The 72,089-nt window shown below is 38.1% G+C and overlaps 2 protein-coding genes and 1 long non-coding RNA gene across 3 annotated transcripts in view; 2 read left to right on the top strand and 1 right to left on the bottom strand.

Annotated features, from left to right (window-relative positions):
- The first annotated feature begins 43,233 nt into the window (after positions 1-43,233).
- cry2 (cryptochrome circadian regulator 2) lies at positions 43,234-61,728 on the top strand. The gene is made up of 12 exons (XM_083561054.1): positions 43,234-43,712; positions 44,934-45,042; positions 48,850-48,992; positions 50,587-50,771; positions 51,549-51,637; positions 51,861-52,001; positions 52,166-52,477; positions 52,605-52,756; positions 55,103-55,305; positions 56,673-56,750; positions 57,562-57,796; positions 60,977-61,728. The coding sequence occupies exons 1-11, from the start codon at positions 43,555-43,557 to the stop codon at positions 57,786-57,788; spliced, it is 1,797 nt and encodes a 598-aa protein (XP_083417180.1). The 5' UTR covers positions 43,234-43,554; the 3' UTR covers positions 57,789-57,796; positions 60,977-61,728.
- LOC310737022 lies at positions 43,559-49,699 on the bottom strand. The gene is made up of 3 exons (XR_014536727.1): positions 47,235-49,699; positions 45,786-47,092; positions 43,559-45,191 (listed from the first exon to the last, which is right to left on the bottom strand). It is a non-coding gene; the product is annotated as an uncharacterized lncRNA (long non-coding RNA).
- A 3,447-nt stretch (positions 61,729-65,175) lies between the features above and the next one.
- The window catches only part of mapk8ip1a (mitogen-activated protein kinase 8 interacting protein 1a), a 23,052-nt gene continuing 16,138 nt past the window's right edge, over positions 65,176-72,089 (top strand). Inside the window, exons 1-2 of the mRNA XM_083561035.1 lie at positions 65,176-65,513; positions 67,994-68,105. Coding sequence (XP_083417161.1) covers positions 65,443-65,513; positions 67,994-68,105 — 183 coding nt within the window. The 5' untranslated portion in view covers positions 65,176-65,442. The remainder of the gene's footprint in view (positions 65,514-67,993; positions 68,106-72,089) is intronic.

The following is a 72,089-nucleotide window of genomic DNA, read 5'->3' as shown; positions in this document are numbered from 1 at the left end:
GCAGCAAATCAACAATTTATGCGTGCTGAAAGTGTGTCTGCAGCCTTAATGAGCAGGCGTGCATGTGTTCCAATGAAAGTGAATGTAGATTTGCTGCCAGAGTTTCATTTCTAATGAAAAAATAATGAATCAACACTTCCTGACCAATCAGAGTTAGGAATTCCATTGCAACGAGGGATAAGAAAAAAACAAAACAAAATGAATGGCAGTTAAATAATTTGCCAGTGCGAGTATGAAAGATTAAAGTATCTGTTTTTGTTCTGGCTCGACTTGTGTTTTAGTTTGAATTGCTTTAAAAGTAAAACTAACATGAAACATCTGGCCAACGACACAGCAGCTGCAGCATTCACTTTTCTGTAATTATACTCCTAACATTTTGACAGAAGCTGTGTGTGTGAAAGTCACACCATCATCAAGTTTGATAGTAAATGGCTTCAAGCTGAAATAAAAATGACTCATACCCATGAGACATCGGATGTAAAGATCTGCGGCTCGCTTTCAGCTCAAGGGAAAAGAGTCAACATCGTTCAGACACAAAAACCTGTTTCTGTACAGCAGTTACCCTGCTTGGAAATACAGTTTTTAAAAACGCTGATATAATAATGACATTATAATCTACTGAAAATGAACAGGATCGTATTTGTTTGAGTGCATTACTAGGCTATTATCTCATTTTAGACTGTATTATAGTCTTAACTATAATTACAAGATAATATCATTACAAGAAAGGAGCCTTGTTGTGTGATCAGGAAACTCAGACTCCAATCAAACCCAAATTCACTCCTCATACAATACATAGAGATAAAGTTCATCTTTGGCAACACATTCTCAGAAAATTCAGGAAATACAACAATTAAAGAAACAGCTCCAGGAACCATCGCAGGACCAGAAGTGTGTTTTGATTAGGAATCATATTCTTTTGCAATATAATAAGCAACTCTTGTCTAGTAACTTTCATTACAATGCCATTAAACTGAAAATACATTTCATTTTCTTGCTGCTTTATTGAAATAAAATCCTCACACACTTAAAAAGAAACAATAAAATATGCAAAAACATTAATAATCCAACGTTAGTCAAGGCTGCTTTAAAGCATAGCCATCGAGGCTTTGAGTTTGAGAGTTGAATTGTTTGTTTTTTTCCTCAAGGTTGCTTTCTAATATCATCACATTTGTGTTTTCCCTGCTGTTGTCTCCATTGTCTTGGTAATGAGGGATCAAATTGCTGGATCAGCTTTTTCCTGGTGTTTATCATTCAACGAATATCCCCATAGAATTGAACTGACAATGGCTTATATGGACCTTGTTGTATGGCTAAATGTTTTTTTTTAATTCCCACGTTTATCGCGGTGGTTACGTTCCGAAACCGCCCGCGATAAACTAAAAAAACACGATAAACGGACGCCACCCCAAAAATACTATTTTATGTATACAGTACTGTACTGTATTAACATTTGCCTTCATTTTATAATGAATAATTATATTTTTATTTATAATTTTTTTGTTATTTTAACATAAAACTCCCATAAAAACAATTCCCTTTAAGTTTTTTGGTCTATCGTGCTCTCCGCGAGAGACCGGGAAAATTAGCCAAACTAATTAGTTATGTAGCGAATGCAATTCCGCAAAAAAACACAGGGGCGCGAGATTCGAACCGCGGCAAAACAGGAGATTTCTGTACTAGAAAGAACTCCGTTGTATGATACAATATCATTATTATGGCTCTATAAATTACAACATTTGTCACGTTATACAGATGAAAATATAAAAAACCATTCAAAAACTGGGAAAATTAAATAATAAATAAAGATAAAGACATTAACTGTAGAGTTTGTGCAGTGTATGTAAAGTAAAGCAGTGCAAATAATAATTTAAGTGAGGAAGTGCAATGGAAGCTGGTCAGAGATGATGGTGGGTCCTTGGTTTTATTGATTTGACTTCTTTGACATATCCTGAAGACAAAAGAATTAGAACACCTGTTTTTGTGAGTTTTTTTCCAGACTGTTACCACAAACTTAAAAGCACACAATAGTATATGATGTCTTTGGATAATTTTGCATTTAATTTTCCCTTTTCTTAAACTAGGAGACCCAAACCTGTTCCATCATGACAATGCCCCTGTACACAAAGCAATCTTAATTAAGATATGGATTATATGGGCTGGAAGATGCAGAGGATCTTGAGTTGCCTGTGATAGAGCTCTGACCTCAACGCTACTAAACACTTTTGCTCCTGGTGGGGTATTTGCTTTTAAAATAAATAATTATACTCTAATTAGTGTGAAATGTAATGTTTAAATATGGCTACATTCAATTTTTTCTGGCTGGGGTTGAACATCTATAATCACTAATCAGATTAATCGAGTCGCAGGTTGCTCAGTGAGCCCATAAGTGCGTGTGTTTGTCATTTTAACAGGCTTTGGCTTGGTGCCTGGATTAGTGTTTTGAGGCGGAAACGTTCCAATGAGCAATATTAAATTCAATTAAACACTGTTTATCTCAGCTTTATTCCCTGCATTTAATCCTTCGCAAAGACATTTTGTCATTGTTGTGTGTTTACATTATTTTAGTTTAAGGCTGGTATGATGGTAAGTGAACAACATGTTGCCTCATCATACAGTTTTTTATTTGCTTACAAATAACATTTCATCTGAATAAGGTTTCTGTTATGGTTACTTCTAGAAACATTTGCAATAGGTTGGGGGGAAGGTGGTAGCTTAGTGGTTAAGGGCTTGAACTTTGGCTCTGAAGGTAATGAGTTCAAATTAAAATCTGCCATTCCTGGGCCCCTGAGCAAGGCCCTTAACCCCATAGCTGCTCAGTTTTATGAATAAAGTAAATTGTAAGTCACTATGGATAAGGGCTTCTGACAAAATCTGTCAATGTTAAAATGTGCTTGTAGTGACACGGGGAACTTCACCATATTTGCAGGTATAAAATTGCGTTTGCCATTGGAAATTATGCTTTTGTAAAGTCATTACGTAGATCCATAAAGCCTGATGAGTGTCTTTCAGATTGCCTTATATACTAAAAAGTACAGTTTCTGGACACCTGACCATCACACCAGTCAACGATAGAACTACAATTTTCCATACTCTGGAACTAAAAGGGACAAAGTTTCAGCATGACAATGCCCCTACGCACAAAGTGAGGTCCATAGAGATATAATGTGGCAAGACTGGAGTAAAAGAACTCGAGTGTCAGTGTATCTGTATAATACTGATGATTTTATAGCCGTAGTGTCATAATGATGGCATCAAGAGATCGACTGATTCAGATGAAACACCACTAAAGGCCTTGGTGTGAAATGCATTGCCTGTCACTGTATCTCACACAAACCAATTGCAAAACCTTTTGGAAAGCCTTCCCAAAAGAATGGAGATTATTATATTACAGGAAATCGGAACTAAATCTGGAATGGCAAGCACATGTAGGTGTAATGATCAGGTGTCCATATACAGTACATTTGGCCATTGATTGCTAACTATCCTTCCCAAAAGCATAAGTTTGTCTTCAGTTACAAAAATGATGGCAGAGACACCAGTAGGTTGGCATCACTTCCGGGGCCAGGTCCATAATGCAGCTCTTAATACAGGTTTTCTGACCTTAACACTACTTGCCATTTTGTGCCCCCTTTTCTTGTAGCCGTAATAGGTGTGATTGCCCATAGGAGTTGCTAAAAATGTTGCAGCTTAAGCCAAAGGTTTCATCTGGAGACACGGCCAGACTCGCTTTTCACATTTCTTTTGCCTTCAGGTTTGCTTAGCTGTCAAGAAGAGAATGAAAAGGAGGACATGTGTGACCTAGTGGGGACATCAGGTCACGGTCACCAGGAGACGACTTCACTATCGGTTCTTGAAAGAAAGAAAATGAGCAAACGTTACTATTACTGCTAGTGAGCTTCCCTGGCTGTCTGCCATGAAAAGAAGTATAACACATGCTGTTATATAAACAGGATAATCCCTAAGGTGGGAATGGCTGAACCCTAATTTTAGTTAAAAAGCCTGAAACATGGCCGGTGAAGTTTCCCATGGTTTATGCAGCAATTAGGCCTATAATCAAAGAGGATCCAAACTGTGCCACTAATCGACAAGCAGAGAAACAAGCCTCTCCTTTTGAACCTGGAACGCTGAGGCATATAAAAATATAAAACAGCGTGAATTGAAGTCCGAACTCTTTTCCTGAACCTGACAAAACCTGACAAGACGGCAAATTGCCAGTTAACATGAGAAATAGGTGAGACTGCGAGCAAGACACCGTGGTGTGACCCATTTCAAATTTCTATTTCAGCTCCTTTATTCTGCTGGCAGTCAAATCATCCGTAATGAAATTCCCTTCAGTGCAAACGTCATTAAGACTCTTCACACATAACCTGTTGGAATAAGGCTACCACTCATCACTGCTCCTCTCACGTGGGGAATAATGAGCTTCGCCGTCACAGAACATTTTTACACTCGTATTACTCGTAAATTATAGCTCGCTCACCTGGTGCCAGAAAGTCTTTGGCTCACTCTCCAGCAAATCCAAGTGTGTAACCGCTTACTGAATTCATACTCAATGGCCAGAGAATACTAAAGAATGCTCTTTTTTTTGCATAATTACAGCTCATTCAATGCGAATCTCGAAGTCATGGGACTGATTAGAGGGATTCGCCAGCTGCCAGCTGCTCTTTTACAGCTGATTACTACACTATCGAGGGAATCTAAGCAGAGGAAACGTTAATTTTAGAAGTTGGAATGAGCTCACACACGAGAATGGCCTTGGAGACCGGATTAATTACTGGGTGTCATAACTAATGATGGGCATTATGACTCACTTTGCTGATTTGATTCATTCCTACAGTTGCATTGTGAATCCAGTCATGTGATTTGTTTGAGAATGATTCGGTTTTTGCTCTAAAATACTCTAAAACCACCACTGTGTATATAATGTATAGTATTTGAATTCAATTCAATTTACTTTTATTTGTATAGTGCTTTTAACAATGGACATTTTCCCAAAGCAGCTTTACAGATATACAGAGGTTATGATGTTGGAAGTTTAGTGCCTATAAGTTTGTTCTTTATACGTTTATCCCTAATGAGCGAGCCAGTGGTGACAGTTGCAAGGAGAAACTCTCTCTCTGAGATGGTATGAGGAAAAAACCTAAAGAGAAACCAGACACAGAAGGAAACTCATCTTCATCTGGGTGGAACCAAATGTCCATTCATTACAGTTCCATCAATGTTGATGTGTACTGTTCAGTATTGTGTGCCTAAAAACTGTCTGACATTTTGCGGTCCTAAGACATTACAGCTGGATGTTTATTTTATTTACTGTCCAAATGCACCTCATAGTTCTTTAAGTGTTCAGTAGCGTTTTACAATTTTTGTATGGATATTTATGGATTTTATATCATGCATTGCATTTTGGGATTTTCTAAGGTAGACAATATGTTTGGGGTCTGTTTTTGTACTGTTAAACAAGTACAAAATCAGTTGTTGACAAAGAAATAATGGAATAATGAGATAATTAGATTCAAGATTAGATTAAACTTTATTGTCATTGTGCAGAGTACAAGTACAGGGCCAATAAAAGCAGTTAGCATATAACAAGAAGTGCAAAGATAAATGCATATAAATAAAAAATCTAATATATATATATATATATATATATATATATATATATATATATATATATATATATATATATATATATATATATATATATATATATATATATATATATATATATATAATAACATAGTATAGAAGTGCAAAGTATGAGGTACAGATGCAGAGACCAGCTCTGTGCTGTTTTCTAAGAATAAGGAACAAGGTTTAGGCATTGCCATAGATTTATTCACCAGATACTTGATTCTTTCATTAGTACATAAGCTTTAATTTAATGATGATTTCATAGAGGAATGCAGATATGCATATCTTTACTGCAGCATAACACTCAAATATGACTATGAGTCTTGACATCTGTTAGAAATATTCAGGTATGTTACAGGATTGACCCTATTAGATTGAAAGGTCATTCCAACCAGCTTTACTGACAAGATTTAATTTTGAAATGCAATAATTTCCTACTTTATAGGAAGCATGACCTGGTGCAATGTTGGTGCATTACATCTCGGGATGAAAAATCTACAGCTTTAACCATAACATAAAAGGAATAAAGTGTAATATGAGGAAAACTTTTCATGCAGTATGTGTGAAATTCACAGCATTTTTTTCTTATAGGATATTGTATTTTGTTTTGCGCACTTAACTGTAATTGAAGCAAGAAAAATAACCAAAAAAAAAACAAGGTTTAGGCTTTTGCATGATTTCTGTAGTCCACAATTTTTTTTTCTTACTATTACATTCTTTTCCATTTTTTTTTCATATTTATTCTTTGCTTTTTTTCCTTCACATTATGATTTCCTTTATGAACCCTAATAATAGCAGCTGTACAAGCAATGCTGCTGCTTATTAAAGTAATAAAACTTACAACTTTTACAGTTAATACCAGGAAACTTTACTGCACCGGAGGAACGTTATGCATTTTAATGCATATTAATAATAGTGCATTGTAATCTGCAGACATTATCAAATTGCGGCCCATGAAAAATAGACAGGAAGGCAATTTTTTTTTCCCCAGCATTATCAAAGATAGAATTTATTTCCTGAGTTGTTGATGTTGTTGTTGTTGGTTTTGTTGTTTTATGGTCAGTTAAAATTAATAATCTGTATCATGAGTTTATTAGAGGGACGGCGCATGTTGGACGTTTTGGAGACAAGGTGAGGGAGGCTAGATTGAGATGGTTTGGACATGTGCAGAGGAGGGACATGGGGTATATCAGTAGGAGAATGCTGAGGATGGAGCCACCAGGAAGGAGGAAAAGAGGAAGACCAAGGAGGAGGTTTATGGATGTGGTGAGGGAAGACATGCAGGTAGTTGGTTTGAAAGAGGCAGATGTAGAGGACAGGGGGTATGGAGACGGATGATCCGCTGTGGTGACCCCTAATTGAAACAGCCGAAAGAAGAAGAAAAAGATTCAAAAACATGTATCTGTTAAATCATGGCAGCTTGGCTCCAATGTTCAGGAATAAAAAGCTCTAATAAATACAGATTTAACTGTGGTATTAACTGTGAAAGTTACGATGGTTCGACTTGCGATATTTCGATCTTACGATGACGATAGCGATGCAACAAAATTAAAAAAATATTTAAGATTTCACGCAACAGGCAGCAACGTGCGATGTACGATATGTTGGGATGAGCGTATCTCTCGCCCTGCCCCACTCTCTCTAACGGTCTCATTGTATATTTGTTTCTGTTTCAAACATTTTCCAACAGCAATTTTAGTGATTAAAGCATGTCTTCCAAGCGCCCATGTATGTCTCCTGCTTGTAGTGAAAAAAAGAAGATGAAAACTATCAGTTTAGAGCAGAAAATTAAAATTATAAATAAGCATGATGCAGGAAAGACTGTCACAGTCATAGTACCATCTTTCGATTTACGAAATTTTTTACTTACGATGGAGTCGTTGTACGTATCTCCATCGTAAGTAGAGGACGACCTGTAGATGTGATATTATGCACTAAATAACAATAAGCTATTATTATAATAATAGTTTTTTTTTTTTTTTTTTTACGGGGATCTTGACTTTAAAACCCCTAATCTACAGTATCAGATGACCAGCAGCCTCTAAAGAGCAGGGAAAGAGAAGTAAAAAGATTATTATCCAAAACACAAAACAGCCCCACATCTTTTAGAATACACAGCCCTTCTGAAATAAACCAGGCCTCTTTATCCAGACACTGATTAGATCACTTTTTTCCCTTTTTTTAAATAAAGGTTGTTAAACACAGCCATGCATCTTATTCTCGCTCCCAAATTGGACCGACGTCAGAGCCGGCATAGGATTAATGGTCATCCCTCGCTCATTGCATTTCTTTCTGCAAGGCTTGTGTTCACCCGTAGGCTAATGCAAATTAATGTCCACTCTTCCAGAAAACGAAAGAGAGTCACAGAGCGCAAACAGTTCATTAGACATTCCGGCTCGCCTCTGATGAAAATAAAACGCGCCTCTCTCGTGCACAGATTGCATGGTGGATGGGGCTCGTCAGCATTGCGCCTGATGATTTATTTGCAGAGAAGGAAAGTGCCGACCCTCAAGCCCAACGGGGGCGCACACACTTATGAGGCATATTTATGTGGAAAGTGATGACAGGGTAAAATTGTAAGTATAGCCCCGTATGTGTGATTACAGAAGGTCGAAATAATTGTGTTTTGTATTCATGAGGAAAAAAAAAAAGTAACAGGTTGAACATGCTTATCTAAATGTCAAATCATTGTTTTATATACAAGGTGAGATTTCTTGCTTTGGTTATTCTGAAATGCTATATTACACAAACAGCTGGATTAGTTCAGCTCAGAAGATCAGATCAGAATGATCAAAACCAAATTCCAAACTCTTTTGAAGCACTTTTTGTAATAGACATTGCAACAGACCCACATTGCTGAAATCTGCTAACAGTAAAATAAAAAAGAAAACTGCCTGAGATGTTACGAGGAGTAAACACTGAGAGGAATCAGATTGAAAATGAAAGACATCCTCTTTTGGATGGAAAAGGAAAATGAGATTGTTCATTATTATCATATAAAGTTGAACAACGGGGGTTCAAATTTTTTGTACACCGCAGTCTTTTTTTGTTTTTTTTGTTGGTTTTGTGTATATAGAAGTAAACATGGGCAGAGTTTTACCAATCTACAATAGCATGACTTCTTAGTAGAAAAGTCTGGGCACTGAACTAGCCTGCCTGCAGTCCAGACCATTCACTAATTAAGAACATTTGGGGCATCAGGAAACAAAAAACAGAACAAAGGAAACCCAGAACTGTTGAGCAGCTAGAATCCTGTATCAGACACATATGGGACAACATTTCTTTACCAAAACTTACCAAACTTTACCAAAACTATATATATATATATATATATATATATATATATATATATATATATATATATATATATATATATATATATATATATATATAAAAATAGGTTTTCATTAATAGAAATTTGCTCATACAGAACATTTATTATTATCACAAGCACAGATATTGAGCATTCAGGTACAAATTATCCATGTTTGAGTGGTAGAGAATCTGTGTTTGAATCCAAAATCCTGAGTGTATCCATTTGGGACCATCAGAAAATGAGTCACAAGTGCAAAGGGCTGGGCATTAGGATGGATGTTTTCCAGGAAAGAAAAACCCAGTGTACACCAGAGTGGTTACTATAGATAAAAATACATCACATAGAATTACACTAAAAACCAATTTAAATCCATTTCCTCCAGCTGCTTTAATAGATCTAGGACATGTCTCTACTCTCCAAGCCATTTAAACAAAGAAATAAGTCCTCATATATTGCTTGAAACAATGTGCATGCTCCATGACCTCCATCAGGAAATCTAATCCAATCTACAATCTGCTACTTTTACAGTAAATATTTAGTCTATGGCCGTTAGAAAAATCCAAAGCTTTAATTGCTGTGCTTTTAATGTTTAATGTTTTTTCCAGGTTAAGGAAACAAGTTAACATTGTTAACTTGAGTATATTATTGTATACCTGAAGTATAGAAATGATGTATACATAATACATCTTTTTATTGAATATAAACCAAAGACCTTCATTAACTACTGTGAAGCTCCAACTACTGCGTACCAAAATCCATGCTTACAAATCTCTGGCTAAGTGTCTAACATGCCCATGTATGATATTTGCAGTTAGATTTTAATGTTTAACCATTACTGATTTAATTATAACTATAATTTAAAAAGGGGTATGATTTGTTACACACTGACACTTCCTATTACCACATCACCACATCACCAACAGCACCATGGACAGCACAGAAACATTCAATAAATGTACCCTTGTCTGTCCAATCATCTTTAAACAACTAAACAACAAAAAAGTTAAGTAAAACGTTGAAAGGTTTAATACTCTTTTTGAGACAGTTCTGGTGCATTAACACAGTGATATTTGTACATTTTATATATTGCGAAAGTTGTTGAGTTGTTTAGCTACATTAACGTTTAAAAATTGCAATATAACCAAATATCACAATCCAAATAAAATTTACTGTATTTCATTTCATTACTGTATGATTTGCCCTTAAAAAGCAAGACTCTAGTGATGAATACTTAGAAAGATAATCCAGAGATGGCTTCACATTTTGAGCATGTCGCTTTAAGACAAACGTTGTTTGATTTCACTGTGTACTGCATCAGCTACATATGGTTGAAGTGACAATAAAAGCTGCTTGACTTGACAGTTGTATGCTGTATTCCAGCATGGCCTGGAATACAGTTAAGAAACGGCAAATATTGCCCAGCATGCATTGTTTTCTACAGTATAGTACCATTTCAATGGGAAGTAATAGATACAGTGTTTGTTAGAGTGTAGCTTTCAGTAAGTAAGGAATTTAATTTAATTTTCTATACTTAATATAGATATAATACAATACATATAACCATATAAACTAAATAAAACTGGCTTCTACAAACACATCATGCACAACAGTATTGCTTTTGAATTGTTAATGCAGCCGATGCTAACAAGGAAAATTTGGGGTTGACTAAAACATTACAGAATGCATCACAATTTTTACTTGCATGTATTGTAAATTTGTCAAACTCCAAGCAACTGGTTTGGATATCTTTGAAGAAACTTTACAAACCAATCAGTTCGATTAGTTCCTATTGTGTGGCATTTAGAATACAGATAAAGTGAAGCCCACACACTCTCTTCTCACACTTTAGTCACTAGCAATTAATCATCCGGACACACTCGAACTTTCACGTGAGCCAGAATGCCTACACACCACGGTTTGTTAGCAGCTATTAGTGTGTAGGATTTGCACACATTAATACTGCGTCTTATATCCTTTCAGATGGCATGGAGTTGGCCACTGCTGTGAAACTAAATTTAATTTACATGCAAATGTCTGTTTCGCTTCGAATGGCAGTCAGAAACTATAAAAGGTGCCTCGTGTCCTGAATTAAGCAAATCCACCTACAGGGATTTCTGTTACGCGCTTAAACTTCCTTATACGAAGAAAAAATCAAACTCAGGCTCAGTTTTAGTATCAGGATCATCAAAATATTATAATGGTGCCATTGAGGATAAATGTAATCCAGACAGCAGAGAATTATGGCCAAATATGGTTGAGTTTAAGCGTATTAGTCTGGTTATGGCACTAGCAAGCATAAGGGTCAAAATGTTAAGCTGTTTTTAATGGTGTTTGAAATTCTGGGCCAAATTGGCCCACATGCAGCAAGTGCTTGTATGTCGTTTCAGTTTTGGCAAGAAAGTGGTTCATCGAGGCTGAGCTTTGGCAGTCTGATCCAGATGATGAGTTTGTTAACGTCATTTCATGATTATACATTAGCCAGGTAAATTAGTTTTTGGTTTTGTTACCGTCATACTTCATTCCATTCCATACAATTTGTACTTCGCAATTTGTATATCTGTAGCATTTTCAACTACCACTTCATCTTATCTAATATAATTTATCTTATCTAATAATGTTTTAATAGATTTATCTTATTTTATAACTATAGTTCTTTGTATTTTATGCACAATTTTCTGGTTTACATTTTCCTGCCAGTTGTATTCTGTATTAAACGATGTTTGTGACTAATAAAAATCTTGAATCTTGATACTCGAATCTTAATTGTGTCTTAATCGTTAAGACATCAGGAACATGTTAGGAATTAAAATCAATATGAGCAAATATAGTAATTAAGTGTACATGATTACAGTATCAACATCTGAGTCATTCAACTAATGGTCCCCATGTTTCGATAAAAAAAGTGCAACTAAATACCTGACCTCATTGCCACAATAAATTCTAATCATCTAATCCTTCACAGTACAGTGATTTCAGCTGACTCTTGGTAACATAATGTGTATTCAGGCTAACTAGATAGCAAAATGCCCCTCTAATTACTTTGGTAATGAAACTCAAACCCCAATTTAACACCGAGTGGACTGGAAAGTATCTGTTCACTGAAATCGCAGAGCAATCACTTTGTAGAATTTCCAAAAGTAAATTATCAAAAGTGGAAATGGAAACATTGTGATGTAGTTTAACTGCCAAAATCTTTAAACAGATGGAATAATTAGTTATATGCATAGGCATTTTAAGATGCTTTTGATGTAGTGAAGATACAAAGAAAATGAAATGAAGCACTTATATACTTGAAGGACTTATTGATTCCTTTTAGGAACATTGCAAAATAAAAGTGCTTTATGTGTTAACATTGATTTTATATATATTTACCAGAAAAAATAATATCACATAAATTATGTTTGGCTGCCCCATAACTTAGCTTTGTAATTTTGGCCCCCAGAAATGTCATTTCCTAGCCAAGGATGTAACATCCTTGTTCTTGCTGTTTGAATGCATCTGTTTGGATCACTATATTTGCCTACTTATTTACCACTGATGTTAGCCTGTAAATGGTAAAAAATGGTACTATATTAAAGACAATTCTTTGAATCCACCCAAAAAATAGAATTAGCTGATGTTATATACAAGGTGGTATCAAAAGGTTTCGAGACTAGCTCTGTTTGCAAGAAAGTATTTTTATAATAATAAAAATTATTATAGTATTAATATATGTTTACACACTATCACCTTTAAAATAGTCCTCTTGTGCAGCGATACAGCACGTTTTTGAGCTTGTTGAAGTTCTTCCTGATCTTAAAGCATGCGTGCCACTCAAAACACCTCAAAACGATTCCTTAGATCAAGGAAGGCTCTCTGCATCTCCATTGATGAAATCACAGACATGGTAACCAGCACCATTAGTCTCTAAACTTTTTGATGCCACCTCTAAGCATAACTATGTAACATAAATGTTAGCTAGATTGAAATACACAGATTTTATTTCACATTAATGTACTCAAACCCTTCTACATGTTTGAGTGAGAAAATAGATTAAAGAAAGTATTGAACTTAGTGGATGTTGGGGTGCACTTTCCTGGGGTCAGGAAAGCTTTTTTTATGTTATGTAGCTATGGGTTCTTTATGTTATGTAGCTTTATGCTATGTGTTGTAGCTCTATGTTGTTTAGTTTAGCACCAGGGTTCTGGAGGAACGTTGTCTCATTTTTACTGTTTACTGTGTACCACTGTGTATAGTAGAAACGACAAAAAAAGCCTCTTGACTTGACTTGGAAGTAACTGAGAGTCCAAAACACCTACATAATTGTTAATCTTTTCATTTCCAGATGATGGTCCATTTGACAATATGTCACCTGCTTAAAAAGAAACTGTGAAAAAAAGAACCCTGCTCCTGTATGGAAGTGTATTCCAATATTAAAATGCCTCATTAACACAATGCATAAAGGCTAGGGATGTTCTGTAATTCCATATTTTTGTGTCTTTAGCATGTTGCTACAGGAACTAGACATGTCAATAGAGTGCATCTGGTTAAAACAAAGGAACAGAGTGTGAGTGTTGCTACCTATTTTTGTGAATCTGCACTCTATTACTCTGGAATGCTTCAGATTCTAGTTCCTCATATGTCTTTTTATAAGAGTGCTATCATGGTTTGCGAGCACACATGCATTGTTCGTCAGCGCTGTAGTGGCACATCAGTAACTGGCACATGCGCTTCTCTTTACAGAGACCCATCTCATCTTATCAAACACAGAGAGACTTCAAGTGCAGGTGTGTGTCCTAAAATATACATGCACTGCTGAGCTCGACATCTTCGGAGGAAGGAATAAGACCAAAAATAACAATGTGACTTGCATTTAGGTCTGTGAAAGCCAGGGGATCTCTGTGTGTGTGTGTGTGTGTGTGTGTGTGTGTGTGTGTGTGTGTGTGTGTGTGTGTGTGTGTGTGTGTGTGTGTGTGTGTGCTGACCAAAAGCTAGAGCTAATAAAACCCACTCTTCTAAAGGCCATGTCGTCTGCAGAGAGCTTGTTTGTTAGAATCCCTTACTTCCACTTCGGCTCATTTTCCAAGGCCCAAATTAGACAGCAAAGAAGAGATACCATCCTTGTACATACACTTAAACACACACACACACACACACACACACACACACACACACACACACACACACACACACACACACTTTCTGCATGCTAATCTCCTGTCTCTTTCGTTCGTTTTTCCCTCACCCCGTTTACTCTCTCTGTCTCTTTAAACTAACCAGCAGATGTGTGGAGATTTTTACAGAGGCAGTGAGACAGAAGTGTGCTGCATGCCAGATGAAGTGAGCAGGGTTTGTCTATATTCCCCAAAGTCAGACAGATGGATGCTGTTTTTATTTTAGAAAAAAATGAGCATTTTAATTGAGGCTACTAAATGTTTTTACATGGAATAACTTTTACTGACATGACACTAATGACAATGAGCGCAAACTTTTTTTTGTCAATTTGAATTTATGTTTTGGAACAGATTTTGGGCGGTACATCGTTTTAAATTAGACTGAAATACTAGTTATTTACCTCTTTTCAATGATCCGCAGTTTTAATGGTGTTGTTGGTGCCATTGGTTTTCCAGAGATGCCCAAACTAGGGTCAATTAGACAAAGTTGCCAAGTGGTAACTTTTTATTTGGCCTACCATATAAAAAAATTATTTAAAACCATTGAAGCACATATCTACAAAGTAGCTGTAGGTAAGACATGTAACAAGCATCTTGACATGCATCAAGAGTGAGTCATGTGAGAGAATCCGGTAATTTTCCAAAATAAGACATCGTTTAAAATCAGATAATAAATAAAACAGAAACAATGTAAGCTATATATTCTTTCTGTGCGGCCTGGTACCAATTGACCGACGGACCGGTGCCGGTCTGCGGCCCGGGGGTTGGGGACCACCGCTATAGACTTTGCACCTAGTGGTCAGAGAACTGCAGCAAAATAATTTTAATGAAATATAATGTAATGTAAATTTAATGTAAAATTTAACAAATAAATGAAACATATAAGTTCAAGAGGATAAAACAACGTATTTGTTCGTACAAATTTCGCACTTTAACATTCTACTCCATCCCATTAACAAATTATCAGCAGTGTACCGTAACCGAATTGGATCGTACTTATCTCAAAACCTAATGAGCTAGGATTATCTAAATAACATATTATCTGCTTAATTATTAACTCATTCACAGAAGTTACAGCCTCCTTTTTTGTAATTGTTCAGATACTTTTTTCATAGATAATTCTACAGCAAAAAGTGGTAAAGTGGTAGTTTTTTTTAGGCTGTTTGGCTAGAAATCTATTGGTGGCTTTGCTTGTGGTTTAAAAGGGCCATAATAAAGAAGCCAATGTGGGTGATGTCGGAGACCTCATTAAAAATGGATGGTATATTTTTGTTTGCTTTACTTTATGCTTGTTATTATGTATTTTAGGGCCTCTGTATTTATTTTTCTCATACTAAATATTATACATTTTTCCCAATATTTAATGACTTTTTATATTATGATTTTACTCATGAACTATTACGACATTATTTGAGCAACCCTTAATTGCTGTCCTGCTATCATGCTAGGTACAGTATAGAGAAATTCAGGACCAAGGACAGCAGAATGTCAGAGCCAGGCTATACCGTGCATTTAATGTCTACATATACACATATACTAACATTTTTATACATAAAATCATTATTATTATACATTTTATAATAGTGTAATAATAATAATAATAATGACATATCGAAAAAAAGGATTGGGATACCTGACTTTTAGCTATATGTGGTTATTCAACAATATGTTACCACAAAGTTGAAGTATCACAATTGTATAGGGTGTCTTTGGGTATGGTAGTATTAATTTTTTTCTTTTACTTGAACTAAGAGAACCAAACCTGTTCTAGCATGACAATGCTCCTGCGCACAAATCCAACTTAATGAAGATATGGGTTGGAGTGGTATACTGCTGTAGAGCTCTAACCTCAACCCAATCGGATGAATTGGAACACTGACTGCACCCCAGGCCTCCTTACCCTTCATCAGTACCTGACTCTACTAACACCCTTGTGGCTGAATGAGCACAAATCTCCACAAGCACACTCCAAAATCTAGTGGAACATCTTACCAGACGAGTGAAGGTTATAATAACTGCAAATAGGGACTCAATGCAGAATAGGATGTTTAAAAAGGCACATACAAATCTTATGGCCAGGTGTTTACACGTTTCTGTTTATTGTATAATTGCATAATTATTCACATATATATTACAGGATATTTCATCATTAACATCATGTGGCAGTTGCACAATGCATACAGTCATGGAGATATACAGTATGTAGGTCAAGAGCTTTGGTTAATGTTTAAATCAAATAACAGAATGAAGAAAGACTCTGAGCTCTGTGACTTTAATTTTGACAAGGATGTTAGTGCCAGATGGACTGGTGTGAGTATTTCATAAACCTAAAATCTCCTGAGATTTTCACACACAACAGAGCCTAGCATTTACACAGTATGGTGCACTGAGCAACAAACACTGAATGAGCAGCAGTTCTGTGTGTGGAAATGTAGTGATGATAAGAGAGCTCAGAAGAAACTGGCCAAATTGGTTCAAGCTACCAGGAAAGATAAAATAACTCAAATAATAATTCTTTACAATGTCCCGAGATTCGTTTCTTTGCATGATTTTATCAGAATCATAATACTTTGTTGATCCCATTGGGAAATTGTTGAAAAGAAGGCTTATTTAGTAAAGAGTGCTTATTTAAGTTATTATATTGGCAGGTGATCAAATAAATAATTTGGTGTAGTTTGGAAGAGATTTACAGCTGATATATAGTAGAGAAAAAACGTTGTTGTTGCCCCCAGAAAAGAAATATAAATACTTCGATTATAAATGTGTTTCAAACTAATTGCTTTCTTTCAAAGTTGCATATTGACAATTCCTTGGAGAATGTCCTTTAGACAGATAAATTTTTCACAATAATAAATTTGAAGCTTTCAAAGAAATGAACATGATGCCTACTGTAAAAAAAAAATTTTCTTTGGGGCTGTAGGTAAAAAAAAAATATATATATATATATATATATATATATATATATATATATATATATATATATATATATATATATATATATATATATTGAGGAAAATAAGTATTTGAACACCCTGCTATTTTGCAAGTTCTCCCACTTAGAAATCATGGAGGGGTCTGAAATTGTCATCGTAGGTGCATGTCCACTGTGAGAGACATAATTTAAAAAAAAAAATCCAGAAATCACAATGTATGATTTTTTTTACTATTTATTTGTATGATACAGCTGCAAATAAGTATTTGAACACCTGTCTATCAGCTAGAATTCTGACCTTCAAAGACCTGTTAGTCTGCCTTTAAAATGTCCAACTCCACTACATTTATTATCCTAAATTAGTTGCACCTGTTTGAGGTCGCTAGCTGCATAAAGACACCTGTCCACCCCATACAATCAGTAAGAATCCAACTACTAACATGGCCAAGACCAAAGAGCTGTCCAAAGACACTAGAGACAAAATTGTACACCTCCACAAGGCTGGAATGGGCTACGGGGAAATTGCCAAACAGCTTGGTGAAAAAAGGTCCACTGTTGAAGCAATCATTAGAAAATAGAAGAAGCTAAACATGACTGTCAATCTCCCTCGGACTGGGGCTCCATGCAAGAACTCACCTCGTGGGGTCTCAATGATCCTAAGTAAGGTGAGAAATAAACCCAGAACTACACGGGAGGAGCTGGTCAATGACCTGAAAAGAGCTGAGACCACCATTTCAAAGGTTACTGTTGGTAATACACTAAGACGTCATGGTTTGAAATCATGCATGGCACGGAAGGTTCCCCTGCTTAAACCAGCACATGTCCAGGCACGTCTTAAGTTTGCCAATGACCATTTGGATGATCCAGAGGAGTCATGGGAGAAAGTCATGTGGTCAGATGAGACCAAAATAGAACTTTTAGGTCATAATTCCACTAAACGTGAAAGAATGATGAGTACCATCCCTACTGTGAAGCATGGGGGAGGTAGCATCATGCTTTGGGGTGTTTTTCTGCACATGGGACAGGGCGACTGCACTGTATTAAGGAGAGGATGACCGGGGCCATGTATTGCAAGATTTTGGGGAACAACCTCCTTCCCTCAGTTAGAGCATTGAAGATGGGTCGAGGCTGGGTCTTCCAACATGACAATGACCCGAAGCACACAGCCAGGATAACCAAGGAGTGGCTCTGTAAGAAGCATATCAAGGTTCTGGTATGGCCTAGCCAGTCTCCAGACATAAACCCAATAGAGAATCTTTGGAGGGAGCTCAAACTCCGCGTTTCTCAGCGACAGGCCAGAAACCTGACTGATCTAGAGAAGATCTGTGTGGAGGAGTGGGCCAAAATCCCTCCTGCAGTGTGTGCAAACCTGGTGATAAACTACAGGAAACGTTTGAGCTCTGTAATTGCAAACAAAGGCTACTGTACCAAATATTAACATTGACTTTCTCAGGTGTTCAAATACTTATTTGCAGCTGTATCATACAAATAAATAGTTAAAAAATCATACATTGTGATTTCTGGATTTTTTTTTAGATTATGTCTCTCACAGTGGACATGCACCTACGATGAAAATTTCAGACCCCTCCATGATTTCTAAGTGGGAGAACTTGCAAAATAGCAGGGTGTTCAAATACTTATTTTCCTCACTGTATATGCACACACACACACACACACACACACACACACACACACACACACACACACACACACACACACTTTCTGCTCACACACATAAGTATAACTTTATTATAACTGCTTTATTATGAATTTTTTTACTCTTATTTCCTCTTTTCCTTGTTATTTTTTATTGTTTAATGTGTAATATTTGCTTTAGTTTGCTGTAGTTTGCCTGTAGGCTCATGTAAACATTTCATTGTACAAACTGTCACTGACATCTGTACATATGACAAATAAAACTAGAAACTTGAAACCTGTGACAGCTGGAGCACTTAGGACATGAGGAGTGAGCCAAACTACCAGAAGAAAGGTACAGAAATCTCAGTGAGGGACAGTAATTGCCTCTAAAAGTTTTGCAATAACATATTAGGTTATGGTGTCCCATCATTTTTGTTTAAAAGCAAAGCAATGATACAATGATAATGATGATCCATAGCAACTTGATAATCTCATGTATGAAACTGAGCAGTTGAGGGTTTAAGGGCCTTGCTTAAGTGCCCAGCAGTAAAGTTTTGGTGGTGCAGGGTCTTGAACGCACGGCCTTCTGATCATAAGTCCAACATTTTAACCACTGAGCTACTACCTCCCTTTTATTATTATAATTTTTTGAAGAACCTTGGTGTAGCAGCATACATTACAGAGATCTGAGTGATTTCCATTCTATTTTCGAGATGTTTTGTTATTAATGTCATTTAATGTTTTATTAGCGAACATGCACAATTTAAGAAAAGATTTTACGAGGTTATTTTACAAAAGACAGACCAATAATATCATGATAAAGGCATGAATAATAACCTTTCATAGGATTGACTTAAACAGCCTTTAATCCAGCACTGAGAATAATGTTAGTTTATTTATAGTTTATGTTAGTTTGCTAATTGGGACAAATGGTTCTTATAGTGATTTACTTTAGTTAAGCATATGAAGAGATATAGGTCTTGGGACTAATTGGGAAGGCATAATATTTAAATTCAGGTCAATTGGATGGAGCAACGACTGCACTGCACTGTTGTTTAAATCGGCAAGAAATTGGGTTAGGGAGAACATCAAAGAACGCTGTTGTTTCTTATACATTCATTTTCCTTGTCTTTTCTCATATATGTACTGTATATACGTCTATTACTCTTGCATGGCATTGCTGTCCCCTGTGCAGTGACGCTGAGGATAAATCAAGGCCATTCAGTCCTGAGGAATACAGTAATCATTCTGCTTCATATAGTCTTAGCATTGACCAATTTGCATATGAATGTGTGCACATTTATGATGAAATCTGTTCATTAATGCCAGGCTGGCAGGCGTTTATTATTGTACGAAGGAACACCTGCATGCTCCTGTAATTAGTCCCATTACCCAACACGCTCCTTGGCGCCTGAGCATTGATTATCCACCGAATGGAAATGCCGGGGTACTTGTATTTCGTAGACAACACAGCAGGCTCCTGGTGCACATTAGAAAAGAGACGCTTGCACTTGTGCGCTCATTCTCTTGCTAATCTCCTGCCTGAGTTAGCACTTATGACGCAGAGAATAAAGTCAAATAATACGGCACACCGCCTCGCAGACAAATGTCCCGCATTAGCATGTGAATATCTATTGTATTCCAGTCTCCCTTCGCTCGTGCATATTTGAGCATAAACCAATTTCCTTCCTGTCTCATCCGATAAGTCACTTCGCATCACTCTAAAAGGCCATGTTTAATATTTCATATCAGGTGCGTATATCTCCTAGTTTTGCCATATGGTGCTTGAGAGTTAGACTATAAGCCCATTTCACCAAATGTCATAGAGAAGACTATTACCTTATTTAGTGCTTTTTCTTTTTTTTTTTTACTCGGCATGTGCTGTCAGAAACTTCAGATGGATTCCAAAAGTTATGTACAGTACGTTTCATAAACCATACTGTACAAGAAGCTTCATATTTGAAGGCAAATTTGCATACATTTTAATGTAATGAGAGAGAAAAAAATCTTCTGAATGCTTAATAAAGTTGGGGAAAAGAAGAGTTTTTCATGCTCAAGAAAAGATTAAAGAGTGTCTGGAGAGAGAGAAAGTTCGCGCTACACATCATGCTAGGCGTTTCATCATGTCACACCGATGATAAGCAGGAACACACTGCAGAAAAAATGTAAGCACTTTAAAGGATCAACAATTCAACACGAGATGCAGTGCTGGCAAATTCGCTGACATAAAAAATTCTAGCTGAGAGAAAAAAGAAAATCAGCTACAAACATCACAGCAAATGTCGGGATATCCGATGGCTAGAAAAGTGAAAGTTTCCTATCTCACAGTGAATCTGGGTAAATGTTTTCCCACCTGTGCTCATATGGTAAAAATAATCAAATAAAATGCAATTGCAAAAAAAAATTTTGCATTTCAGAGTGATTTCTTTTCATGAAATTGATATTCTGATGTATGTGGTGGTATCGAAAAGTTTTGAGACTAGCTCTGTTTAGTACTTTATTTATCAATGTTTAAACACTATCACCTTCAAAATAGTCCTCTTGCACAGCAGTACAGTGCTCCGCATGTTCCTGCCAATTCTGAAATGTGTCCTGGAATGTGTCCTCTTTTTGAAAGACATCAAGCACCTTCTGCGATTCGCACCAGATCTCCGTAATGGTGTCAAAACGGCGCCCTTTGAGCTGGATCAAAGTCCGCAGAAGCCAAATCTGGCGAGTAGAGTGGGAAATGAAATCATGTTGTTTCCGGCAAAAAAAATACACATGTAAGGAGAGCTCAGTGTCAGAGTGCACACATGGTCAGAATAGCAGACGTGGTAATGCATGTGGTCAGAATAGCGGCAGTTGCACAGCTGTGGATGTGCACAGGACGATGTCTTTTAGCACAATGACTTTTGTAGGTTGGTGCGCCCTGTGACTGTGCGTGCAGCCTTGTGCCTTCTTTCGGCGTGTTACAAATTAGTCTTAAAACGAGATCTCCCGATAGGTGTATCAAGGAGCTTGTGTCTCCATCTGATAGACTGATTTATCAATAGATGATACCTACTTCTAAAAGCCAATTAAATGTGAAAAATAGATTTTTAGATCTTGATGCTTAATACTGTCCATGCAGATGAAGTCGTTTTGTTCAATACTTTTGTCGCATACACTCTCTCTCTCTTTCTCTTTCTCTCTCTCACACACACTGAAACAGATTTATATGCAAACCTTCAGGCGATTCAGTTAAAATTGCTTTTGGTCCCAGGCCTGAATGGCTTTCAGTGTGATTCTGGATGTCTATCAGGAAAAATTAGCCATTAAGGTGCCACAATCCTCATCACAGCAAAAACAAAAACGGTCGAATCAAATATAGCATGGCTCGCAGCGATGGTGGAAATACTCCAGTTCTCTTCAGACTAATTAACGTCTATTTTCAAGCTTGTTTTGTTGCACCCAGTTTTGTCGTAAATTACACTGGCAGCAGATCTTGTGCTTTAAGTCTGCTTTTGTAGATCGGGGCCAGGATTAATCTGTTTTGGCCTCGAACTGGTCTCGGGGCCGTTTGACGTTTCGAAAAGAAAACGATTGTACTTCGGTTGCTTATCACAGAGATAATCTCTGAGCGTGAAACACAGAGGCTGAGCTACTGATGGATGGCTGTGACACCACGGCTGATTAGGAGCTGTATAAATGTGCTTTTTCTCATTTGTCTTATCTGAATGAGCACACAGCCCCAACATGGCCAAGTGTAAAAAGAGTTATGGTGGGGGTGGGGGTTATTGCTTGTAGCTGTAATTATCACTTCCTTTACATACAATCTAATTAAATCCTGCTCGCTTTTTGGAACATTTAGAGGATCGGCCTGGAGTTCTTTAACACTTTTCCTCTTGTGTTATTTGAGTGATTTGACCCTGCGTGTGGCGAGATTGGACTTTGAAACATACTTTTCTAAGTACTAGTACTAAGTACCAAATATTTTAGGGGACACATTGGGCTGGTTGGTGTGGCTAATTTAAAAAAAAAACACAGTCATGTTACAATATTCATTCAATCACTGTTTGTATGGAAGGAAAAATTATTTTAGGTACTCTAGCATGCACATAACAGAAATATTGGGGTTTAATTATAATATATATATATATATATATATATATATATATATATATATATATATATATATATATATATATATATATATATATATATATATATATATATATATTTATACACACACATACCCAAATGCATGACAAGTGAATGGTACTTTGAAAGATTTTGTCACTTAAAGTAGAAATCATTAAAAATAAAAATAAAACTTCCCCATGAGTCTCTTCTCCAAACTTTTACATTTATATTTACATTTACACTTGCGGCATTTAGCAGACACCCTTGTCCAAAGCGACGTACAAAAGTGCTTCGAGTCTCTAGCAATGAATAAATCTACACTGGTACACTAGATTACAAACTTAAGATAAATGAGCCTACAACTCTGTTGAGAGTTTTTTTTTTTTTTTAAAGCAAACTTGGAAAGTGTTAGTTAGGTGTTTAAGGAAGAGGTAGGTCTTCACCCGTCGCTTAAAGATCAGACATCTAGGAAAAGTTCATTCCACCACCTCGGTGCCAGAAAAGAGAAGAGCCTTAAAGTACACTTACCTCTTATCCTGAGAGAAGGTGGTACCAGTCAAGCAGTGCGAGGTGTAATGAGGTCTCTGAGGTAAGAGGGTGCTGGTCCATTTTTGGCCTTGTAGGGAAGCATCAGTGTTTTGATTCTGATACGTGCAGCTACTGGAAGCCAGTGGAGGAAGCACAGCAGTGGAGTAATGTGGGAGAACTTGAGCAGGTTAAACACAACTTGATTGAACAAGCACCTGGACAGCCTGTATGGACAGAAATGCTTGAATCCTTTGGATGTTGTAAAGAAAGAAATCAACAAGAACCAGTCACATTAGCAACATGTGAAGAAAAGGACAGTTGATTGTCCATGGTCACCCCTAGGTTGCAAGCAGTGGCTGAAGGGGTGAGCAGAGAATTATGAAGAGTTATTTTGGAGATCTTGACCCGGAGATGAATTCCAAAAAAATTGGAGGCAAACAATTGTAAAGAATGTCTATGGAAGTGGTAGCATTAAATTTTCCCTTTACTTGGACTCGAAGACACAAACCTGTTCTAGTATGGAAATGCCTCTTTGCAGAAATATCCATGAAGATATGCTTTACGTGGATTGGAGTGGAGGACCTAGTAGATGCCGACCCTGTAAACATCCGGAACCATCTAAAGACGTACCAACGCCATTTGGATCCCACTTCATGTGGCGTTTGGACATTGGACATTGGACCTCTTTGAGTGTTTAAAGGTTCTGGCATGGAGATGCTGATGTTGGATCTATGATGATCGTAAATTTTTAGCTATTTTATGAGTTGCTCAGTAGCTCCTCGTTCCATAATCTCAAATGACTGTATAAGACTGTAGAAAGGACATTTCTCATAATCTTGCATTGCAGTGCTCATGTTAGTTCTCACTCTCCAGTGTTCTGTATTGTTTAAAGATGATAATCACACTCTTGATATCACCCAAATGAGGATGGGTTCCTCTTTTGAGTCGGGTTCCTGTCAAGGTTTCTTCCTCATAACAACTAAGGGAGTTTTTCCTTGCCACAATCTCCATGGCTGCTCGTTAGGGGTTAACTCTTAAATTCTGTAAAGCTGCTTTGAGACAATGTCTGTTGTAAATAGGGCTCTAGAAATAAACTTGACTTGACTTGAGTGACCTGCTAAAGAGCTCTGACCTCAACCCTATAGGACACCTTTGGGATTAATTGGAATGCTGACTGCACCCCAGACCTCCTCACCTCACCTACATTAGTACCTGACTTTACTAAAACCTATATGGCTAAATGATCTCAAATCTCCACAAGCACATCTAGTGAAACATCTTCCCAGAAGCGTAGAGATTATTATAACAGGAAATATGGACTAAATGTTGAATAGGATGTTAAAAAAAGCACATATGAATCTTATGGTCAGCTGTCTACAAAGTCTACAAACCTTTTATCCACAGAATCTTGAGAGCTGGTAGTAAGAATTTGCAAATGTTTGGCATTCAAGGACTAAGTAAAAATCATCTAGCATATGGAAATCAATGTTCTATTTTATTTGATAAGTATCTGAACTGTGTATGACTGGGTCTACTTCAATACTATATCATTCTTGTCAGAAACGAATGTGATCACAAAACAACCACAGGAACCTTAAACCAGAAAATGAAGCGTGGCGATGCAGAGATATTTGAATTGGTTACTTAGGTGATATTTAGCAAAAAAATTATACATTTAAAGGTCATTGAACATCAATTTGAAAACTCGTTTCAAACATGCTGTCTTGGTAACGGAAATGTCTTCACAGAACAATAAGCATTGTTTCAAATAAAACAAGTGAACAGAATGATAAAGTAAATAATGCATTTCTAGTGGCATTTTATGCTTCGACTGGGAAATTCTCCTAAATGCTAATGCAAGAAACGGAAACAATAGTAACCCAAAAAAGTAGTAATTATCCCTGAAATCTTATTCTGAAGAAAACTTTGTGAATTAGCACATTTCAACATATTTAACATTTTCAAAAGATTTATTAATTGTGGTCCAGTAGTATAATCTTTTTATTCACCTTTTTTTTTTTTATTCGCTATGCTAGGTCAAGAAGCTTGTTAGCCGTCACAATTGTCCTCCCTGTTTTAGTTATAACGTGGGAGGCCTCTTTTGTTACCCTGATGTTCTTGACCTCTCTGATGAGCTGAATTACCTGTTCCAGTAATCATAGACTAAAGTGTTGTTAAATCTGTTCTTGGTGAAGAAGGTGCTTAGCTATTTATATGCTAAAAAAGATAATGGCTTTAATATCAAACAGGGTGATTATGCAGAAGTGATCAATCTGTTGGAGTTCTTCTAATTGGGATCCTACTGGAATCTTGCCTCTTTTTCAAATAACTCTTCCATGGGCATAGCAAGTTTTTAGATCAGTTCTTGTAGACCTTGCAGCTAATACTACAAGAACCTGGAACAGAGCTTGATCAAGCTTTTGCACTTCCTGAATCACTGAACTACTGGCTCAAGAGGGTTAACTATTAACAGTAAATAAAAAGTAACTTGTGCAATAATATCTCTTTAAAATTACTATAGAAGTATCTATAAAGTAGGGCAACGTATTAAGCAAAAATTTACTAAAATTGTTTTTGACACAGGGTTTTCTTTCAAAATGGAAATTTCTAGGTCAAATGAATCCAAAGCGTCTGTAAAAGCATCTCAAACTACCCACATCCATTTGAATGAACAATGGACACAATGCAAGAAAAAAATGGTATAGTGTAGATAATCTTGCATAGATGAATAATGTCTCTTCATAGAGTTGTCCCTCTTCAGATCTCCTCAGACTCTCCTAGCTTATCTATTATCAGCTGGAAAAGTTCACATCCCTTCAGAACGTTTTGTTCAGTTACTTTAAAGTAGTCCAGAATCGCTATATCTGATATCGCTTACCCACTGAACCGAGATTGTTTGAGTGGGATTTTAGTGATTTATGACCTTTGCCCCTATGTGGGGTCGAGAGCAGGTCTAGACAAAAAAGACTTGTGTAACTGCATCTCCTTTGAAGTGAATTGTATTGTGTTACTCCGTCACTGGATGCGTTGATAAGTACAATAAGTGCCACTGTACAAACACACTCAATAGTAATTTATACTACTGTTCTGCTTTGAGTACGGTCAACACCAAATCTCAAAGTCTACTAGCAAAAAATGTTTAAGTTAAAACCAATACACAGCATTATTCAATTACAACTTAAAGAGTTTTTGCTGTAAGAATGCATTTTTTTTAAAACAACACCAAATCTCTGAGCTATATATACAGTATATATATATATATATATATATTTTTTTTTATCTTATGATATTACAAATTTCATTTAAATGGTACAATAACAGTTTCATAGCACTGAGTAATAATACTGACCCCATTACTGACTTCTCTAATATCAAACATAGCAGGGGAATGTAGCATTTTGATTTCTCTACAATGTTAGGTTTTTGCCTTTGTGTGCTTGAATTGGAAAAGTTCATAAACACATTGTTTCTTATCACACTACTGAATTAGTCCAAGGAAGTTCTGATTTTCTTTGCAATGCCTGTTACATGTCAGCATAAAAGCTGAGACTTTCATATCAGGTTATTTGTCTTAACAAGTAAACAGATGTAGCTTACTAGTGAGTAAACATGGTTTATTTGTTTTGCTTTAACAAGCGTTTATAGCTCACCTCAATTCTACATGAAGCAACTAATTGGCTAATGCTAGATATGCTAGGTAATGTTCATAGTGGGGAGTCACTAGTCATGGGCATGTATAGTTAGATAACTTTTTAAAGCTTAAAATAATGTGTTTGTGACATCTGTTTGGGAAGCACTACTGCTTTCAATTCCACAAGGTCTTCAGTGCTGTAATTGTAAAATCTTAAACATGTCTGCAAACATTTGTGGCATTTAGCAGACGCCTTTGTCCAGAGCGACATACAAAAGTGCTTTGAGTCTCTAGCAATGAATAAATCTACACTTGTACGCTAGATTACAAACAACAAAGTTGTAATCATTGGGAATGTCTGTCTGTCTGTCTGTCTGTCTGTCTGTCTACAGGTGTCAGGGATCCACCAGCCACACCTTCGCCTATCACTCCAAGCAGCTCTCCCACTTACTAATCAGCTACACCTGGCCCTCATCAGTTCCCATGCTACATAACCCCCGTTCCTCCACCAGCTCATTGTCTTATTGTCTTGTTCTACAGCTTCGGAACACTGTCGGACTACCCAAGCTACTCAGTTTGGTTTATCTCTGTTTACGGGACTCTGTGTGTTTTGTTCGCATCAGTCTGATCACAGCTTTCACCAGGTTTAGTTAACCTGGAGTTTCATTGCAGTTGCCGTTTTCTGCTTTGCCCTGCTATTTTTCATTAAAAAACCTTGTGGATTTCACTTCGGTTTCTGGCACGTTCTTTCGCCTGACAACAGGACACCATAAGAATCATCTTGGATTACACATGCTAGTGTAAGTTTGGGAGTAAAGCACTTCTAAGCTTACATAGTGGTAATCAATAATAATAAGCACAGAACATTATAACTAATGCGATTCCCGTTCCTGAAAAAAAAATCCTGATCGATTTTTGAGTAGGATTTTAACCAGGTAGCATCTGGCTGCTAGCTTATTAGGTAGTTATGGAAACTTTGTTCCAAGCCAAAAAAAAACAGTCTATATGCATTATTCACCCTGTGCATTAATTCCATGCTGTTCTAAAAAAAAAAAAAAGAAGTTTTATGCAGTTATATTAGTAAAAAATTTAGTGCAACCTCTTTTCTTTCAGCCTCCTGTAATTTCCCTAAACTGACATGTTGACGAACAGCATGCGAAGAAATCATCAAGAATAAGCAGTCTTGTAAATAAAAGAGCCTCTCGCTTCTATGTTCTTTAACTGCATGTAAAACGGCTGCTTTTTACGGTTAATAGGCCTAAGTGTTTGGCCAGACTTTAATAGCTTTTACAGTCTCAGCAGTTGTGTACTGGGATTTATTTTGTCATTTAAATGTAGTTAAGTTTCAATTAATCATGAAGGCTCGAGTCCAAAAGCTGTCTGTGTGTATCTACAATCAATGGAACTTTCAGTCTTGTAAAGATTCAAGGATCGTGACTGATCCAAGAAGAAGACAAATAACTCTTGGCTCTTACTGATAGCATTGATTAATAGGCTTTATTTCATGGAGTGTATGATGGATGGTGGTATTTTGGAGCATCATGGTAAGCCAGGGAAGCTGAAAGATTGGTGGGGGTTTTTGTGTCTTCTTCAGTCCATCTTTTTCATTTCAGTAGGTGTTTTAGCAGAATCTGAAAAGAATTGTCTTATGAAACGTTAAATATATAATGCTAACATTACATATATTTACATGTACACTACTAATTAAGGTTTGTATAAATGTTAGAGTGGATGGTTATTCAGCAGCTAAAAAAATGACCAAAAAGTGACCAAAAAAATGATGATGTAAGCTATAAAAGTCAGTGCAGATAATTAAGAATATGTTCCTTCTAGACACTGTTTGAAGTTGGAGGGTTTTTATCTTTATACTTGGGGTAGAAGAGATTAAAACCGGAACACTGAAGCTGTGAGATTTTGCCTTACGAGAAGAACATACCCTGAAGTTTAAGACCTGAGGTGGTGAAAAAGAGTGTATTTCTGAACTAGTGTGTGGAGATAATCTGGTGCTGAGTCAACCCTTTGAGACCTCGAAAACAAGGACAAAAGTCTTAGAATTTGATTCCTGCTGCAACAATAACCCTGTGGAGTGGTCTCGATGAGTGAGTCATTGTCAAGGCACAAAGCAAGTGAGCAGCAGAATACAAAATCTTTAATAAAGCAGTTAAAGCATTTAAAAGGAGTACAGTAAGTAGCCGTCATCAAAAATCCGGATGTCAGTGGGGTGCAGAAGAATGTTTTTGGGTTACATCTGTAACCCTGGTTCCCGGAGGAAACGAGACGCTGCATCAAAAACGCTTTGGGAACGCCTCTGAACCATATGTGTTATCTGTCCAACGGAACGGCATGACATTACCAGAGGTGTGACGTAGCGACCAGGAAGCTAAAAAGCACGTGCGGTGGAGACAGCACTAGCTTCGGTAGATTTAAGGAAGTGCACGCAGGGATCCAGGAAGTATGGCACTAAAATGTACCGTCTCCAGTAAGGGGTTACCAGAAGGAGATGGACTCCATCCCAGAGAAACCTCTTCAGAACTAATGGGAGCAGAGTGATAGAGGGGGAAGGCATACAAGCACAACCTCTACCACATCTGCACCATGGTCGTCCAGTCCAAGCTGGGTGAGTGAGGGAAAACCAGAGGGGACAGTGCGACGTCTCTTAGGTCGCAAACAGGTCCACTTGTGCTCTGTAAAACTTCCTCCATATTTGCTCTACCACTTCTGAGTGGATCCTCTATTTCCCCGGCCTCGGCCCTTGCCACCTGGTTGAGGCGCCTCAGGATGTATTCTGCCCTCAGTGGGAGCAGCTTCCCTTGGGCCCACAGGAGGTTGACATAAGAGACCACCGATGTGTTGTCCTTTTACAATTTTAAAGACCTTCAAAGACCCAATGAACTGTCCTGAAACATAGCATTATTTAATGCATTTACATAATTTCCACTTAAACCAGATGCCAGGGAGGGACATACTGAGTGGCTCTTCCCCTTTTTTATATAGCCTGTAGCATTTAGGCTATGTAAGATATCCAAACTGTACTTGACAACTGGATCATGAACACTAAGTTACCGACATCCAGTTGAAAACCTTAAAAAGAAATGCATGCCTTCAAACTTACAAAGACACGCTTTCAAAAAAGGCTTGTTGATATGATTTCTCTCGTTTTAACAAGGACAACTTTAACAAGATGATTTTTCAAAGTAGGGGAAGAAACACTCTGGGTTCTAGAGAGCATTTAATTTGACAATCTAATTAGAAGATTCAGTGCAGAATGATGTCATTATGTCCGTTTTGGGGGATGAGAAATATTCTGTCATTGTTTTGAAGCACACAAGGTTAAAGATAAACCTAATGATTAATAGTTATAATCAAATCCACAAAACTTTAATTATGTGTTTTAAAATGAGACATAAAGTGAATGTAGCTTCTCAAGGATCTATTTCCACTAGTGGAGCAAAAATAGACAAAACATTGGTGCATATTCATTCATTTATTCATTTTCTCCCGCTTATCCGTAATTCGGGTCGCGGGGGCACCAGTCTAAGCAGGCCCCCGCCTTCGACTGCTGCCCAATCCTCACAGCACCGTCCCTTACGGTCCCTCCTGCAGGTGGTGAGCCCACGGGAAGGCGGCCCCACGTCACTCTGACGTCACGGACCTTGATATTTCCCTCGTAAGGGACCCCCGGAGCATAGAGGGTTAAGGGCCTTGCTCAAGGGCCCAGGAGTGGCAGCTTGGCGATACCGGGGCTCGAACCCCAGACCTTCCTTCTTGGTGCATATTGTGTCTGAAATAGATTGAGTATCAAATTATTTTGTGTAAAAGCAAGATAGCACTATTGTATAATGGGGGGATACTGATAAATGGCACAATTCACTAGAACACTTATTCTGCTTGAATATATAACTTTGTCATATTTTTATCTTTTCTCATACATGGCATAACCAAGCTTTTATAGGTAACCAAACTAACAACATGACTTGCAAAATAAGATTGTTGGACAAACCCATATAAATTTTTCTGAATCTGGCATTAATAAGGCGATAATAAAAAGCACCAAATATAACCATTGAGAATTGGGGTATATTTAAAGCTATAAACCAATTTAAATAAACTAGTAATGATCCAGTGTTAAACGATCACTAATGTCGCCATTCAGCCCTAGATTCAGTTTAGGTTCCATGTTAGTTATATATGTATTTTAATTTTCTTCACAGACTGTAGTTTCGAGTAATGATGCTTTGCTGATTTGATATTTCTTTTGACAGAATGCTTTTTGAGCTTTAGCTCTATTGAAAGGTGCTATATACAGTAAATAAATAAAAACCTTTCCTCTCTGCCCACTCTCATCTCGAGTCCTTCCTCTCTTTTCATCTCAGAGGACAACACCAGCTGCAGAGGACATTAAATGCCAACATGTCTCTATCCTTTCTGACACAGATGCACAGTAGATCAGAGAGAGCAACAGGAAGAGAGACGGGTTTCTCTGCCCCACCATCTGCCCCCTACAATTTAGCAAGTCTTAGAGAAGGAAGAAACAGCATTAATCACTCGGCCATTAACCACGACTCATAGCCAGAGGCACATTTTTAAAGTCTTCCCACCATCTGCTATTGAAGTCAGAAGTGGCTGGATGTAAATTTAGTCTCTTTATTAAAGCTATGGGAGGAATTAAGGGTCATAACCCTTAGTAGCTATGAGAAAAAAATAGTGAAGCATTTTTATAGATAGATGTTCTTCTGAACAACAGGCGGAGAGTTCAAAACCTGGAGCTGTCTGAGAGCTAAGGACAAACGAGACACAACAGCAACAAAATAAACTGAAGAAAGAAATAGGTGTATATTGTAGATATTTAGACGAGCAGAAATTTAGGTTGAGTTCTATTTATGATATATAGATAGATATATACTGTATATTTATATCGCTGAAACTACAAAAGGTAAAAAAAGGTTGTTGCTTTTTTTTATTCTGGGTGTTCAATGTGTCATAAAAGTGTACTTTTATATTCAGGAATTGTGATGAATGTAAATTATCAGTGCAAGTTATGATGGAATTCACTATAGGACTGTGGGAACATTTTATTACTGTATGCAGATGACTGTAGAAAAACTCCATTCTTCTACGAAGGCTTTCAACAAGATTTTGGAGAATGGCTGTGAGGATTTGTGCAAGTTAATCTGAGTATTAGTGGGATCAGGTACATATGTATATATGTTATCACAAATGTTTTTATGTGGTTGAGGCTAAGGCACTTGGGTTCTTTCAACCTTGGCAAATCTTCATAGAGCACATTTTATGCACAGGAGCATTGTCGTGCTAGAACAGATTTGGGCCTCTAAGATCCAGTGAAGGGAAATTTGAGGCTTAAAGCAACAACAAAAAAAAAAAAAAAAAACATTTTATACAGTATCTCACAAAAGTGAGCACACTCCTCACATTTCAGCAACCTTTTAGTATATCTTCTCAAGGCACAATACCAAAGAAATTAAACTTGGATATATTTTAGAGTAGTCAATGTGCAGCTTGTATATCAGTATAGATTTACTGTGCTCTGAAAATATCTTAACATACAGTTATTATTGTCAAATAGCTGGCAAGAAAAGTAAGTACAACCACATGTCCTATTCATCATGTTCATGTTTTTGTCTGCATGACAGGACGATACAAATTTGTGTATCTTGTATTAGATCATAGTGACCACTGGATGTTCAACTTGGCACCTCATGGCAAAGAATCTCTGGGGATTTGAGAATTAGAATTGTTGCTCTTCACAAAGATGCCGAGGCTATAAGTAGTTCAGTAACACCCTAAAAAACTGAGTTACTGTACAGTGGTCAGGGTCATACAGAGGTTTCCAACACGGGTTCCAATCGGAACAGACCTAACAAGGGTCGATCGAAGAAGTTGAGTCCTCGTACTATGTGTCAGGTGCAGAAGCTGCTTCAAAAAACAGATGCCTGAGTGCTGCCAGCATTGTCCATGCTCAGACCACACTGCAACAAGTCGGTTTGCAAGACCATCGTCCGAGAAGGAAGCCTTTTCTCAAGCTGGTTCACAAGAAACCCGCAAACAGTTTGCTGAAGAACAACTTGTCCAACTTGAAGTATTAATTACTGAAATAATGTCCTGTAGTCTGATGTGACAAAGATGAACTTGCTTGGCTCAGATGATGTCCAACATGTGTGTCCCTGGAAAGATTACCAAGAAAATTATGTCTTGCATACAGTCAAGCATGGTGGTGGTAGCATCATGGTCTGGGGCTTCATGAGTGCTGCTGGAACTGTGGAGCTGCGGTTCATTGGGAGAAACATGGATTCCAACATGTACTGTGACATTCTAAAGCAGAACATGAGGCCCCCTTCAGAAACTGGGCTGAACGCGTTTTCCAATATAATAACGACCCAAACACACAGGAATTCCATGCCTAGGAGGATTAAGACAGTGCTACATAACAATGGTGCTCACACAAAATATTGACACTTTGGACACAGTTTTGACATGTTCACTTAGGGTTTATTTACTAACTTTGACAATGATGGCTGCATGTTGAGTTATTTATCTTGTGAGATATAATGTATATTGTGTTCTTTGTAGAATGTCCACTAAGCAGAAGGTCCACACATTGGGGTCCAACCTTTGGTTGGAATTGGTAGCTCAGTTGTTATGACATTGGAGGTACTGAGTTCAAATCCTAATGCTGCCACTGCTGAGCTCCTCAAGCAAGACCCTTGACCCTTAACTGCTCAGTTGTGTACATAAAATCATTATAGTGAATAAGGCATCTGCTAAATGTATGTACAGTGAGGAAAAGAAGTATTTGAACACCCTTCTTTTTTGCAAGTTCTCCCACTTAGAAATCATGGAGGGGTCTGAAATTGTCATCGTAGGTGCATGTCCACTGTGAGAGACATAAGCTAAAAAATAAAATCCAGAAATCACAATGTATGATTTTTTAACTATTTATTTGTATGATACAGCTGCAAATAAGTATTTGAACACCTGAGAAAGTCAATGTTAATATTTGGTACAGTAGCCTTTGTTTGCAATTACAGAGGTCAAACGTTTCCTGTAGTTTTTCACCAGGTTTGCACACACTGCAGGAGGGATTTTGGCCCACTCCTCCACACAGATCTTCTCTAGATCAGTCAGGTTTCTGGCCTGTCGCTGAGAAACGCGGAGTTTGAGCTCTCTCCAAAGATTCTCTATTGGGTTTAGCTCTGGAGACTGGCTGGGCCACGCCAGAACCTTGATATGCTTCTTACAGAGCCACTCCTTGGTTATCCTGGCTGTGTGCTTCGGGTCATTGTCATGTTGGAAGACCCAGCCTCGACCATCTTTAATGCTCTAACTGAGGGAAGGAGGTTGTTTCCCAAAATCTCGCAATACATGGTCCCGGTCAGCCTCTCCTTAATACAGTGCAGTCGCCCTGTCCCATGTGCAGAAAAACACCCCCAAAGCATGATGCTACCACCCCCATGCTTCACAGTAGGGATGGTGTTCTTGGGATGGTACTCATCATTCTTCTTCCTCCAAACACGTTTAGTGGAATTATGACCCAAAAGTTCTATTTTGGTCTTATCTGACCACATGACTTTCTCCCATGACTCCTCTGGTTTATCCAAATGGTCATTGGCAAACTTAAGACGTGCCTGGAAATGTGCTGGTTTAAGCAGGGAAACCTTCCGTGCCATGCATGATTTCAAACCATGACGTCTTAGTGTATTACAAACAGTAACCTTGGAAACGGTGGTCCCAGCTCTTTTTAGGTCATTGACCAGCTCCTCCCGTGTAGTTCTGGGCTGATTTCTCACCTTCCTTAGGATCATTGAGACCCCACGAGGTGAGATCTTGCATGGAGCCCCAGTCCGAGGGAGACTGACAGTCATGTTTAGCTTCTTCCATTTTCGAATGATTGCTCCAACAGTGGACCTTTTTTCTTTTAGATTATGTCTCTCACAGTGGACATGCACCTACGATGACAATTTCAGACCCCTCCATGATTTCTAAGTGGGAGAACTTGCAAAATAGCAGGGTGTTTAAATACTTATTTTCCTCACTGTATAAACATTAAATGTAAAATACATGTAAATGTACATTTGACCATATTGTTGAGATAAAGTAATTGAGAAAAATCTCATTTACATGCTCCAGTAGTTCTCTGTTATCTGTCTAGGTGCTGAATATGTACATATTATGGCTCTAGTGAGACTAATTACAAAAAGTGAAACTGGAGTTTGGATTATGCAGGACTGGAAAAGGCGACACCTTATCAAGCCTGAATCTGTGCCCTGGGACAAAGGCTAAATACCGCTGCAAAGCAGATGAGACTAATCAACTTTTATAAAGAGCCCTTTCTTCTCTCTTAAATCAAATTATGGCTTATTACTACACATTTTGTGGTTGGTTTGAATTTTAAGAAGTGCCCTAATTTTTTTAATGCATCCTGGATTGGCCATGAGTTGATTAGCAAGCGTGATTACCATATCCAACTGGACCCATTTCACCTTGTAGCAACTAAACTAAGACACAAAGGTTGTCTGTGAACAGGTAGTTTCAAGAGCAGGGGAAAAAAGCTGGGTTTATTTGTCTCAGGAAACTCTGTAGAGCTCAATCTCAAGGTCACACTTGTGCTATAGCCTATTGACTTTTTGTACAGAATGAAAAAGTGCTGGTGGACATGAAATTTGATGGGTTTTTCCACCTTGCAAGCAGGGTAGTAATGCTATCAAATACAGTGTATCAGCCTGATGTATTGTTTTACTCCAATCTGCTAGAGTTGAGTTGTTTGTCATGTGTAGGACCTTAGGATAAATGGATGAACGTAAATTTAACGTATAAACTTGTAGAAAAAAATTTCGTTGTTTTTGTTTTGATTGCACTGCAGGAATACAACATACATTTTTGTGTAACAGAATCTCATTAATAACAGAAAAAAAAAAACCTGTTGCATAATATTCTATATGAAATTCTTATGTATTATCCATTTCTGGCAAATTCTAGACAATTCTAGTAATTCCCATACCCCAAATAATTCAATTCTTGCTATTTTCTATTTCTTTAGCATTTTTAATATTGAAAATGAATTTAATCCCTAATAATTTGTAGGCTGTAAGCAAGATACTGTGAAATCCAAAAAAAAAAAAAAAAAAAAAGTTCTTTGAGATCTACCTGAGAAGCAGTGCTGGTTTCCTCCTCCAGGCCCTTTCTGTTGGACTGCCAATATATCAGTGCTACCTGGCAGTGACATGCCATCCTGGCCAGACATGAATTAAACCCATCACAGCAGGCAGTAAGCACCTGGTCCCTGCAAGACGGCATCAAGTCTCAGGTGTTGCTTTGAAGGGGACTGTTCATCTAGAAACACAGAAAAGGTCAAACAAAAAAACAAACCTGTCCATATAAACAAACTTTTTCTGATGTGTGAGACTACTGTTTAACCATGTGTGCCACTGAAAGACAATTTAAAAGCAATATCACAAATAGTTTCAAGCACAATCATGGTTTCTTTTAGATCATTTTGCTTCAGTTTTTTCTTTTTTTTAATTGATATCCTTTTTTCTTAAATTCATATAAAATTCATTGATTTGTATAAATTTTTCTAAAATTTAAAGTCACTGTATATTTAGAACAAATATATATGAAACGAATCCTAAGACCACTGGGGGTGAGGCAGAAGGTTACACAGAAGGTTACCTGAGTGCAGGCTCAAACCAAGTACGCTGTATCTGTACCACTGTACCACCTTTTATTTGATTCAGTTTAATTTTTTTATTTGCTATATATGCCAATTTGTTGCAATAGCAAAATAAAATAAAATTTTATCAACTATGTTTCTCCTTTGAACCTTTGAAGCAAAGGGCAGCATTCCTGCACCAATGAACCTCGATAAGCACATGCTGGTCAAACATTTTCACTATTTCTATACATCTTTGCAGCCAAATGATTCATGCTGCTCTATGATTGAGTAACAATACAATAAAACAGTTCAATAGAACATCAGTGTGCATCTGTTAAATAGCTATTTTTTTGTCTTTTATTTTAGCATTGGTCACTCAAAATACCCAAAACCAGAGACCCCAAAGACAACTTACAGGACCATAGATGTTCTAGTTCTCTGTTATTAACAGGTTGTGATTTGTCAACTTGAATTGGTTGTCCACTTCCTGAGGGATTATACTCAGAACCCTGTCTAATCAGGATACATTCTCTTATCAGGCTCTACATAGAACCTTCTGCGCTCCCCCCTGAGGGACAATCTAAAGGACCCTTAGTGTGTGTCCTTATACTTGAGCTTGATATGATCTCGCTAGTAAATTGCTTTGGACAAAAAACATCTCCCCAATGAACATACTCTAATTAATAGCTGTCATGTTGCTTCATAGAGAAATTAAAACAGAACATGTTTTTTGTAATTTGTGTCTTTTTGAGGTTCAGAATTAAATCGACTCAATCACCTGTTTACTGTTATGCATGCACATGAAACTTATTCACGATGCAGATTTTGGTCAGCCACTAAACTTTTGTATTCATAGAAAATATCAAAAATGGGGATATTTAAGAGAAAAGGGAAAATGCGGGAAAAAGGCTGATGGAGGAAATGGTGAAAATGTTGGTAAATAAATAAATAAATAAATATAGATAGATAGATAGATAGATAGATAGATAGATAGATAGATAGATAGATAGATAGATAGATAGATAGATAGATAGATAGATAGATAGATAGATAGATAGATAGATAGATAGATTTTCATACATACATACATACATACATACATACATACATATAAATATGGTTTCAAATCTGAATATATTTCTGATATACTTTTTTTTGTTTTGTTTTTGTCATTTGTTTGCTGGTAAAACATCTTTATTATATGCATAAAATTGTGTGCTTTTTTAAGTTAAAAAAAAAAAAAAAAAAAAAAAAAAACAACAACTAAGGGTTTTTAAAGTTTTCGATTTTGCCTCATTCACATCTTGGCAGTAATAAAAAAAAAAGATTACGGCCGAAGACCTCACCGATATCATCAGATACATCCAGTTTTTGGAGGCTTAGAGCAGTAAAGAGTTTCTGCCTGTCAGCGCTTTTACCTCTGCTTTGTCAATGATTGAATTTAAAGCGCCCAGAATTTTTTTACAGGCGATTCATAACAAACGTCTCCAATAACCAATAAGTTTGTTTACTAAACAGTGTGCCATGGTTTGGGGCTGTTAGGAAATAATGTCTGAAAGTACAGTGTGAAATATGGGTCAAATCTATTACAAGTCACAATGTGCTGTATTCTTCAAAATTGATTCAAGGGTTCATGGATTCTTTCCATTAAACAGAACCAGACAAATTCTGAAAATTTATGAATTTTAACTTTAAAAAAAGGGGAAAACCTTGTGCATTTATTCCTCATTTTTGAAAAATGTTAGCTCGAATGATAACTCTGATAATCCACACTATTCAGAAGACAGAGAAGTAATTGGTATTACTGTAGATCTTCTAAATGTCACATATAATAAAGTTTTGTTAGTAATTTGTTAGGAAGTTATTAGATGCTCAAACACAATAAACTAACAGTATCTTAATTAAAATAAAAAAAGGAAAAAGTAAGTAGACTATTTTCTACTGTCTAAGCAAGTACTCTGAGAGCCCTGTTAATATCATAGAAATGAAGTTTGGTTAATGTGACATCATCATGTATATTGTATAAAACTCTCAACACTGATATGGAAGTCTGAGTAAAAAATAAATTTAACTAATTTGTCAAAGCCAATGGAGCTAACTTGTTTTGTGGACAAATGCCACCATCATATGTAACAATAAACGCATGTAATGTACATTAAAAATATTATATACGATATAGTTATATAAATTCAAATTTAAATTTTTTTTGTCACACACTTTCATACAGAGTACATGTAGTGAAATGATGTTTATGACTATCCAACATGTAAACATGAAAATAGAAATATAATATAAAAATAAAATAACGTAAAATAAATATAAAATAAAAAGAAAGTATAAAAGTATAAAGTATATTAAATATATAATTATAACTATAAAGTATGAAAATAAGGTTAAGAATAATATATATGTATATTGTATGAGGAAGTCAGGTGTGTCAGAGAAGTATGTGAGGGTGGTGCAGGACATGTATGAGGACAGTGTGACACCAGTGAAGTGTGCAGTAGGAACGACAGACTGGTTCAAGGTGATGGTTGGACTGCATCAAGGATCGGCTCTGAGCCCTTTCCTGTTTGCAGTGGTGATGGACAGATTGACGGACGAGGTCAGACACGAGTCTCCATGGACTATAATGTTTGTGATGAGAGTAGGCGGCAGGTTGAGAAGAGCCTGGATAGGTGAAGGTACACGCTGGAGAAAAGGGGAATGAAAGTCAGTAGGAGTAAGACAAGTGTGTGTGAATGAGAGGGAGGGCAGTGGAGTGGTGCAGTTGCAGGGAGAAGAGGTGGAGAAGGTGGAGGAGTTCAGGTACCTGGGGTCAACAGTGCAAAGTAATGGAGAGTGTGTTAGAGAAGTGAAGAAAAGAGTGCAGGCAGGGTGGAGTGGGTGAAGAAGAGTGATAGCAGGAGTGATTTGTCATAGAAGAGTATCCGATGAGAGGGAAAGGTAAAAAGTTAATTGGACTGTGGTGAGACCTGCGATGTTGTATGGTTTAGAGACAGTGGCATTGAGTAAAAGACAGGAGGTGGAGCTGGAGGTAGCAGAGCTGAAGATGTTGAGGTTTTTGTTGGGAGTGATGACGATGGACAGAATTAGAAAGGAGTTTATTAAAGGGACAGCGCATGTAGGCAGTTTGGGGGAAAAGTGAGAGAGGAGTGTTTGAGATGGTTTGGACAAGTTGCTCAGGATAAGGGTGTCTGCCAAATGCCATAAATGTAAATTTAATTTACTGTAAATTTGCAAGTTGACACCTTTTTTCAACTTTCCTTGCTTGTCATTTCGGGTGTCACAAGGAAATAAAAATATCTTCTGATTTTTCTTTCTGTCAAACGATCGACACTAAAACTATGCAAATTCACAGATTCATTCAGACATGTACTCAGACTGCAACCGACTTTTACACTGTGATTTACCTTTAATTAAAAGCTATTTATATTTATTTGTCTTTTTCAATCAAACCCATTATTAATTCAAATTATTATTCAGATATACACTATTTTGGATGAAAGAAAATATAAAAACATTTTGAAATAAACACATTTCTCTACAAAGCAGTTTAAGGCTGTATTGTATAATTATGGTTTATTATTATCATTATGCCATGTTACGATTTATTGCCATCTACCATCTGGTCCTCATAATGTAAACCCCTGTCCTAAGTTTAAAAAAAAAAAGAGTGTAATCAGTAATCGAGTGCTACAACTAATCCAGAATGCAGCACATAACTTGTTTACAACCTTCCTACAGATTCTCCAACACTACACCACTGCTCCTCTTCCTCCACTGGCTTCCTATGGACTCTACCTCACTCACTTACTATATCTCACCTCACACCACATTACGCTTCTTCCAATTCCAAACCACTTCTCGACTGGTTCCACCATCTCCAAATATATAAGGAAGTCGTGCTTCCAGACTCTTCTCTGTTTTGGCATCTAGGTGGTGGAACGAACTTCCACATGAGGTCCGAACAGCTGATTAAAAGACGTTTAAAGATCTAGGGTCTAAGTATTATCTCTCCCCTGTAGAGTTATAGACGGATGTCATTCTTGGGCTGTGTTCTAATGAACCAGTATTAAAAAGTATTTATTGATGAAGACTTCAAAGTATTGTGTAAGGACAAAAGAAGGACACAGATAAGGACATAAGTGTAAATGTACACACAAATGTACTGATGTGGCTGGACGCTTGCAGGTTGGTTTTTTTTTCATGGCTTCAACTCTGTTGTTTAGAAGGTTGTAAGTTTAAACCACATCACTGTCATCAAGCCACTGATGAACCTCAAGATTCCTAAACTTTAATTGCATAGCTTTGGAATGGATTTTAACATTTAGTATAAAAATGCCTGATGAATTGATGTAGAGAGAACGCTTGGTTTAAGCATGGCTTTGGGTCTGAGTATGAGCTTACTGTTCACAAATAAGTTAAAGCATTTGGCAATATGTTAGTTTAGCAAGCACAGGCATCAGTAATGCTGCAATTCTGAACAAATATGAAATTGGTAATGTGTATTCATGCTTTCTGGGGGTTGGTCTTATGGCTGCTATAATGTACTTTTACTTTTTACAATTGCCTGGAATTTAACTATTGCACTATGAACTTACGCAATTTTTTTATTCTGTGTATAGACATTTCAGCTTATGCTGTGCATGCTCATAGATAGGAACTGTGTTCAAATCCAGACCCATCCGTGAGTGTGTATTTGATTTCAATGAGACTAAACCTGCCAAATAATGAGCCTACAGCACCACCTAAAGATCTACAGCAATCTTACAGAGGATATGGAGACCCTGTTTAGATCATGAGGCTCAGTACACCAATAAGAGCCAATTCATTTAATGCTTGCGGTCTGAAACTGCTTCCTAAAGTATTACTTTCCATTTTACTTTACTCTATCAATACACATTAGCATTGCATTGGTATGAAATAATACATGATTCACACACACTGAATCAAACAAGCAGTTCAGGTGTATAAAAGAGCATTTTACCCTGCATTTGTATAAATCAACATCTATGACAAAAGGGAAACATGTTGGGAATGACTCGTCGTCCTTCGCAAATTAGTACCAATGACTGAAATATTTCTGTATTCAAATATTGTCTCCTACTGCTTAGGGCTTAGTCAGTTTTCCAGGAGTGTGTGCATCACAACTTTAGTGTAGGGGGTTTAAATACTGTCTCTTCCTTGTGTGCACCGTTTGCATGTTCTACGTGTGGGGGTTTCCTCCAGGCATTTGGTTTCTTCCTGAATGGCATTTCCTATTTCCATTTGCTTTAGAAATGAACTGAATCAAGATAACAGTTTGTAGCATAAAAGCTGACTAGACCACCAGAGCATCTACGGCCATATCTACTACCATGCATTGTTGAAAAATATGATTTCATTTCAAACTTTTCTTTGTTTTCTCACTGGAAAGATTCACATTGCGCCCTTAAAAAAAGGAAAAGAAAACACATAATTATGATGTAGTTTCTTAAAAAGATTAAGGTCTGATTTATTTAAAAATTAAAAGGCAATTTGGCTTCATGTCCATGAACTGTTTTTTGTTTTTCTTTTACCTGGTCAAGGTTTTTGTTTTTTATTATTATGCATATGGAGCTGTATGGATTATAAAAGTATGAACTGACAATTAGGACTTAAGATTGTATGCTCCCTTTGGTCATTGATCATCAATCAAATATCCTGGAATCGAAGTGTTTAATATTATATGTATATCTCTTTTTTAATCTATTTTCTATCTACCTCGTCCCAGGCTCTCCTGCAGGACACAGAGTGCTGCACGGTTGTTAAGTTGGCCTGTGTGATGGTGAAGTCTGAGTGTGATAAAGGTCACTCTGCATCGCTGTGCTCCTCTCTCCTGATCTTAAAGGGATTAGAAACCGGCTGAGTCACAGCCACCATCTGAGCTTCCACATGTGAAAGTGAGAAAAAGATAGAGAGCATGAATTTCAGGTCAAGTCGATCTGACGGTCTAACCTGACTGTCTAAGTCATTTTAGATTTGATTGCAATGGAAGGATGTGGACATTTAGGAAAATGTCAACCAAATTAGTTCTCTTGTCTTCAAATGCAGTAAAACAGGTGGTGGGATGCAGTTAAAGGTAACTTGTAGTGTGATCGAATAATGGTGTAATATTATCTGTTGTAATATTTAAAAACAACCTTTTTTTATGTTCCTCTTAGAAATGAGATATTGTGTAATACTAAAAGCCTACCACTAAGGGGCGGAAATGTGCCAAGTAATGATGGACAGAAAGGGTCGCTTTTTTCTTTCTTTCTTTTTTTTTGGTCAAACGTTTTTTATTATTTTTTGTGCTGAATTTTGTGGTAAATCACAGGCGATCACATGATCCCATATTCATACATACAAATGCAAAAAAATAGTGATTTATAAACGAGGGTCATAAAATGTATCATTACTTTATCGCCTTATTACAGCATTAATATATATTTTTTTGTATTTAACAAAGTTCAAACATTCATTAAAACGCAAAAATCATTTCTGAGAGTAACGTGAAGCCAACACGTGCCGAGCCACCAATAGCAGCGTCTCTGGACGCGTCCCTCCCCCTTCTATTTACTTTATTTGCATATTTCGTGCACGTGCGCGATTTCCGACCAATCCGCGAGCGAGAGAGGGTGGCCGAGCAAGCGTTACGTCGGCTATCCGGGGTTTTGCTGGCCGAATCCCAAACGCCATCCTGATTGAGGTGTAAGGGCCCTATGCAGGGCGCTAAAGTGCTTGTGAATTGTTTACTTCGAAGTGCACTAGGGCGGGGATAAGGAGGGCGTTTGGGAATTAACCAATGAGCTGAAACTTCATCGGAAGCTTCTGAGACAGGCGGAGAGGTTCGGGGAGAGACCGTCAGCTGTGGACAACCGGGCACAGGGCTCGGTCGGTGATTAGCTTCGAGGCGATCTGCGTGCTGGAGGGATTTTCACGACCATGGTGGTGAATTCAGTGCATTGGTTCCGAAAAGGGCTGCGACTCCACGACAACCCGTCGCTGCAGGAGGCGTTAAATGGCGCGGACACGGCGCGCTGTGTTTACGTCCTGGATCCGTGGTTCGCTGGAGCGGCGAACGTCGGAGTCAACCGGTGGAGGTGAGGGAGGGCTGCTTTCATCGGTCACCTGCGCACCCACAACTTTCCACGTGATCGGTCTCGTTCTTGTTTTATTTCCCATCCCGAGTTTATGCGTGTGTTTATTTGGATACATTTAAGATTAATTGTCTTTCCCGCCCCTTAAAAAGGCAAAGAAAAAATCTAAACGCGTCATTAACCACCTAATCGTTGACTCTGACAAACGTAACAACTTTCGGTCGTTTCTCAAATTGCTTCCTCGGTTTATCTTGAAGTGCGCGCGACGTCGGCTAAGTCTACAGATTAACTGTACACGAAGAAGTGCCCGGATTTAACCCGATCTGCGCACTTCAAATGCTGTTTTTGAGACGCGGCCGCACGTGTACGAGGTTATTGCACACAATTGCAGGAACTATATAACGATGGCGTTATTATTTTATCGGGGCGTTTTTTTTTTGTGCCTTTGGTAATAAGAAAGTGACGATTATATCGTTATAGCTTTGCAATTTTAATATGTTTTGTTTTACGTTACAGCTCTGTGTGATTGTGGTGAGTCTTAGTAGTTAAGTTTTGTCAACTGCAGCTTTGAAAGTAGTTCCGGCTGCAAGGCAAATCACAGGAGTGATACTAATGCGCTCGTCTAGGTTACTAGAATAACCGGATATTTTGCATTAAACTGATTTGAAATCCGCGTTTATCTGTTGTTATTTGTGTAAACATGTTTATGGGATATTAAAAAAAAATGTATTTGTGACAGTCAGAGGAAAAGCTGTAACTTGAGGTTTTTCAACACAGAAAGGGAGTTTTTTGTATGTTCAGAACACAGCTGTTCTAGTGTAAGTGATAACAGGGATGAATGTCTGCAACACTAAGCATAAATATAAATTGATAACTAATATGATTTCAGGTTTTTAATAGATACATTTTTAGGAAGTGTCAGCCAATGTTTAGGGTTCTGGGTTACTCGTGGGAAGGTCAAGGTTTCAAGCCCCAGCACAACCAAGCTCCTATGTTGGGTCCTTGAACAAGGCCCTTAACCCTCTCTGCTGTATCATGGCTGAGCCCAGATCCTAACAAGCTTGGATATGCGAAGAATGAATTTCACTCTGCTGTATGTGATGAGTTTCGTGTTGGAAAACTGCTCTGTTGTAGGAGGAATAAAACAGTATTTATAACAGCACAAGTGACCATTTTAATTTGTTTAACATATTTTGTAACCTCCTAAGCTTTTTTTTTCTGCAGATTTCTCCTGGAGTCGTTAGAAGATCTGGATACGAGTTTAAGGAAACTAAACTCGAGGTTGTTTGTGGTGCGAGGGCAACCCGCAGATGTGTTTCCCAGACTGTTCAAGGTCAGTTTGTGAAACTCCATTGTTTTTGGTCCCTGGATGCCCTAAAGTGTGTAATCATACATTTCTTCATTTTAAGTGAGAGCTTTAGCCTGATCAGGGTTGGGATGGAAACGGAGACTGTTCTGAAAACGCTGTTATGTAGAAAAATGCTGGTACAGTAATTCGTTCTTGAAAATTGCTCGTAGGTCCATTTGCTCGTACGTTCGAACTGATTTCCCTCATAAGAATGAATGTAAAAGTGATTTAATCCGTTTCGAGATCTCATTCGATCGCTTATTTCTGCACTTAAAAAGTAATTGTAGCCTATTTTAACAAACACATACACCGCAAAATACCGTAATGTAAACATAATTTAATACTTACCCATGTGGTAGTGGTTGATTGTGAGTGTGAGACGCGCACCACGCTCGTAACCTCCTCGGTTTCCATGGTAATTCTATTTACTTTCGTTTTCACAGCACCATCACTGATTTACATGGCAGACATTATTCAAGATTTCTAGTAAAATAAAAATATAAAACTAAAAAAAGTTAATTTTTTTCTGAACTGAACAACGAGAGCGACAAGTGATACGTCATCAACTAAGCGACTGATGCGACCCTCCGCAGAAAACGGGGAACCGGCAGCGTGGGTTTGCTCGTGCCTTCGAAATTTGCTCATGAAACAGGGTAAAATTGTGCGAGCGAGTTTGCTCGTATCTCCGTTTGCTCGTACTATAGGTTGCTCGTACAACGGGGTTTTACTGTAATTGGATCTGTAATTTTTTATACTCTTGCACAGTGAAATGAATTAAATTGACTGTTGAGCTTAGGCGCTTTGATGTTAGTGGCATCTTCAGGTATGGACAGATCAGGAAATGCATTTTTCACACCTGCCAACTTGAGAAAGAAAAATTATTTTTATATAAACAAATCACAGATATGACGCACAACAGTTTTTCCTCATAACGGAATGTTCCCGGCTTCAATCCGCCACGATCCATGTTGGATTTTCCTCCTTGAAGGAGTTTAACAAACTTTTTTATGCTTGACAGCTTACAATTAAAAAAGTCCAACAGCTAATTAAGGAGTATAATTAGCATTTTTCGCCAGTATTTGGATAAGAAATGCAAATCACAAGTCATATTTGAATTCACAGTTGAGTGATTTCACCTTTTTGTTCACTACTTGTTCTGGAAAGCAATATTCCTGTAATTAAATTACTTGAACGAAATGAGATGTCGAGAACGAGACTGTTCGGTTGTGGGTTGTATGCGCGCTGTTTCCGTAGCGATGTGATGTTAAACGCGCCGTACCCCAGCGCCTGCTACGTGTATTGGCCGAGGTGTATTTATTCTATAGGTTTCACCAGTTTGACAAATGACAGAAAAGAAATGGGGGAAAAAAAATACATTCAAAGTCACACAATAAACACAAATTAGTAAGAAAGTAATTAGATGATGATGATGATGATGATGACTAGGTCTCATTGCTGACAATTTTGTTTAGGGCAAATGTAATATGTAGTCATGCAGCCAGTTGTTGTTGTTGTTGTTTGTTTTTTTTTGTATTATGTATAATTTCACACTATTTTTGTGACGTCATTGTTTGGAGTGTTTGTGTGATTCCTCTTATACCTCAACAACTACAATTTTTAATGTGTAAATATAATGTTAAGTCAGGGTATTGTTTTTTGCTTTTAGCATTGGGGATTGGTTTTTAGCGATTTTTATCACCATGGTAACCTTCACTACATGGCCTACAGGTAGGAGCTCTCAAACCTAAATTGGACAAAGCAGCTGTGAGCACTATGGAAGTGGCCTTCACCATTGTTCTTCTACTTTTACTACAGCAGATTCAATTTGCAAGGACAATAAATAAAACTTTGCAGTCACTAAATAATTATATATAAAAAAGATTTCCAGTTTGAGGTTCATCTTAGTATTAGAAAGAATGAAACGGTTTAATACAAAATTTCTTTCAGGATCTGTTCCTACTCCTTATATATACTTTTTATTCTGTTCTAATGTGTTTTTACAAATTGTTTGAGTGAATGTGTCAAGACAGTTTACCTGTATAAATTAAATGCAAAGTAACATAAAAGATATTGGCGTTTTCAATCAGTTTATCCCAGAGGTGCCAAAATTTATCCTATTAAGTGCCAAAAATCAGATTAAATTGAGGGCCGTGAGGTGAAATAAAAGCGCATTTTACCAACCAATTATATTGAAATCTAAGTTGACATGGTTCCTCTCATTTCATTATATTTTAATATAAAGAAAGAAATTATGACTCTAATCTGCTTAAATAATGCAGTTTTATTTCCAGATTTTTCGCTCAGTGAAACTTCTAGTACACTGAGTAACAATCCAGTTTTTTTGTACAATAGAGTGGAACATATTAACCTCATTAAACTGGCTTGAATTTGTTTGGGTTTTGTTAACTTGGAAACGGGTTTGTTCACAAAGAGAGACGTCTGTTTTTGCATAACTTTTGAGTTGTATTTTCATGCTGTGGAAAGTCAGTGAGACAATATAGTTCCTTGTATTATTTACAATAAGGGAACCTTTCGCGGCCTGTCTGCTTTTTCTCTCTTTCGAAGTTTTATTTAGAGAAAGGAAACGCAGCTTGCGATTGTTGATACATCACTAAATTTGTCATTACTGATGTTCAATTAATTTGCTTCTCCAGACGCAGTTTTTTTTTTCTCTGTAAAATGCTGGACAAAAGTATTGTTACGCCTGACTTTCCAGCCATATGTGGTTCTTCCCAAAACTGTTACCAAAAAGTTGGTATGGTATGTCTATGGATGCTGTAGGATTATATTTTATTTCTTTATTTGAGCTAGAAGACCCAAACCTGATCACTTCCTTAAGAAAGGTTAAGTGTAAAGGTATTCTTGTTCCCAGTTTTAGACAAGCCACTGTTGTATAATGTGACTACAAAACCAGAAACCGATACAAATAATTCAAGGATTTTTGTCAAATATGGCATTCAGCTGCTTATCTGCTTTCCTTTCTGTACACATCAGAAAGAATATTCCCAATATAAACACTATTTTGTTCCTGTGTGCTTTTAGAACGGCACGTTTCACATTTAGTCCCCATTTGCTGTGATAATCACCGCCACTCTTCTGGGAAGATGTTCCTCTAGATTTGAAAGTGTACTTGGAGTGAGATTTGTGCTAATTCAGCCAAAAGAGTGGAAAAGTGAGGTGCCCCAATACTTTTGTACATATTGTACATGTGTGTAGAATTCGACCAATGAATCGGTTTTGCTGGAGTTCTCAGCAAAAATCCATAGCAATAGTTTTTCCCGGCTTTCGGTCCACTGATGATACGAGAGCGGCCTCTAGAGGCGAAACACTGATGCCACGTGCTGTGTTTTTTCTGCACACGAGACTGCGTGCTGCACAGAGAGCGCTATATTATATTTATTATTTATAATTGATAAATTCTATTAGATTTATTAATAATTTATGTTTATTGTATTTAAGATATTTTCAAGATTCAGTACTGTTTCATTATTTTTTTTTATGTCTGCAATAAAGTTCAGTACCATTTTGCATTGAATATGTTTGTTTTAATCGGTTGATTAATCGGTTATTGGCAACTTGGCTATCTGTAAATCCATATGCATCAGTTGACCTCTAATTGTGTGTATATAATCTGTTTGCTATGTTGCCCACTACTGTTCTGCCAGTAATATTTAGTGTATTTGATTACATGGAGCAGTCTTAATTGTCCTTAATGGTCCTAGTAGACCTATTCACTCTTCTATCGCTCTCTCTCTCTCGTAATCTCTCATTCTCTCTCTCATGCTTCCTCAGGAGTGGAACGTGACTCGTCTGACATTCGAGTATGACTCAGAGCCGTACGGTAAGGAGCGTGATGGGGCCATCATTAAAATGGCCCAGGAGTTTGGCGTGGAGACGATCGTGAGGCACTCACACACACTCTACAATCCAGACAGGTGTGTAGAAATATTCTTTCCTTTTCAACTCTGCACAGACGCACACAGGAACACGTTGAGTTTATTATCTACACTCTGTCACTTTCACACAGATTGTACGTTCTACATTCAATGTTTGGTAATGGGATAAAAATGGTTAGAAATGGTATCGTCAACACCTCGTCAATTTAAGCATCGTTAATAAACTTCGAGCTCTGCTTAGAACCCACGATATGCACCGCAGGCTTCGAGTAAACCTGCAAGCTTGTTTTTCAGTCAGCGTGCATAACTAACAACACGATGTGAAAGCAGAGATACTGCAGTCGAGCCATCTGGGTTAAGAATAACAAATACCGCTGTCAGATTGTATAACTGTGCGGAAAGGAAAGTCCTAGAGAGTGCCAGCATGCCAGACTGTGGGCCATCACTCTTATATAAATGGGATTGGTGTGTTTAATACACACCATGCACGTGGACAAGCTCCAAACCAGAAAGAGCCAGGGTTAAGTGCGTCAGTACTGTACAGACTCGACCGTTCCGTGCGCCCTCTGCCTGCGGACAAGTGCCACTGCAGGTCACACTGAGCACCATGTGCAGTGCTGAGTGACTCTTCAGTCACAGCGTGTGGCAGCGAGACAGAATGACAAGCAGAACCGAAAAGTGTATGTAATTCAAAATAGCGCACATGCTCCAGCTGCATGCTGGCTCCTCACACACACATGCAGCAGTCGTTATACAGTCGTCCCTCGCGTATCGCTGTAGTTACGTACCAAAACCAAAACACCTGACTCCCAACCACACAAAGAAAATTGTACAATGAATCAGAGAGGACTGTTGCGTAAGGTCAAGCCTAAAAATAAAGAAACCGGCTGTTGGGCTTGTGGAAGCTAAAAGTAAGAGAGATTCAGGATCTTTCAGCTGATAAGACAAGCCATGTGCAGTGATTAAAAGCCAAGTGCACTTTAAAAAATAAATAAATAAATAAGCGTGGCAGAAGGCAACAAGAGGTTTGGGGTTAACATGGATGAGACTGAGGGAGTCAGCGATGCAAACATGACCAAAACCAGATGCATTCCTGATCATGTGTTTATCTTTTATCTGCTTGTGTTCTATATGGTGGATGTTCAGAAATAATGGATACTTTTTACTTAAGTACATGTCAGAGCCCAAACTTCTTTACTTGAGTCAAAAAGTGTAGTCAGAACTTCAACTTTTGCCAGTCTTTTAAAACATGAGTATCTGTATTCTGTACTCTTAATGTACACTGAAGAATGTGTGTACTATTGATGTCTTTGCCTGTCGTTTGAAATTAGGCAGTGACTCAGCTGTTTGGACATCTAGGGGAAGTTCATTCCACCACCTCGGTGCCAGAACAGGAAACGCTCTTGATGTATAGAATTTATATATTTACAAAACATTCAAACTACTCTTAAAATTTTATTTATAGGACAATCAGGCTACAATTAAACAAACAACACCAAAAAAAAGTCAACCAATATTTTCTATATATATATATCTAATGTATTTAGAGTGATGTTAGTGAAGTGAATTATTCTGAACCCAGTCAATTATTCAATCGATAAGCTGCAATAACTTTTGTCCTTGTTCTATTCAGGATCATCGAGATGAACAACAACCATCCACCGCTTACCTTCAAACGCTTTCAGGCCATCGTGAGCCGCCTCGAGCTGCCCAAGAAGCCGCTGCCCACCATCACGCCTGGGCAGATGGCCGGCCGCAGCTCTCAGCTCTCGGAGAACCACGACAAGCGTTATGGCGTGCCCTCGCTGCAGGAGCTCGGTTAGGCATCGTTTACTTGTTACATACCTGTTTTTATATTTTGCCTGGATACAGTTGTATCGCAGTCTGGGTTACTAATCAGAAGTTCAGTGGTTCAAGTCCCCAGTATCACCATGCTCTTAACCCTTTGCACTCCAGGGACACTTTATCATGTCTTATCCTGCGCTCTGACCCATGCTTTTTAACGTCGCTTGTAAATGTGAAGAAAGAAATTCACCTGTGATGAGTAAAAAGCATCTTTACTCTTTAATGAGATTTCAATGCAATACTCTTCGGGATTCCTTTTTTTATGAGCAGCTGCACGTCACGAGCATCACAGTTAAAACTCTGGGTTACTGATTTATGTTCAAGCCCCATCGCCACCATACTGCCCCTGTTTGGCCCTTGAGTGAGGCCCTTAGTCTGATCCCAACCTTGGATATTCAAGGCAAAAATTCACTGTGGTGTAATTTCTATGTGACAGATAAAGGCTGTTTATGATTCTGTGATGAATGTATACGTCATTATACTGTTGTTGAATACTAAGGTGTGGGTTAAGCAGTCAATATCGAATGAGTAGGGTTGTGAAACTCTGTATGTGAAAGTTTGTAAACTTGCCATGGGTATAAACTAGGAATTGACACAATTGCAGGTTATTCTATAGTTCTACTTACATGTTTGTTTTTATAAAGTTTTATTTACAGTGTGTTTTGTATATGATACAGTTTATATAAATTTCCATAAATTCCTGAACATTTTCCACCCCTAATGTTGATCTTGTGTGGTTGTTTGCATCAGGGTTTAAACCTCAGGGCGAGGCTGTGCCAGTTTGGAGAGGTGGTGAAACTGAGGCTCTGGAGAGACTCAATAAGCATCTGGACAGAAAGGTGAATCCTAAAAAAAAAAAACAATAGAAATTGATAAAAAATAAAATAAAAAAAAACACATTTAACTATTCAGTTGATTTATACCCTACAATTGAACCTATAAGCCTTTTTGTTTAATCCGGTCGTTTTGTGTGTGTGTGTGTGTGTGTGTGTGTGTGTGTGTGTGTGTGTGTGTGTGTGTGTGTGTGTGTGTGTGTGTGTGTGTGTGTGTGTGTGTGGTTAGGCATGGGCGGCAAGTTTTGAGCGTCCTCGAATCAAGGCCCACTCGCTGTTTGCCAGTCCTACTGGACTGAGTCCATACCTCTGTTTCGGCTGCTTGTCATCACGAGTGCTTTATTACCACTTGCGTGAACTCTACATGAAGGTCAGTGAATGGTGACGAGAAATTTTCACTAATTAGAACAGGTTTCTTAAGTCTTCAATTCATGAACTAAACCTTCTTGAATGTAATTTATACCAGGAACTTGTTTGCTAGAAAAAAAACACTGACGTGATGAAGATGATGATGATGATATTTGTCTTTCCCAGCTGCGCCGACGCTCCAGTCCTCCTCTCTCGCTGTTCAGGCAGCTGCTGTGGCGTGAGTTCTTCTACACCGCGGCTACCAACAACCCCAGCTTCGATCGCATGGAAGGCAACCCCATTTGCGTGCAAATCCCTTGGGACCACAATCCCGAAGCGTTGGCCAAGTGGGCCGAAGGCAGGACGGGCTTCCCCTGGATCGATGCCATCATGTGCCAGTTGAGGCAGGAGGGCTGGATCCATCACCTAGCACGCCACGCCGTGGCCTGCTTCCTCACCCGAGGAGACCTGTGGATCAGCTGGGAGAACGGCATGAAGGTACAGCCGATTCTGAGTGTTGAGTCAAATCAAAGCAAGAGTTTTGACACTTTTCATAAGAAACTGAAGTAACAAAGTGAACGTGTTGGTGAGGTTCTGCGTGTGGTGTGATCATCATCATGTACAGGTGTTTGAAGAGCTGCTGCTGGACTCTGACTGGAGCGTAAATGCTGGAAGCTGGATGTGGCTTTCCTGCAGCGCTTTCTTCCAGCAGTTCTTCCACTGCTACTGTCCCGTGGGCTTCGGACGCCGCATCGACCCCAGCGGAGACTACATACGGTAACTTTTTAAAAATCATGATCATAAATTGAACACGCAGTGCTCACTATACAGTCTGAGACTGTCCTGGGTCATTATGTGCAAAGCTTCGGAAAATCACTCATGAATAATTACTCTTAAACATGCTTTTAAAGATTGTTCAATGGTGTAGAAAAATCATATGGGAATCTTTGTTTTAATCATGAAAAGGTTATACAGTCGTCCCTCTCGTATCGCTGTAGTTACGTACCAAAACCAAAAAATATTGAACAATATTATTGTTTAAGCCATAAATCGTCCTCCCACACTCTTTAAACACACACACAGAAAACATTTGCAAGAATATAGTGAGATGAATTTTGTGTAATTTTGTAGAAAGATCACATTTATAGTGAGTACTGTAGTACAGTAGTGTAGCATAGCCTATGCGTAGTTTCTCTGCTATTTATGACGTCAAAAAAGGGGCTGCGTTAAAGATACACGTCAAGTTTATTTCTATAGCACTTTTCACAACAGACCTTGTCTCAAAGCAGCTTTAGAGAATTTTAGAGTTAAGGTGAGCAATGTGTTTGTATCCCTGATGAGCAGCCATGGTGACTGTGGCAAGAAAAAACTTCCCTAGATGTTATGAGGAAGAAACCTTGAGAGGAACCTTGAGAGGGGACCCCATCCTCATTTGAGTGATATCAAAAGTAAATATTTAAAACAATACAGAACACTGGAGAGTGAGAACTTGCATGAGCACCGGAATGTAAGATTGTGAGTAATGTCCTTTCCAAATACTTCTACAGTCTTGTGCAGTCAGCTGACGTTATGGAACCAGGAGCTACCGAGCAACTCATAAAATAGCTCAACATTTAACAACGTTACTGCATTCTTTATTTTCATTGGCTGGTGACGTATGTCTTCAACTCCGCCCTTTTCTTTTGACGTCAGAGGATATAAGCGGAAAATAAGCGGAAACCTACGGATTCTTGTAACGCTACTCATTTTTTATGATGAACTGAATTCGGGACCGCTTGCGAAAACAAAATGTTTACGTGCCAAAACGATGTTAGCAGACTGCCTCACAGACAAGCATGGAGCTAGAAGCTTAATAGTTTTGTGTTCTTTTGGCATTAAAGGAACCAACATGGCAACCATTCCATATTTCAACACTATGCATTTCTGCTAGGACTGATTGGAACCCTACTAATGCTATGATCACATTAGAGGTCTAATTAAGAGCAAAATACTTGAATGAAATTGGAGTAAATGTTCTTGACTCTTTGAGATGAGTAATAGTTCAATGTAAATTGTTTGGAATGATGTTTTAACCAATCATGCGCTGTTTCTATATAACAAACCACACAAGATGTGACCAGTGTTGAATTTTTGCTTTCTAGGAAAACAGAATTGATTTAGAACACAAACACAAAATCTGCATCTACAGCTGTTAAACTTCTTATCTCGTATATTGCTTTTTATTATTTCTTTAAACGTCCTAAGAAGATTTTAAAATTGGCTCTAACAAAAATAAATAAACATTACACAGCTTAATATGTTTTAGAGGTATTTTTTATTTTAAGTTATAATAGTCTAGTAGTTATATTAGCTTTGAGATTCACTTCATGACCAACATCAGACCCCAAGGCCCTTTTAGGAAAATGTTATATAAACGTGACTAGGGAGGTGAGGGGCAGTGTGTAGAGCGTTAGGAGCTTCCAGGGATAAAGTTCACAGCAGCAGTTTAACAGCGTTTCGTGTAGGCAAAGTTCAACTGTTCTTTTTAGCTCTGAGACGGATTGGTTTACTCTTCAAAATCACATCTCAGAATGTATAACCATGACAACCATAGAAATAAAAAGTATTCACATAACTGTCTGCTCTCTGGAAGATAAAATATGTAAAGCTTTAGTTTTAGTAATTTCTTATTATTATATATTATGTGCTTCTTTTCATGATTTCTGTCCACCATCACTTTATCAAAGGCTTCACAGAAACACAAGTACAGAGGTGCCAATAGTTACGGTTTAGCTGTAGAATTTGCAATTTTTGACAGTTGGATCGACACAGGAGATGCATTTAAACAAAAAAAAACTACACTTGCTAAAACTAAGACCAGCCTTCAATAAACTGACAATGAAATGAATGAAAAAAAAAAAGGACAATAGACTTTTGTCATCATGAAATGATTGACTTATGAACACTCCAGTTGGAGCTGACACCCTGGAAGCCCCACCCACTCTCCCACTTCTGATCATCATACCTCTTTACGGATAGTCTATACTCTATGTGATGATATGATAACTAGCATCACTTCTAATGAAGATTTTCTATTTAAAAATATTGGGTTTCTGTGCTAATTTTTGTATTTTCCGTGCACAGGAGATATATTCCCGAGCTGAAGGACTACCCGAGCCGCTACATCTACGAGCCTTGGAATACACCCGAGTCGATTCAGAAGGCAGCGAACTGCATTGTGGGAGTCCATTATCCCAAACCCATGTTAAACCATGCAGAGAGTAGCCGCCTCAACATCGAGAGGATGAAGCAAGTCTATCAGCAGCTTTCTCACTACAGAGGCCTTAGTGAGTCTCTCTCTCTCACACACACACACACACACACACACACACACACACACACACACACACACACACAAGCAGCCTTGTATGAGCAAGCCATGTTATTCTTTGCAACAGGTTGAAACATTCTGGAAAGAACACTCTGGTGTAGGGTCAAGTGCTGTTACAACATGCTAATGCTCTCATTAGAATTTTTGGGTTGTTTTTTTCACTAGTGCTGCCCCCTAAAACCCACACATTTGCCCTTTTATTCTCTGTAAAATAAAATGAGGTTGGATGTAACAGGACAACAGTGATAATAAATTGAGTGGATAACACAAGCAGCCTTTTTAGCACCATACTTTTATCCTAATGGAGTAATTACCTCAGGTTTTCCGAGGCCTTTCGACCTACAGCAACACAGTGAATTAGATAACGGGACTTTTTTCAAGTGCATGCGTCAACCTTGGTTTTGAACCTACTTGACCTCCAAGTGGGCCTCATACGAAGCCTGTCAAAAGTTTATTTTTATAGTTTTCGAGACACATGCATGTTCTAGTTGTTTATAAGCTAGTCTAGGTCAAAGGCAGTGAATGACTGGAGGAAAGTTCTGTAGACAGAGGAGTCCAAATTGAAAATGTTTGCTTCTAACAGAAGAACTGATGTTAGCAGACTCTATTCCATTCTTTAACACCATGCAATTCCATCTGCTAATTAGAACTGATTTTACCATACAACAAGGCGATGACCTCGAACAATACATTCAAGCTCAGTAAGTGTTATTTAGAAAGCAAACAGTCGGTTAGAGTAATATCTATCTTGGAACGGCCTGCCCAGTCACCGCACCTAAAACCTATTGAACTGTTCCGGGATGAACCGGATCGCAAGGACAGAAAGAAATCTCCAACTAGTGAAGAAGAACTTTGTCAAGTTTTACAAGAGGCACAGCAAAGTATTTCAGCTGAATGTTTGAAGAAACAAACTGTCTGGATGCCAAGAGTGTGTAAAGCTGTTGTTCGTGTGCGTGTGTGTGTGTGTGTGTGTGTGTGTGTGTGTGTTATGGATATAGATATTGGTACCTACCTTATCAACCAAAGGTAAGGTTAGGTGAAAGACAGACACATGAATCAACAAACATTTCACAGGCACTGTGTTTTAAAAACTGTATGAGAAAACTTGTCATAATATGTTTAAATAAGCTTTTACGTAAAATTTTTGGAACATGTCATTAATGAAACTGTCTGGGGGAAAAAAAATGTTCACATCCTATGAGATTTTTGTATTAATGTATATATTGTGAAAATCTTAAATGTAAACCTCGATTGAAAGACTAAGAGAGAAACTGCAGTAACCCACCAAATTAATAATCTGAAGCCTATTTGTTAACTCAACAGGTTTGCTAGCCTCGGTGCCCACCATTCAGGAGGAGGCAGAGCCGTCAATGTCGGACGACTCTCAGGCCAGCAGCAGCGGTAAGAAACATGCAGTTGCAGCAGTTTTTTGTGCATGTAAGGCTTATTTTTGCCTCGTTTTCCTGGAAAAGGAAAAGCAACAACAACATCTAAAGAGCTCTGGCACTGTAGTCTCTGAATGTACCAATCGGGTTATGGTTAATGTTTAAACCTTATCTTAAACTATGTTTATTTACTTTTATATTGATAGCCATGTATGACTTTGTAATCAGGTTCTATAATGGTCATGAATTCTTCCTATAAGTGACTGGAAACGCAGTGGGAATTGCACACAGTTAGGATTAACAGCCAGTGGAATAAGGGTTTAGTTGAACCATTCAAAAAACTAAGCCATGTAATTGCATGCATAAAGCCAGCAGTCAATAAAACGACAGAAAATCTTACAGATTCACAGTCAGGAGAGTAAATCATTAAATAAAACATTTTAAAGTGTGCTGATATTGAAAAAGTCAATGACGACATGGTGTAATGTGGCCCAAACTGCTGTTTCCACCCTGAAGTTAGTTGATTGCTGATAACCGCAAGTTTTCCTGTTATCACTTGCACTATAACTGCTAGAAACCAGCTACAACAATGGAAAGTCCAGATGGAAAGTCCATCTGTCCCGAATACGTTCCTATGTCTGAAAATATACTGACTGTAACAAAGCACTGGAGACGCCTTCCATAAATGGTACATATAATTATTCTTATGGAAGGATTCTTTTTTAATTATTTTTTTTTATTCTTTGTTACTGGTCATAAGTGCAGAATTAAGACATTGTTGTGAAAGTATATAAGCATATAAATATCAAAATAAATTTTTCCTCCAGGTTCCATCTCGATGTCCCATCAGCCACAGCCTGAGTTTGAACCACAGCCACCTCAAACAGATCCCGACCCTGATCCAGACCAGGACCCGGATCCCGAGCCTTCATCGGCTCCTGCAGCCGTGAGAAAACGAGGTCGCTCCTCTGAACCACAGAACTCGCAGAACCCCAAAGTGCAACACACTAGTCAGACGATAGCTGAGCAGCTGCGTACGAACAGCAAGGAGTGACTGAGCAGGTGATGAATCACACACACGGACTCATTCACAGCAGGGCATTTTTTTCTGTACAATAAAATTATTTATTTTTTTTGCCGTTCCTGACATATATTGTTGGCCTTGGATTTGAAATGTATATTAATGAGAGTTTGTGAATATGAAATGCAATGTGGAAAAAGCTTGACTGATAGCCTGTAAGGCATGTTTTGGTATACAGTGCCTTGCGAAAGTATTCGGCCCCCTTGAACTTTGCGACCTTTTGCCACATTTCAGGCTTCAAACATAAAGATATAAAACTGTAATTTTTTGTGAAGAATCAACAACAAGTGGGACACAATCATGAAGTGGAACGAAATTTATTGGATATTTCAAACTTTTTTTAACAAATAAAAAACTGAAAAATTGGGCGTGCAAAATTATTCAGCCCCCTTAAGTTAATACTTTGTAGCGCCACCTTTTGCTGCGATTACAGCTGTAAGTCGCTTGGGGTATGTCTCTATCAGTTTTGCACATCGAGAGACTGAAATCTTTGCCCATTCCTCCTTGCAAAACAGCTCGAGCTCAGTGAGGTTGGATGGAGAGCATTTGTGAACAGCAGTGTTCAGTTCTTTCCACAGATTCTCGATTGGATTCAGGTCTGGACTTTGACTTGGCCATTCTAACACCTGGATATGTTTATTTGTGAACCATTCCATTGTAGATTTTGCTTTATGTTTTGGATCATTGTCTTGTTGGAAGACAAATCTCCGTCCCAGTCTCAGGTCTTTTGCAGACTCCATCAGGTTTTCTTCCAGAATGGTCCTGTATTTGGCTCCATCCATCGTCCCATCAATTTTAACCATCTTCCCTGTCACTGCTGAAGAAAAGCAGGCCCAAACCATGATGCTGCCACCACCATGTTTGACAGTGGGGATGGTGTGTTCAGGGTGATGAGCTGTGTTGCTTTTACGCCAAACATAACGTTTTGCATTGTTGCCAAAAAGTTCGATTTTGGTTTCATCTGACCAGAGCACCTTCTTCCACATGTTTGGTGTGTCTCCCAGGTGGCTTGTGGCAAACTTTAAACAACACTTTTTATGGATATCTTTAAGAAATGGCTTTCTTCTTGCCACTCTTCCATAAAGGCCAGATTTGTGCAGTATACGACTGATTGTTGTCCTATGGACAGAGTCTCCAACCTCAGCTGTAGATCTCTGCAGTTCATCCAAAGTGATCATGGGCCTCTTGGCTGCATCTCTGATCAGTCTTCTCCTTGTATGAGCTGAAAGTTTAGAGGGACGGCCAGGTCTTGGTAGACTTGCAGTGGTCTGATACTCCTTCCATTTCAATATTATCGCTTGCACAGTGCTCCTTGGGATGTTTAAAGCTTGGGAAATCTTTTTGTATCCGAATCCGGCTTTAAACTTCTCCACAACAGTATCTCGGACCTGCCTGGTGTGTTCCTTGTTCTTCATGATGCTCTCTGCGCTTTAAACGGACCTCTGAGACTATCACAGTGCAGGTGCATTTATACGGAGACTTGATTACACACAGGTGGATTCTATTTATCATCATTAGTCATTTAGGTCAACATTGGATCATTCAGAGATCCTCACTGAACTTCTGGAGAGAGTTTGCTGCACTGAAAGTAATGGGGCTGAATAATTTTGCACGCCCAATTTTTCAGTTTTTTATTTGTTAAAGTTTGAAATATCCAATAAATTTCGTTCCACTTCATGATTGTGTCCCACTTGTTGTTGATTCTTCACAAAAAAATTTGTTTTTTATCTTTATGTTTGAAGCCTGAAATGTGGCAAAAGGTCACAAAGTTTAAGGGGGCCAAATACTTTCGCAAGGCACTGTATATGCTGATTTGGTCTAAAAGGGTGAAGTAGTATAAATATGACCTCTTCAGACTTCATTGTAAGTTTCAAACCCTCTTTCTTGTTTTACATTTATTACCAATTATTATTAGTTTATCATTGTAAATGGTCACAGGTTATTATGTACTGTGTCTTGGGACATACAGACATAGAGGCCACACCTCCATCACTGAGACTGACTGGAACAGAGGTCACACCTCCATCACTGAGACTGACAGGCACAGAGGCCACTCCTCCTTCACTGAGACTAATAGGCAATAGGGTCACACTTCCATCACTAGAAACTGACGTGCACTCGAGGTCACGCCTTTATCACTGAGACTTACAGGCACAGAAGTCACATGTCCATCACTGAGACTGACAGACACTTAAAGTTACTTCCTTTACTGAGAAAGTTAGTTACATAGGCCACACCTCCTTCAATGAGACTGACGGGCGCACGGGCCACACCTCCTTCAATGAGACTGACGGGCGCACGGGCCACACCCCCTTCACTGAGACTGGCGGGCGCACGGGCCACACCTCCTTCACTGAGACTGGCGGGCGCACGGGCCACGACTCCTTCACTGAGACTGGCGGGCGCACGGGCCACGACTCCTTCACTGAGACTGGCGGGCGCACGGGCCACGACTCCTTCACTGAGACTGGCGGGCGCACGGGCCACGACTCCTTCACTGAGACAGGCGGGCGCACGGGCCACGACTCCTTCACTGAGACAGGCGGGCGCACGGGCCACGACTCCTTCACTGAGACTGGCGGGCGCACGGGCCACGACTCCTTCACTGAGACTGGCGGGCGCACGGGCCACGACTCCTTCACTGAGACTGGCGGGCGCACGGGCCACGACTCCTTCACTGAGACTGGCGGGCGCACGGGCCACGACTCCTTCACTGAGACTGGCGGGCGCACGGGCCACGACTCCTTCACTGAGACTGGCGGGCGCACGGGCCACGACTCCTTCACTGAGACTGGCGGGCGCACGGGCCACGACTCCTTCACTGAGACTGGCGGGCGCACGGGCCACGACTCCTTCACTGAGACTGGCGGGCATACAGGCCTTACCTACAATGAGACTGGCAGGCTCAGAGGCTACCCTATCTTCATTGAGCTTGTTGTGTACAGAGGCTACACCTCCTTCACGGACTTGAATAGCACAGTGGCCACACCTACCTTATTAAGAATGTGGCTAAAAAAAGACCACACCTTCAGTGAGAATGTTCACTACAGTGACTGTACTATAAATCTCAGCACCAGTGCACTTGTTTTACATCCCAGCACAATACTGTATTGATAATCCCTGCAACCAACCTTTTTTTTCCTTTCTTCCTTTCTACACAGATTGTGAAGATGAAGGTAAACAAAAGGGGAAGGATGCTCTGCGAAACAACAACAAAAACCATCCACACAACAGGAAAATTAGTGCAACACATCAGAGTACAAGCTGAGAGGAAGAATAAAGAAATGACACTGCAGCGTGTTCGGGGGTCGGCACACACGGAGCATCTGTTGTTTTTAACCTGTTCAGCAAAGTTAGAGCTTTAACGACACATTCGTATTTAAAGCAAACGTGCCCTGATCAGCATTAAACGTAGTACAACTAGCTTTCACGTTAAATCAGGTTAAGAGCGATTTATCAGTGTTGTATTTTTTTTTTTATACAGTATAATTTCAAATTTCATAACCTCAGCACAAGCTCAAGAAGATTCATTAATCAGGCATTGCTTGAAGGAACTTTTTTTTTCTTCTTCCTTTTCCATAAGATTTAAACAAGTCCATCCAGTTCTCCTGTCTAAAGGACGTTCGCTTTGTTTATCTACATTCCACGTTATCATGCACGTTCACAAGCCTGGGTCCCCTGCCAAGCAGACTAGCGTTATTTATTTAATCTTTGCTGTTGTACAAGTGTTTATTTAGGTTTCGAGCGATAAAAGCTCTGCAGGGGTGAGAAGCAGGCGTGCCCCTGTGTGCACTTTCATGCTTTGATTAAGGACAGTTGGGTGAGCAATGATTTTTGGAAGGCGATGTCGAGAGAAAGACGCTGCAGTTACTGCACTGTTTATCTGCACTAAATAAAATCCATCATTTTGACACACTTTTTTGTTTTGTTTTTACTTTTACTGTTATTCTGAATTAGATGTCTGGGGCAAAGTTATTTCAATGATCATTTCTACAAGTTATTTCTATGATCTGTGGTGAAATATATACTGTATAATGTGACTGGTCCATAGTCGCATAAACTCGCATCAAATTTATCACTGAAAATACTGAAAATCTCCTGACACATCTGTAAAATCAGCTCTGAGGGTACTCTGGGTTTACACCAACCAGACATACCTGTCATAATGTTTTAAAGTCAAAGTGAATAGCACTTGTTTTTAATCAAAATTAATAAAAGAAAATAATCAAAGTTGCGCTTTTGGAGGAAAGGCTCCGGGTTACTGAGCAGAAGCTCAGGGATTCACCCAAAACAAGACACCCAAACAAGTTCCAGCATAACGATGCCCCTGTGCACAAAGCCATGAGGATATGGTTTGCATGGGTTGGCGTGGAAGATCTCCTGCTATAAAGCTCAACCCTATTAAAACCTTTGGGAAGAAGTGGAACACTGTACCCCAGGCCTCCTCACTTCACCTCACCTACATCAGTACCTGACTTTACTAACACTCTTGTGTCTGAATAAAAATCTCTATAACGCACTCCATAATCTAGAACATCTTTCCAGAAGAGTGGAGGTTATTGTAGAGGGGATGGGATGATTAAAAAGCACAAATAAAAAGCAGGTTTTATCAGGTGTCCACAAACTTTGTCCATATATATTTTACTCCACTAGAGGGCGACTCTGCTTTTTCCAATAAACACAACCTCGCCCTTCTTACTCACGTACAGTAAACATTTATCTGGTTTACTTTTACAATCATTCGTTTTCTTTATCTGTCGGATGTAATGTCTGCTTTGTCACTTAGTGTTTAAACAGCTGTGTTTCTTTCCTTAATGTTTTTTTTTCTTCATTAATAGATGAGAAATTTAAATTCTTTGCATCCATAACACTATCGCTGCATTTGACTAGGTCAGAACTCAACATTCATAATCTCCAACCATAAGAAAATCTGGAAATCTGTTTCCTCACCTACGAGTTCAACAAATGCCAAAACCAAAATGTTAGTAGTAAACAGAGTAATGTCATATGCCCCATGTGGGTCTGAAAGGTCACATGACCCTTTCTTCAGGCTTCATCACTCCAGGTAATGAGACACCTTTTAAGTCAACGTAGAGTCAAATGTCATATGGGTAGAAGCAGTGTCTCTCACACTGAACACTTCTTAAAGTGCATGGGTGTAAATATATTTAGTGCAGTTAACACACAAAGCGATTGTTAGAAAATAAGACATGATGCATAAGAAACACTTATTTTTATTTTTTACTTTCTATAAATGGCACTTTTCTAAGTGTTCAATTATCTAACACCAGCATTCTCATGTTAAAATTGATAAACTGGACAAAGGTTTGTGGACATCTAATCATAAAATTCTCATTTTATGCTTTTTGAACATCCCATTCCACATTGTTACCATTTGTTCTTTATATGACCTTCACACTTCTGTGATTGTAATGCATTATCGAGTATGGCAATTTGTGCTCATTCAGCCACAAAGGCATTAATAAAGTCAGGTCCTGTTGTAGGTGACGTCCCTTGAGTGTGTTCCAATTCATCCCAAAGGTGTTTAATAGGGTTGAGGGCAGAACTCTATAGCAGGAGATCTTCCACATATTCCAACATATTTAAAGCATGCCTTCATGAAGCTGGATACCTTCGTCATGCTGGAACAGGTTTGGGTCTCCTAGTTCAAGTGAAGGAAAAATCTCATGCTACTGAATCCAAAGTTCATTGTACAATTGTGTGGGTCCAATTTTGTGGTAACAGTTTGGGGAGGAATCACATATGACTGGAAAAGACTGTGATGAATACTTTTGCTCATAAAGTAGAATGTTTCTCTTTATAAAAAACTTCAACATTTCTATAGTTTTCTTTGGTTGTAAACAACATAATTTTTTTCAATATATTTCTATTATTCGGCTTAGACCCTGTGAATTTGAAATTCGGCCAGTGAGAAACAGCAGCACTGGGCTTTAATGAGATTTTGCATTTTCTTCGGAATGTGCAGTTCTCAGTGTGAGTTATTGCGAGACCTAATGAGGTGATAACGCCTCTAAAAGCCCTGTGCTCAGGTGGATGTCCACATGCAGACCAATAACCACAGCTACACTACTTTTCTGCTTGTCTTTCTCTCCCTCACTTGTCTGCAGATCCTTCTAGAATGTTCCTTCTAGCAGTTAAAGAGGCAACTTGTGATTTTTGAGCCCCGTATTGACTGTGAGATGAATTGGGATTGAAAATGTGATAGGTAATTAATAAGAAACATGGCTGGAGAAGCTGTTATGGAGAAATAATTCAAACTATTCCTACTTTATTATTATACAGTACATTAAATGAAATAATAATAGGAGTATGGAGCGCAATTATGGTTGAAAATGTTATGTAGAAAATTCAGTCTTTGGACACCAAATCTCTTTGACCAAATATATACTGTATGGTCAAAAGTATTGGGACATATGGGTTCAGCCATATGTGGTTCTTTGCCAAGCTGTTACCAACATTTGGATGCTCACAATTGTATAGAATGTCATTGGATGTATTGGCATTCAATTTGCCCTTCAATTGAATTAGGAGAACAAAACCTGTTCCGGGATGACAATGCCCTTGTGCACAATACCAGCTCCATGAAGATATGCTTTACATAGGTTGGAGTGGAAGATCTCCCGCTACAGAGCTCTGATCTCGACCCAGACTGCACCCCAGACCTCCTCACATCACCTACATCAGTTCCTGATTTTACTAACACGCTTGTGGCTGAACGAGCGTAAATCTCCACAAGCTCACTCCAAAATTGGTGGAACATCCTCCCAGAATAGTGGAGGTTATTCATAATAGGAAATATGGACCAAATGTGGAATAGGATGTTCAGAAAGTAAATACAAATCCTCTGGTCAGGTGTCCACAAACTTTTGTTCATATTGTGTACATCTTAAGGGTAAGTGTAAATAGAGTCATGAATATTAACTCCGATAATTCCTTTAATACTACAAAGTTCCAGGTTTTTATATTTTTGGGGTTTTTTGAAGTTGAGAAGCTCATTAAGTCTTCTCTGTGGATTATTGTGAAGCTTGATGAAGGTACTGTAAGTTATAATTCCATATGTTTTGAGAGGTCGTTCTAATTTTTAGGTGTGGCCGTGTGTTTATTTTCAGTCCTTATCAATGCCATTGATCCTGGCCGGGTTTTTTTTCTCGCTCTCTGCTGCTGGTCTGAGAGTCCAAAATGTGCATGGTGGAGGAGGAGGAGGAAACCTGAGCCACATCGATCCACACCATCAGTCAGATCAGCGGCAAGCTTTTTAAAAGAACCCTGCCTCATTCTCCGCCTCTTTCTCCATCCTCTGCTGACTATAATTGACCCTGGGAAGGACGCACACACACACACACAAACGAACACACACACACACACACACACACACACACACACACACACAGACACATACACATAAGCAGGGAGTGTCCAAGCTTCAATAAGGTGCTGTTTAGAAGATTGGAGGATGTGCTCTTTCTTAGTGACTTGCCTTTGCTGATGTAGGATTCCCCAGGAACACACTAGGACCAGACGTGTGTGTGTGTGTGTGTGTGTGTGTGTGTGTGTGTGTGTGTGTGTGTGTGGGGCGTCATTATTGCCTGGTCTCATTCCACCCCAGATGGTGCTCTGCTTGGTCATGGACTCCAGGGAGGATGGAGATGCCTGGATGGAGGAGCAGTGGGAGAAATGGTACTGTAAACACACACACATACACACACACACACACACACACACACACACACACACTGGGCCCACCCAAAAAAAACTTTAGACCTGAATAATGTGTGAGGTTTCAGAAAGCTTTCAGTAGTTTTAAGAGCTGGTTGAGACAAGACATGTTAATGCTTTTGAAGGGAAATATTTGGATTTAAAATAAAGGGAAAAGGCTTTGCGATCACATTGTGCACTTTACTGACCTCCGATCAGCAGAAACAGAGCAGTTTATTCAGGTGAAGTGAGTGTAGGATGTAGATAAATGCTAGCAATGCTGCATGAAAATTCTGTACAAATAGTATATATATATATATATATATATATATATATATATATATATATATATATATATATATATATATATATATATATATATATATATATGTATATATATATAATGAATCCATTTGTGTTTATTTTTTTATATAAAATATCTATACATCATGTTTTTATTATATTTATTTTCATACAAATATTTTATTTATTAATATTTTCAGTTTATAATTAATTATTTTAATTGTTTTAGCAATAAAAATAAATGATCAAATAGTAATTTTATCCAGAGGAGGCCTTAAATAATTCTTTCTCGATCTTTGCTATATTTTTCTCTATTTATTTCGTTTGCTCGTTTATTTATTTGTTTATTTGTTTATTTTTACTGTACTTGTATGCATGTATGTGTTCTTTATATTTCACTTCACACGCAGTTGTATTTGATCTCAAGGTTCTCAAACAAGATTTTCTAACAACTTCTTTTCAGACAAACGAAAAACCGCCCACTGACCAGAGCTTTAATTTCCATAATGTTGCAACCCTTTTTTAATAAATTGACTTTTTATTGAAGAGTTGCGATTACAGAAAAATGTTTCTCGAATGTGTGATGCCTTTTAGCTGATGCACTGTGTTGTGTCTTTCAGTTTTTCCACTTTTTCAATGTGTGATTGAAATTTAGGGTTTAAAATAAGAGTGAAATCAATAGTTTGAGATTGTAGCGAAGGAAAAGTGCTTGAGATTGATGGATCTGATGACTGCATGAAATTTCTGCAGAATCTAAAGAAGGTCCCACCCATGGCATCAGTCAGGCTTTTCAGGTATCATTTCAGGAGTTTTGCTTTGTAGAAAACCTACTGTTTTTGTTAGCAAAATAGATTCCACCAGGGTTATTTAAGGATATATAATATAATAGGAGTGCAACTTTGTACAGGCAGAATGAGAGTTGCATGAATTTCTTGACTCCAGCTCTCTCTCTCTCTTTTAAACGGAGATTCACTGTTGGTGCGATTTGTTAGTTTGAGTCTGATAACTGCAATAAGACAGAAGATTTTACAATGAGTTTGTATGTGTTTGCTGGGTTGTGTGTGTGCTGGGTTGTGTGTTTTTGTATGTGATAATGGTTCAGTAAACACATTTGAGTAGGTATCGCTCTCAGCTAAGCTGCCTTGTGCACTAATGCATGTGAGGTTATGGACGACTGGAGATGGTGCATCATCGTCATTCCATCATTTCCTCCTCGAGCTGAACTCATATCATGCGTCCCACTTAGTTTAGAGCCAAGCCTTAAAACCTGAGCAGCATGTCTTTTCTAGTAGATGTGATCTTACACTGAAAAAAAGACACCTTAACAAGTAAAAATAAATCTTGATTGTTGGTAAATGTTAAATATTTTGTATTTTCTATATCAAACCAAGTATAAACCGTTTGTTCTCATTTTCTCATTGGTGGAAGTGGTGGTAGTTAAATGATTAAGACATTAGATTACAGAAGCACGTGAGTTCAAATCACAGCACTGCAATGTTGCCACTGTTGGGCCTATGATCAGGGCCCCAAACCCTCACTTGCACAGTTACACCAAATCTACGTGCAGATCTTTTTGCTTATTATACCAATTATTTCTAGAAAGAAGCAAAATTGTCTCCCATTCGAATACAACTACAATCTTAAAGTGGGGAATAATGTCCCAAAAATTTTGCTTAATTGTTGTTTATTGTAAACCTATTAGAAATGAGAAACACATTTTACTGAATTTTATACATTTTTTTGCAGCCCATATGTTGCAGAAGAAGCTTTCCGCTTTCCAACATGGTGCACCTGGAACATGTGATAGATCAGAGCTCAGATATTGCTCATAATGTAAATATAAAGTAATAAAAAAAATAAAAATAAAAAAACTGAAAGTGGTAGCCCAGTGGTTGAGATGTTGGACTTCTCATCATGAGGTTGTGAGTTTAAATCCCAAGTTGCTCTGGATGAGGACGTATGCTATAAATACACATTTAAGGTAGTTGTAGGGAGCGGTAGCTCATTAAAACGTTGGACATTTTGCTTGTTAGTAACATGCACTTGAAAATATTTATTTTAATGTGTATGTGTTTGTGTGTGTGTGTGTGTGTGTGTGTGTGTGTGTGTGTGTGTGTGTGTGTGTGTGTGTGTGTGTGTGTGTGTGTGTGTGTGTAAAGGCTAACTCATGACATGAGCCTGGATGAGTATGAAGATGACGACCTGTCAGAGGTGACAGAGATCACAGATGAGAACGATGGCCATCTGAACTGCAGTGATTATGATCTTCAGGTGAGACCTGTAAATAAAACCAGATAAAGAGGATTAAAAGCTCACGATCCTAAGAGTGACTTTTTTCTGGGATCTGAGAGAAGAATCTGAGAAAAATGTATCGTGTTCTCTTGTTTCGAAGTTCATGTTGTTGACTAAAACAGGGTGTGTGGAAACACCTAGTCTTTTATGTTTTTTGAAAGACACATTCATGTTCCATTTGTTTATATGCATAAAACCAGGTCATTTAATGTTACGAAGATTCACTTTGAGCAAACAAATATAGAAATGTCCAGATACACTATATTTTTATTGGAAAATCCTCCTTTAGCACAGGGCAGGCCATTCCATGATAGATAACACTCCAGCCGACTGTTTGCTCTTTAAATGACTCTTACAGAGCTTGTTTTAGGGTGAAGACAAAATTGGCTAAAGTATGGAATGATAGCCATGTTGGTTCAGTATTCCCTTCACTCGGAATAAGTCTCCAACCTTCCCTGCTCCAAAAAAAACCCAAACCATTAAGTTTCCGCCTCCATGTTTTAAGGTGGGGATGACAGTCTGCTAAGATCTTTCCTCCTGTTCTCTGTTGTACAGAAGTTCTTCTGTTAATTTCTAAAATTTTAATTTTGGACTCATCCGGACTTAATTTTCCTTCGGTCATTCACAGTCTAATTCTGCTGTGTTTTTGCCTTTGCACTTGTTTGTTGCATATAAACAAAATAAAACATTAATGTGTCTTAAAAAACATTAAAAAAAAACTGATGTTTCCTAACTTTTGACAGGCTCTGTATATGTTTTTTATTATTACAGGTTTTTTTTCGTTCTGGTGAAGCCCTGATATACTAAACTGACTAATTATTCTCTAAATAAAATAGTTCACTCCTCTCTTTCGTGTAACCGCTTTACAGTTAAACTATATTTAGCTGCATTTTTCTTACGATACACTAGTTTCCCTGAGTCTAATCTCTATCAGGTTGTCTTGTAAGGAAAGGTGAAACGGTGGTGTTTGGGTAAAAATGTTCCTTAAATGCTGTTTAAGGTACACTATATTGAGTTGTAAGTGAAACTGTTAGGGCACAAACAGAATGCATTTATAGTCAACTTTTTTTAAAGAAACATATTTGCTCCACATCTCTAAATTTATTTTGCTCTACAGCTCATTTCAAGCGTTTTGGGCTGATTTGGACTTTTACTAGGTTTTCTAGTTTCATCCCATCTTCTAAGAACATCCCGGTTGGTTACCTGGGCATCAAAATCACCTCCTGTTAATGACTGTGTGTGAATGTGTGCGATTGAATCCCATCCAGGGTGTATAACCAACTCACTCCCCAAGATAGATTCAGAATAAATTTTAATCAAAGTATAATGGACATTTTTTTATAGCAAATGAAAAAAATAAATAATAAAGTATGACTTATTTTGGATTTACATCAGCATTTATATTAAACATTCATGTGTTAATAGTTATTATTTATTACATTGTGTATTGTTTAAATAATAGATGTGTGCATTTGAAAGGAGAAATGGACTTGTGGAAATGTCTTAGATTTAGAAGGGGTTGTGCCAAACAAAGATTTATGACTGGAGGGTGGAGCCGGAGGAAGCGAGTGGTACACACACACACACACACACACACACACACATACACACACACACACACACACACACACTGCTCGGCATGTCATTCTCTCTCTCTCTTCTTTTATCCTTTTACACTCGTCAGTAAAACACACAGGTGTGTGATCCTTACGAGTTCCTCCAGCTCCACCTTCCATTCACAAAACCAAACTATGAGCCACAACCCTGCTGCCACAAGCACTGCTTATAGATCTTCATCTGGTTGAAGGTTATTGGCGTCCAATCATGGCTTGTGATCAACTGTAATCAAGACTTCCTACTGCTGTGTGTCACTGTGAAGAGGATTAATGGTAATGGTAAAGATGATGAAAGTGTCAGCAGTGACTGGATAGTTTAGGTCACACTAATTTAATACTGAAGTGTAATATACAGTACATATATTTAACATGTATGCATAAAAGAGTAATAATAATAATAAGAAGAAGAAGCAGAAGAAGTATAATAATAAGAATAATAGGAACAATTTATTAGTTTCATTTCAAAATTTCCATTTTAGATTCAGTCTATGCCACATTTGTAGATTAACATGGATAGAGGAAAGCACAAGACATGGCTTAGCACAAGACAGGCCATTAAAAAGTTTTTAGAAGTATTTCTGATTTGTTATGCTAATTGTCATTATATAAGCCTGTGTCTGAGAGATGAGAAGATAAGGATGGACAGGTGGATGAAGAGAGAGAGAGAGAGAGAGAGAGAGAGAGAGAGAGAGAGAGAGAGAGAGAGAGAGAGAGAGAGAGAGAGAGAGAGAGAGAGAGAGAGAGAGAGAGAGAGAGAGAGAGAGAGAGAGAGAGAGAGAGAGAGAGAGAGAGAGAGAGAGAGAGAATGCAAGAAGCAAAGAAATCTGACAGGTAAACTGAGATATAAAGAGGGGCAGAAAGATAATTTGATGAACAAAAATGGGACTGAATATATAGTAGCCAGAAAGACAGAATTTACAGATAAGCAGAAAAAGGCACCTATAGATGGACATGTGAATTATAGATGGCCAGATGGATGCATGGGCAGACAGACAAATAAATGGACAGGTGGACATATAGAAAGACAAATAAATAGATATGTCAGGCCTTGATAAAAGAGTGATAGACAGTCAAGTTGATAGACAGATAGACTGCTATAGTTAACCAGACAGATAGACAGAAATCAGCACATTTGTACTGATGGATTCAGTCTGCTTCAGTATGACATCACAAGCTGGACATTTTGTTTAAGAAGATGATGGAGCAGATGGGGTTTTAATAATAATAATAATAAAGTTTATTTAGCTACAGCTTTTCGAAACTAGATCAAGTACACTGTCAGATTCTTTAATTGAAAGTGAGAGTAACTGGGCTGAAAGAGAAGCTCTCAATGTGCAGTGCTTCATATTCTGCTGTTCCCTGCAGGGAAAATAGTTTTGTGGGTCATCTGATTCTGCTTCGAGGAGCGTTCTGATTTCCGGCTTCCTGTCTGGGTGAATGCAGAACCGGTTTTCCTCACAGTCGAGTGTGTGTGAGGAGTGAGGAGAAGCAGCTGTGGCAGCTGTGCTGTTTTCAGGCAGAGCCAAAGTCAATTATCAGATTTAATCATTGACATTAATGCAGGGAGTGGAGTTTAGAGCCAGGTGAATGGCATAAGGCCCAAAACGTCAGAGAATTCACACATATGCACTTTTAGCATTATAGCATTTTGTGTTATTGTGCAAATAAATAACTCAAATAACTAAAAAATATGGATTTTTTTCTTTGTGTTGTGCCATTGAGCACGACTTGTCTAAATATATATATATATTCGTAGATAGATAGATAGATAGATAGATAGATAGATAGATAGATAGATAGATAGATAGACAGACAGACAGACAGACAGACAGACAGACAGACAGACAGACAGACAGACAGACAGACAGACAGACAGATAGATAGATAGATAGATAGATAGATAGATAGATAGATAGATAGATAGATAGATAGATAGATAGATAGATAGATAGATAGATAGAGTGGAGAACTTATAATAGCAAATTGGGAATAAATGTAGAATGTGATGCTCAAAAAACAAAAAAAAACTTATGACCAGGTGTCCGCAAACTTTTGGCTATATAGATACACATACTAGATACATACATATAGGTACATAGATATATGATATATATCTATATCCTCTATATACCATCACACATGGTATGGATTTTGTTCAATACTTATAATTAAAAAATTATTTCGAGACCAGCCCAGTGCATTGTGGGATTTTGTTTGCACATCTATATATTTTGTAATTCTGTAAACCTGTGAAGAAATACAAATAAATAGTTAAGGGCGTGGTTTCAGACCAACATGATTGCATATGAATATTTGATGTTTTCCATCTTTCAGTCAAAGGACCAGA

The sequence above is a fragment of the Silurus aristotelis genome (genome assembly GCF_946808225.1).
Source record: "Silurus aristotelis genome assembly, chromosome: 14".
Taxonomy (NCBI): Eukaryota; Metazoa; Chordata; class Actinopteri; order Siluriformes; family Siluridae; genus Silurus; species Silurus aristotelis.
This window is presented reverse-complemented; position numbering and strand designations above follow the sequence as displayed.

Bases quoted from the DNA above. Each gene is read 5' to 3' on its own strand.
- cry2 (XM_083561054.1), top strand. From the start codon at position 43,555: ATGGTGGTGAATTCAGTGCATTGGTTCCGAAAAGGGCTGCGACTCCAC. The intron at 51,638-51,860 runs GTGAATCCTAAA...GTGTGTGGTTAG, and splicing joins ATAAGCATCTGGACAGAAAG to GCATGGGCGGCAAGTTTTGA. The intron at 52,757-55,102 runs GTAACTTTTTAA...TTCCGTGCACAG, and splicing joins CCCAGCGGAGACTACATACG to GAGATATATTCCCGAGCTGA.